The sequence below is a fragment of the Miscanthus floridulus genome, chromosome 11, assembly GCF_019320115.1.
Source record: "Miscanthus floridulus cultivar M001 chromosome 11, ASM1932011v1, whole genome shotgun sequence".
Classification (NCBI taxonomy): domain Eukaryota; kingdom Viridiplantae; phylum Streptophyta; class Magnoliopsida; order Poales; family Poaceae; genus Miscanthus; species Miscanthus floridulus.
The window spans coordinates 16,069,837-16,141,925 of NC_089590.1; the positions used below are offsets into that span (position 1 = coordinate 16,069,837).

Here is a 72,089-nt window from a genome sequence, read left to right on the forward strand (position 1 = left end):
TTGTATTTGTGTAAGTCCGAGCCCATTCACTTCCTCTACAAGAACATTTAAGCGTGAGCACATCTCATTAGCACTTTCTTTAGGAAGCATCTCAAAAGAATTAAGCTTTTTTATGATGAGATGATAGCGTTCCTCACGCTCACTCTTTGTTCCCTCATGGAGCGCACAAATATCCGACCATAGTGCATGGGCATCCTTGTGGTTCCACACATGATTAAACACATCTTTGCAAAAGCCTCTAAAGATGGTGTTTCTAGCCTTTGCATTCTATTTTTCGTAATTCACTTCATCACCTTGAAGGTTGATGGGATCCTTAGGTTTTGGAAAGCCTTATGAGGTGGCTCTAAGTATTCCAACATCTAAGGCTTCTAAATAAGCCTCCATGTGGATTTTCCAATAAGGAAAATCATCTCCCTCAAAGATAGGAGGAGGTCCATCCCCGTGGGACATCTTTCTCTAGGCCGTTAAGCCTAAATTCATGAGCACGAAGCTCCAATACCAATTGAAAGGATCAAGATGACCAAGAGGGAGGTGAATTGGGCTAATTCTAAAATTCTTTGCAATAATTAAATCCTACACTTAGCCCACTTCACCCCTTGCGCCTCGAATGTGTTCCTATTGATCTACCGCATAAAAGTTTTGCACCCTAGATTCCAATCCTACTCTAGCATGATAATTCTAAGAATGTAAACATAAGAATTGAATTGCTCAAATGTAAATGCTTAAAGAAAAGAGAGGAGAAGGAACGCGGCGATGTTTTGCCAAGGTATCGGAGAGTCGCCACTCCCCACTAGTCCTTGTTGGAGCACCCACGCAAGGGTGTAGCTCTCCCTTGATCCACGCAAGGATCAAGTGCTCTCTATGGGCTAATGCTTCGACACTCCATCGCGTTGAATCGCCCACAACCGCTCACAACTTGAGTTGGGTCATCCACAAGCTCCGCTGGATGATCACCAAACTCCTGATCATCACCAAGCCGTCTAGGTGATGGCGATCACCAAGAGTAACAAGCACGAACTCTCACTTGACCACAACATGCCTAACGATAAGGGTGGATGCACACTTGCTACTCTCCTTGCACTAATGAGGCCTTAATGTTGGATTCTCAAATCTCAATCACCTCACTAGGCTCTTTCTCTCCTTAGCACTCTCAAGGGTATTTCTCAGCTAAACAAATGGGCAAGAGACCTCCCTTGGATGAATAGAGGAAGTATTTATACCTCCTCATTCAAAACAAACCGTTAGGAGGTTGCGTCAGCGCTCCGCGGGGTGACCGGAAGCTCCGGTAAAGGTGACCAAATGTGCCGGTTAGTTATCCCCACCATAGAGCCATTAAGTTGTGATTGGACTCTGACCTACGTCCGGTCAGCACTGACTGAACATGTCCGATCATGAAAACTGCTCTCTAGAACCTTAATGATGTTGACCGGACGCTGGTGCCCAGAGTCCAGTCACTTCACTATTCAGCGTCTGGTCAATAACTGGATCCTGACCAGTGTCCGGTCAGCACTGACCGGACGCGTTCGATTAGGAAATTCCCTCTCTGAAACCTCTCTAGAGTTGACCGAACTCTGGCACCTAGCATCCTGTCACTTTTCACTTAGCGTTCGGTCGCAACCAAACGGCTCTAGTTGATCAAATAAATTGACCATACTCACCCTTCAGCATCTGGTCACAACCAGACCAGCGTCCAGTCAGTCATTTGACCCTCCATTCACTTCCAACTCGAAATCATATGTGAATGAAGTTTGCTCGAATTGATCTTAGGGCTACTCCTAAGCTACCCAGTGCTAGATTTGACAAGTGTGCACCACACCTAACCCACTAAACTCACCTAGGTCAAGCTACTAGTCCATACCCCCTTAATAGTACGGCCAAAGGAAAAACAAAGTCCTAAACTACTCTAAGTGTCTCTTCAACACTAAATGACACTTAGAACTAGTCCATCCTTAACCTTGTCGTCCATCCTTTGAAAACCAAAATAATTTCCATCGTAGGGGCATGACAGCCATGATTGCCCAATCAATTGCCATTACCATGACCTAACTTAATTGTCTCTGCAAAACACACGTTAGTCATAGTAATCTCGTATTGTCATTAATCACCGAAACCCAACTAGGGGCCTAGATGCTTTTAGAAGCCTATCTCTGAAATGGATTGCTATAATTGTGGAGAACTTGGTCATCTAGCTCATCAATGTCCCAAACCCAAGAAGGACAAGTACAAGAAGAAGTACAAGGTCAAGAAAGATGACTCAAGTGATGAAAATGATGATGAGAAGAAGAAGAACAAGCCATACAATAAGAAGGATGGCAAGAAGAAGGAATTTCACAAGAAGAAGAAGAATGGCAAGGTATACATTGTTGGTGATTGGCTCACGGACATTGAATCATCAAGTGGCTCATCTGATGATGAAAGTGAGAATGAGAAGGAGAAGGTGGCCGCTCTTGTGATTGATTCTTCACTATCTTCACCAACACCGCCATAGTCATCCTCTACACACCTATGCCTTATGGCCAAGGGTGAACAAAAGGTACAAAATGATGATGATAGTAGTGGTGATGATAATGCTAGCAATGATGAAAGTGGTAGTGATAGTGATGAAGAATTTGAATCACCTTCTTATGATGATCTTGTCAAGTTGCTAAATCAATACACTAAAATCATTAGAAAGACAAGAGCTAAAAATGAAAAGCTAGAACTTGAGAAGGACTCACTCTTAGCAAAGTATGACATAGCCGAAAAAGCTAGTGTTGAACTTAGAGAAGAAAATAAAATTGTGTCATCCAAACTCAAGGAGCTCAAATCCTCTAAAAAGGAGCTTAGAGAAAACATGATAAACTTGAGGGGATACATAATGAGCTCACCACTAGTTATAATTTGCTAAAAGAAGAGTACACCAATCTCAAGATTAATCATGACAATCTTGTTCTTTCTCATGAGTTATTATACAAAGAGCCGCATGATGCTACTAACAATGTTGTTAAGATTGATATAGCTAAATCATGTGATGACTTAATTGTTGAGAGCATCAAGCAAGGTTCTAGCAGCAAAGGCAAGAAAGTGGTTGAGTCCGACAACTATGATGATTATGTCAAGCTCAAGAATGAGAATGAAAAGCTCAAGAAAGATCTTGAAAAGCTATCAACCACCAACATAATTGTGATAGAGAATCTTGACAATGATTATGATATAGCTCTTGAGAATGAGATGCTTAAAGAAGAGAACAAGAGACTCAAGATGACGAAAAATCATGATGAACTTAGAGAAGAAAACAAGAAGCTCAAGTTGGAGAAAGAACATCTCAAGACCGGTTTGAGCAAGTTCACAAGAGGCCAATATCTTCAAAGTGAGCTACTCATGAACACTGTGATGAAGATGGATAGAAGTGGTATTGGGTACTTGGCAAATCAAGAGAAGAAAGCTCAACATCAACAACAATACAAGTCAAAGCCTAAGCCAAAGAGATGTTTTGAGTGTGGACAAGAAGGTCACTTTGCTCATGAGTGTCAAACTCCACCACCACAACCTTTGCCCAAGCATGCTAGACCCTTTGTCTTCAATGCTCACTACATGATTAGAAAGTATTCTAGTAGAAAAATAAAAGTCATGTTCTTAGGTCCACCCAACAAGAATAGGCCTAAGCAAATTTAGGTTGAAGTCACTAGTTGAGAAAGTCAAGGGCCCTCATCAAGTTTGGGTCCCTAAACAACAAGCTTGACCTCTTGTGTGTAGGTGAACTACAAGACCGGTGGAAGTCATTAGGTTATTGATAGTGGTTGCACTCAACATATGACCGGTGATCCTTGTATGTTCACCTCACTAAATGAAGAAGTAGATGGTCAAGAAAGGATTACATTTGGTGATAATTCAAAGGGCAAAGTTCAAGGATTGGGCAAAGTTGCAATATCAAATGATCATTCAATATCAAATGTGCTATATGTTGCTTCAGTGAGTTTCAACTTGCTATCCGTTGGTCAATTATGTGATCTTAGCTTTCAATGTTTGTTTACCGAGAAGGAAGTGGTTGTGTCAAATAAAGATGACGATCAAGTTATATTCAAGGGTTTTAGATACAACAACCTATATCTAGTGGATTTCACCTCCGAAGATGCAAACTTGAAGATATGCTTATTCACCAAAACATCACTTGGATGGCTATGGCATAGAAGACTTACACATGTGATCTTAACTAATGAAGAATGAATTGGTGAGAGGTTTAAAGGATATGAAATTTAAGAAAGACAAGCTTTGTAGTGCATGTCAAGCCGGCAAGCAAGTTGTAAACACTCATCCAACAAAAGCTTACATGTCAACAATAAGAGTGCTAGAGCTTCTTCACATGGATCTATTTGGAGCATTTATATTTGAGCAACTCATTTCATGTCTTTACATTCCTAGAAATGTCATGCTAGAGTATTATTGAAACCTAGGGTGCAAAACTTTTGTACGGGAGAACAATAGAAACATATTCTAGACATAAGGGGTGAAATGAGCTAAGTGTAGGACTTAATTATTGCAAAAATTTAGAATTAGTCCAATTCACCCCTCCTCTTAGGCATCTTGATCTTTTCAGCATGCTTGAGGCTTTATCTACTCAAGCTCCACATAAGCAATAGACGTAGGATCTTGAGGCGACTTATAAGAGGAAGCATACATGACTTAAAGATTTTAAGAGCAACATATAAGGAGTTTAAGTTTTTTCTTTAAATTTTCTATAAAAACTCCAGGACATGCTGAACGAAAGATGGTATTTGGCCCTCTGCTATGCTGCTCTTTCAACCACATGAGACGAGGGGTATTCTATAGGCCCCATGAGAACAAGCTAAACTAGATGATATTTCGCTTTTGACAACATACTCAGGACCAAAAAGCAGGTGAAAGCAAGGGAGAAGGTGCTGTGGGTTTTGTGCTAGAGTAAAAGATACTTTTGCCTAAAAGTTATTGTGACTTTTCACCTCTTTGATTGGCCTTTGACTTTCCTGGAAGCCAAAGCGAGTTGGAAAGCCCAACCAAAGTGTGCAGGAGGATAGAGGATAGAGTGTTTTGTTGTACGCTGGTTCCGTTAGAGCGTTAACATTGATGCTGCTCCAATAACATCGAGCTAAGTCTTAGTCTTGGTTCAGGACAAGCAAAGATTTAAGCTTCAAAGAAGCTTGTTGATGGTCACTAAATATATAATATAGTTAGGCCATCAACATTTCTTGATTTGAGCGTATCATTTCTTGCTGCCTTGATCTAACTTTAGCATGGGATCTCTACACGCATCGAGTGCTCCAGTCTTAAACAGTGCTCCAGTCTTAAACGGTTTTCTTTTAGTAGTTATCATTACTGCAGTTGTGGTGCCTAAGCTATAATCAACCTATCTAAGTAGGTAGACGCCTCAGAGTACTCGCCGCTCAGTGGGCGCATTCGAACAAGACGAAAATGCCATGCTCATTGTTAGCTCAAGGCAGTAAACATGAATTTTAACGAAATGACTCATGCTGCAGCTTAGCTCTGGCAATGTGTGTTTTAATCGAGTAGAAGGTTTACAATGCCCCACAATCCACAGGTTCAATACCAACTCTTCAGGTAATTCATTTCCAATGCATTTTGCAATACTAATTCAGGCCAATGGAAAATATGGTTGCAATCAGTTGCCAAGCACCCAACTTCCAGTTACACCGTTAGCATCTAAAGTTCAGCAACCATCTTTACAATAAAACTGGTGGAAGTGACCATGTCGATGGAATTGGGACTAATTCTTCACGCGGCTTCAGAATGGCAAGCACCACTATCATCAGCATCACTTAGCCACAGGTTACCACTTACAAGAAACTAGTGCCCAGTGAAAAGTCACTAAAGTTAGAAAGAATCTGAGAGCGGGTGGTTCCAATCTGCTGTGCAATCTCGAGCTGCTCTTCTAAAGACAGCATCTCATAGCTGCAAAAAGGTGAAAAATTCAAAACTGCTTAGTTAAGAATGCATGATACCATAAAAACGAAAATAAAGAATATGAGAACTTCCTTGACTGGGATAGTAATAACCAGGAATCACACCATGGGATAGAATTTTGTTCAGAACTTTTATTACATAAAATAAAACTAGTCGACACAAAGAAGGGGATAGTCAAGCGCTGGTTGGTTTAAGAAATATCAATATGTTCTAATTTGTTACTCATCCGCAATAACATCGAACAATTTTATTTTATAATGTTATGTTTAGAGCAATACACTTCAAAGTTCACTAAATTTACTAACAAAACAATTTTAAACCATTAAGAGAATGAATTCCTTTTTTATCTGTTGCTCTGCAAAATTTGGAAGGTTATCATGTTTGTTCAGCATTTTAGTTTAATATAACTTACTGATTTGGTAAAAGTCATTCCCTTGCATTTTACTAGTGTGAAATTTTGCATCAATAGAACACCATTTAACCTTATTTTGAACTGGATGAAATGACAAGTTGAAGCATTGAAGTTTCACTTACTGAGAAAGAAGCTCAAAGTCGATGATGTTATCTGGTCCAGGACGATGCGCCTTGCCATTTGACTTAAAATGCCTAAATGATCTTGGATTCAGGCCACAGACATGGGGTACAGCATCTACGAGCTTCCTCTGCAAGCTCTGGAGCCGGCGAAATGTCAATTCATCAACAGGTGCAATGCATCCAATGCCACCATCCAAGGTTCCAAATACAAGAGCAAAGCGATTTGTCTTTTCAGATGCTAATCCTTGTGTAGGCAACATCTGTAATCTCAGAAACTTTGACACATGGGCTCCAACATGAAATTCTGCTCTGGAAAGGAGCTTTTGTCCCTTCCAGCTCTCCACCATTTTAGGGGCATAATAGAAAATCTGCAAGGTGTCATTATTAATCAACTGAAATGTAATTAAGGGCCAAATCCTTGTGAAAAATATCGAAATTCTGAATACGTCACAAAATTTTGATCCATTTGACAACACAATTTGAATTCTCTCTGCCCTTCTCTTCCCCTTAGTCACATCGGCAGTGTTCAAAAAGGTGGTGTTCCACGGCCGCCTGGGCACGACTAGGCGCTAGGCAAAGGTGTACCGCAGGGCCTAGGAGGGTAGGCGGGTCTCTAGGCGGGAGCGGCGCTTCCGCAAGGATGGGCGGTGATTTCGCTGCGAGGAGGTGGGTGAGGCAGTGTGGAGGCCGACGAGTGCGCGCGCAGGCCAACTTTTTGGCCGGAGCAGAAGCCAGAAGCGCGTGAGCAGCGGGCAACAGGGCGGGAAAAGAGACCGCCTAGCGCCTTTTCCTGCTCCACTGCCATCGCTGATCTCATGAGGGCTGTCCACCTGCCGAGACCTCCCATCGGCCATCCTGCTACTGTCAAGCACCTCGCCAACCTCCCCACGCTTCTCCTTGTCTACGACTTTGTCCCCAACAGCACGCTATCACCAGGCTGACGACAGCATCGCAGGTTGCATCCCCTGCTGCTCCACTGTCGAAGTACCTACCATGTCCACCCCGTTCACACCAGCACTAAGTACCTGACTTCTGACTCAAGCCCTCCCTCGTGCACCGCACCAGCACTGTCCTGCACACAATCCAGGGTGTACGGCTAGAAGGGAAAGAGAGGAAGAGATGAGGGAGAGAGGGCAACGAGGCAGTGACAGTGGTTTGACTACAGGGTTGTCTCTCTGTTGCCGCACCAAGGAGGAAGACAGAAGAATGGTACATGAAGAGGAAGATGGAAGATAGGGGCACCGTGGTCTTTATCTCTTCTAGTAGTCAACTACCAGAAGTGGCAGGAGAGGGAGCCAAAAATTTGTAATGGTGGCGTGGAGACAAATTCTTTTTGTGGCAATGAGAGAATTTTGCTATTATTCAGTGGCATGTGAGGAATTATCTCATCAAGCAATCATGTGAAAACTTCATTCAGATGTGGAATCAACTAGATATTGTAGCATAGACCAATTTGCAGGAAGTCCAATAGAACCACATAAGAATAATTATTATACATAAAATGATAGGACTGCAATATGCTGTTACAAAAAAAATGTCGGGAAGGAGAGAATGATTGAGCTTTGTGAACAAATGTTTCCCATGGGCTTGATATTGCTCCCAGTAATATAACAGTGTGTTTCCATGCACCTGACATCATTTCCTTCCCAGTCTAGTACCCACTGTAAGTTGGCAACAAGGAGTTGGGGGATGCCATTAGTCTAGAGCATGCTTACAACTTACAAAGGCTGCTGCTTAGGGGAATGCCACCAAGCAGGTGCCCCAACGGCCACCCCCTTAGGGTTAAGCAAGGGGGTTCATTCCTCATACCAACATGCACTTGTACAAGGGCTTGGTGCCTAGGCACCATCTAGCTAAACACTAGCCTGGTACTTTCTTTAACATTGATTTCAATTTTATTATTTATTTATTTTGATATGGGGCCAACAAGTATTGAGTGCTGGTTTGCCATACCCAGGTAAGAATAATCCTACAAGAACTACTCATGTACTAAGTGAAGATAAGATGTTTCAAGCTGCCAGTGCATTGCAGGCAAGCTAATAGGGAGATTGGTAAAGAGCAAGTGAAGACGGAATGCAAGGTTCTGCTTATAAATAAATTAATAATACAAAAGATGGCACAAATTACCTGCACGTTCTTGTCAGAATCTGAAACTACAAGGCTCAAGGTGCTTCCATCAATTAAGAACTCAGTTGCAAAACAATCAAGTGAACCAAAATCTTTTGCCAGCAGACTCAATTGAGAACCTTGCTCCTTCCAACTAAGAAAATATATGCTTTTGTGAATATCACCAAATAAAACAAAGTTTTTCACCTATTAGGGCATTGAAAGAATGTCAGTCATTGTAATAGGTTGGTGCTTGGTAGTTGGTACAGTACTGCAATAGCCTACTGCAACATGGCATTACATACAAAAAAGTGCACATCACTGTAAAAAACAACCAAACGAAACAGGAATTTGAGAATCTGCATATATATATATAACAAAGTAACTCTTTTCTCCTCTTGATTATTTATTTTTCAGGATAGCATTTTCATATGCAAGGGGAATAGAATAGTTACACAATTACACTGTACTAACTATGTTCACTAAAACTTGAACCGACAATAAATTTTTTTGTATCAAATACCTACTGTTATTGTACAAACTAATTGATTAATCTTACACAGCTCGTTGTACCTTTTCCGTCTTAATGAAATGGCACACGGCTCTCCAATGTAGTTCGAGAAAAAATAATTGATTAATACAAAATGAATCAAATTAAATGTATCAATCAGCTATTAAAATTACCATGCCCATCAGTTGGTTAGGGTGTAAATGTACACCTAGGACACTTGAGTTCAAGTCCTCGTCAAGGCAATTTGGATGCCTATTACAGTATTTCTTAATTAAAAAGACACCTGGTTCCTAACAGATTGATCTAGTCTTTTTCTAAAAAGAAGTACCAAGAAGTTTACACCCCAATACCCCCATTGTATTGTACGTTTCTGTTTTGCGCCATGCGTTATTAAAATTAGTCTATGGCCTCTAAGAGCTGGTGTTCAGATTCCATAAGAGGTAATCTCTGGGATGAGGAAACAGCAAAGGAAGTAATGGGAATGTAAGAAAAATTGAAAGCTATGAAGTTTGGCCAAAGAGAGGATGATTTATGCAAAGGATACGATTTTTCTGCAGTTACCAGATAAACATGTAGGAGAGAAAGAATTGGTGGAATAGTTGATTCTATTGCTGAGCCTCATGGGTGGGTATTATTTTGGAGTACATTGCCTGGAGGCAAGAATGCCTCCCTTAGAGCTATTACATGATTCTAATCTACCATATTAGGAGACATACCAATATTAAAATCCCCCCACAGTCACAGCGGGAGCGGTGAAGATGGTGAGACTGGAGAAGAAGCTGAAGGTTGTAAGCCGGTAAACTAACACCCCCCGCAATCATAACGGTAGATGTGTAGCGGGAGCGACACAGATGGTGAGACCGGAGAAGAATCTGAAGGTTGTAAACCGACGAGCGACATCCCCCATGATCATAACGATCGATCCCTGCCAATGCTGTGGCTGTAATGCTCAAGCAAGGCGTTTAGCCCTTTGTGCTGATGTCGAGGTAGTCGACCATGGGGCAAAGTAGTCGTCGTCGAAAATGCCATGCAGGAGATAGCCGTGGTCGACATAGCAATTGAGGTAGCCGATGTTGGCACATGAAGCTGCGGGCGCAAAAAAAGGCGCCATGGTGAGGATGGTTGAAGGGCCATCAAGGACGTAGATGAAAATGGCGATGCAATCCAGGCAAGGAGTATCGATAAAGTTAAGCCGTTATGGATGAAGCGTGCACCGGGGTTGCTGGGAACACGTCGTGGACGCTCCTTCCTGAAGGCACGTAGTCCGGTACGGACATGCCTACCCGATGGCAGTGGCGGAGGGTAGTGGAGGCGAAGCTAGGCGCTTGCCCCCCCTTCCTGCACGCCCTGGCCACTGCAAGTCTGAATATGCACTTGTCAGGTGCTGTGCCTGACACGCAAACGAGTGAGCATCAGCCACTTGCAGGGAAGGACAGCTCTCAGGCCCACAATTGAAGTCATTGCTCTGCTGGATGTAGACTTTAATTCTCAAGAGTTTAGCTTAACTGACCCCCCTTGGTTTGACTCCACGCTCCGCCACTGCCCGATGGTCTGAGGAGCAGTGTTGCTCAGAGAGGATGCACATAGTACTCGACGACGGATGTTACGGGAGCTAGGTGGATCGCGCAAAATTGGCTGATGGCAAACCAAAAAGGATACAAGCAGCAACAGATCAGAATCAGTGGCGGCAGAGGGCCAAGCGAGAGGCGTCCTCCGGCGACGGAAGCGGCGCGGCCGATGGTGGGCTCCTGGTGTAGATCAAATGGATCTCAGCAGCACAAAGATGACGCGAGCGGCGGCAGGGCGTGTCGACGGTGGTGGAGGGTTCCAGACACATGGTCAGGCACGACCTAGCCCAACCGCCACATGGGTGGCGCGGGGACAGTTTGTGGCCAGGGCCCACAGTGACAAAGGTGCGGTCCAGTAGCAAAGATCTAGACGAAGGCCAGCGGTGGAGAGAAGGTAGGCGACTTGCTGCTGCTACCCACGCTAGAACGATGACAAAGGCGGAAGATCAATAGAATCAGCCACCTAAACAAAGGGCGCTGCCCCTGGCGAACATCGATCTCCCCGAGAGCACGCGGCGTGCAATGTAGGAGGGAGAGAATTGGTGCCCTAGATCAAAACTTGAACTCATGGTGCCATGTAGGAGGGAGAGAATTGGTGGAATAGCTGATTGTTTTGCTGAGCCTCATGGGTGGATTATATAGGAGTACATTGCTTGGGGGGCAAGAAGCCTCCTTAGGGATAAGGCAAGCCGGTATGACATGATCCTAATCTACCATATCTGGAGATATCCCAATATACTCCAACAAAACATATCAGAAAAAGTAAATTTGACTTGGTAGCAGGAAAATTATTTATAACTATCAAAATAAAAGGGTTCTTCAGCACCACATATAAATGAATTGAAGTATTTACAATACTTACAATGTTCAGGCTCACAACATGCAATGGGGCATCATAGAATGCAACGGCAGTCAATTCAGAGCCAGTCCATTTATTCAATGTGATCTTAGGACCAGAAGCTATCAGTAGATAGCCTTGAAGAGAGGCAACAGCAGATACAGCACCTTTGCTCTCTTTTGAGTAAACTTCGGTAACCTGAAACAAATATTTACATGTAACCAGATAAGCATAGTATTAGTTGAAATGTCGGTAGGAAACTAGGAATTTTTTATCCAAAGAAGTCCAACAATGCTCTCCTTAAGTACCAGATTTTGAGAATTTTCACTTTTACTGAAAGAGAACAGAAGCACCCGTCCTCTAGCAGCAACATCCTCCCCTTGAACATAAGCAGTTCCAATGGCCATCAGGGTTTCATTTTCCTTCGTAGATGTGTTCTGAGGTGAAAATCAATAATATTCTGGTAAATAAATTTTAAGTTTGAATGTAGCATCCATACAAGTGTAGAAGACATACATACTTGCAAGGTAACGATGCGCACTGTTAAAGCGTTTTCAAATGATTGCATCGGAATGGTGAACCTTGTCTCCCAATGCCCACTGGGTTTTCCCAACTCCATAATGCGAACTTCAAATTCATCAACAGTATAGACCTTTTGGAGGTCATCACCACTTGTAACATCATTCTCTATGTGCAGACCCAGTTCTTGATCAGCCATAGAAGAAAGAACTTGATTTAAGGGGCGAACCTGCTACAATAAATGAAATAAAGAACATTAAACTACAGAAATCTATCTATACATAGATAAGCCTTACAAGCACAATAAAAAAAGCAGTAACCTAGTAAGTAAACAATAGTATGAGTATAAGACAGTACAGAGTACTTACAAGAACAAACACAATAACAGTATACAGCACTTACAGGAACAGGCACCATATGACAGTACATATAGTGCTTATAAAAAGAGAAACCCAAAAAAGATGTAGTACTTACAGGAACTGATACAATAAGTGGATAAAGTGACTGCTCTGCATAATATGTCACCTGATGTGGAGTACCATGCAAGGGGACCTACAGATGTGCAATACAAAAAAAAGAAAAAAAACTTCTGTATAAGATAAACAATGCTGCAAATAGTTAAGGTAAAGCATGTGGACATGAAGATTAACTTTACCTTTTGAACAGGCCAGTAGTTGTCATAGTTATATGCAGATGGCAACTGACATATCTTCAGAAAACCCTGAACCCATAATTCATAATTTCAAAATCCAAAAGAAAAGCAATATAATTTTTTTGCGGGATGCAGTACAAGTATATAAACACCTGGTCACCATATTTGTACATGTCACAATGTTTTTCTGTTGATTGCATCCCGCAATAAAATAAAATTCAAGAGTGCAGTTACTGCAACGCTTCCACTCCCTGCCCTTTGAAAGAATTGGTAATATTGTGCTATTTTATAGGGGCATGGGTGGTTATTTCACATAGATTTTTTTTTTCCTTGGAACTCATACTTCCTTGGTAAGTGCAACCGTGTGATGTGGACAAACACAAAGAAGCATAGAAAGTATTATGTTGAAGAAGGCATCCAAATGACACTTTACCTGAGATGTAACATAGATAAGACCACGGCAACAATTGACATTGTGGAGAACGGTAAAGGCTACAATTGGACCATCGCATAACTGCAAAATTTAACTGCTTATAAAAGAAGAAAAATAGAATAACAGTTGAAGTTGTATGTAAGTGCTATTTCTGGATAACCTAAGGAAACACACCCAACTCCACTAGTAGTATTCCATAAGTGTTATATGTACCCTAACATAGGCATAGGCATTTAAAACTGAGAAACAAATTTTAAACTCTGACCAATTTAGCATTAACTTCACTGGAAGCCTGAGAGGATGGGTCATCAGGATAGACCATATGAAGTAAAACAAATAATAAGAATAGTTGAAAACATCCACTTGAAAACTGAAAGAGAACTTTTTTTATGTCCTTTATATTTTAGAATAAAAGAACAATTCAGCAGAGTAACTGAATAGGTTAGGTATGAAATACTCAACAAAAGAATGTCATTGCTTCCAAGCCAAATAAGTATATCAAACAATATATGACGTCTCCGATACCCCCAGAGAGAGGGAGGGAGGGAGGGAGGGACCTTTGAAAGAATTGGTAATATTGTGCTATTTTATAGGGGCATGGGTGGTTATTTCACATAGATTTTTTTTTTCCTTGGAACTCATACTTCCTTGGTAAGTGCAACTGTGTGATGTGGACAAACACAAAGAAGCATAGAAAATATTATGTTGAAGAAGGCATCCAAATGACACTTTACCTGAGATGTAACATAGATAAGACCACGGCAACAATTGACATATGAAATACTCAACAAAAGAATGTCATTGCTTCCAAGCCAAATAAGTATATCAAACAATATATGACGTCTCCGATACCCCCAGAGGGAGGGAGACAGCAAAGCATTTTGCATACCTGTGGATGCACCCGAAATCGCTGTCGACAAACAAAAACCCAGGTTGGCCTTGGGCCACCAAGAAATAATCCCTCGTAACCTCCAACGTTGTTGAAAATTGTTATTCTTGGTCGTACAAGACATGATATGTCATCTCGTGATGAGATATCTATTGAAACCCGACGAAATCTCAAATTTCTGAGTCTTGAATCAGTGGCATTGCCAATATCAGGTGAACCATGAGGTGAGAAAGGAGCACATTGCACATTGCTTTCAGAGCTTTCATAATAATAAGCGTGATAACACAACAATGTCCCATCATTCAATAATCCAAAGAGGAATGGCCGACTGAACTGCCCAGACCATCTATGCATTGCAAGCTCAACTATCTTAATGTTTGTTGCTTCCTCTTTCTTCACAGAAACTTTAGTAGCATCTCGATCCCCTATTCCAGAACCCTTAGTAGAAATATGGGAAAACGCATCAAACAAGATAGCTGGTCCAGAAACAAAATTATCCACAGAGAACACACATTTAAAACTGGGTACTTCAAAAATTTCCAGTTTACCGCTTTCATAACAAATTATGCAATATATATCAGACAGGTCATGAGAAGAATTGTCATTGACGTCAGTAGCCTCTCCAATACCAGTGGATATCCATGCATCAGTACGGGTCTTTCTCAGCCATGGCTCAGGGCCTCTGTCACAGTAAAGTGTACATGACGATATTCGCTCACTTGAGCTTGCAAATATGGCAGGAGCATTTATAGAAATAGTACAGGTAGAATGGTCTGCATCAGAAGGCAAAACATGTAATCAAGTTTTTTATACAAAAAAAAGATGATAAAAGGATAGCAAACAAAATAGGAGTACCGGTTTCAGGTAACTAGCAATGACAAAGGCAAAGCGCACAAATTGTGCAAGGCAGATCATCTAATAAAGAATCTAGATTGAATTGACTAGCGTAGCTTCTATTTAACAGTAGAGGAATTCCTCAGGATCTAGGGAAAACATCTAGTATGTTTGCATGAAACCATTTTTTGGTGCTAATATGTGAACCATCTACACCATTGAATAGAGTTTATACACAAGCTAATCATGTTCTAAATGTCATTGAGATTAGCAGGTTAACACTGAAGTAAGGAGGTCTAAATAGATACTTAAACTTCCACAAACATGGATCCCAATAGATTAGTGCACAGTTCCACACCTCTCTTTTAAATTCAACTGCGAGAAAGCACGTGATTGCCAAGCTCTATCTTCAGCATTTGGGAACTCTCATGGCAGGTTCTTTTTTAGTATTTCTAGACCACCTCTGAAAGATTATCATATTTTCAACTTTCAAAATGGCTGGCACTAAACAAATGTACATCAACATAATGTGAGCCCATGTATTAGTAGCTTTTATTTATTTCAACCTACAATCTCATTCTATACTTGGACGCTCAGGCACTCACCCACACCCTCGACATCAATCTCAATGCCACACAGTCACTCCCAAGTCCCAACAACACTTCATGCATATTGTTACCAACAATGACTTCGTTCAACCGAGCTTATGCCAGGATTTATTCTAAGGGTCACTATTGAGTGTCAGACTTCGTTCACCCGAACTTATGTCAGACTTCCTGTATAGATCCTCTAGCCTAGTTCTTCTGCCTCCCCAGGGCTTGCTTCCTGTGTAGCTCCTCTTTTCTCTTGTTGTGTTTCCTTTGTACAGTGTTGTCTTCCTTTTCGTTTTAATAAAATCTAGAGTGGGGGCCTCCCCTGCTGTATATTTCGCTCAAAAAAAAAAAGACTTCCAATCTCTCATATGCCCATCCCAAGAATTTTGTCACCCCCTGTGACACCCTAATCTTAAACTCAACCTGCATGGGAAAGACCGCCCCCACGGTATTGCATTAAGATTTAAGAAGAAATTTCTCGCATGCAGGCCGAGAAACACCCCGAAGGCTGGCTGCCTTGGACATGCCACCGAGCACCCAGGGCACATGCCTGCGGCCATGTGCAACTTGCTGAAAATGACTGAGGTAGTTACACGTGTAACTCAGGAATACAGCTGACGAGGGGTGTTTTTTAACCCAGGGCCCCAGGCCTGTTTAAATTCGCTCCCGCGGGGTCGAACCCAGGACCTGAGTAAGGCTCCTGTGACCAACTAGGCTACAGACCCATTCGCGAGGCACCCTAATCTCAAGTTCTCGAAGATTTCAAGGTGAGCCTTGCATATTTTTGTTAGCAGGTGTCTGACACCATATATCCATGTTGTGCAGAAGGTACCACTGTATAAAAGGAAGCTAATGGGACAAGCAACCATTCATGCTTGGTAGCTGGTATGGCACATTATGTCTTTGAACAGGTCAAGCACGGCCAAGGAGCACAGAAGCATGGTAGTATAATGAACAGAACAGAACATGATGCCACATTGCCACTGATGTTAAAATTTTATATCACCAATTAAATTTTTAATTGAGACACAATAGGACATAGCAAAAATTATAACAATGACATGCATCAAGAGTGCAAAAGAAACACCGCAAGGGACATTTAAGCAACCCAACAGGATTAGAAGGATGACGTGAGCTGGAAAAGCATTGGAAAATGATACGCCAGGTAGTAGCAGCTGAAGTTTAAAAAAGTGGGGATATTCTCTCTACAACTGATTGAAAAACTAGTTTTCTTTATGACACAGGGTAGCACTTCTGCCCATAAGCAAGGGGAGAACCCAGTGAGGAAAGGAAATGGCCTCACTCATCTCTATTATACAATGAAATGCAGCTCTCCTGCGTTTTGAAAAAAACAAAAAAGACAATAGGAAAGGAAATTCAGCGTGGCAAAAATGAAAATATTCAAACCATGTGGTTAGCGCTGGAAGTGGATATCCAATGGGTAGTTATAGGTCACTACATTAGTTCATTTATTTTCCCTCTCTTGCTAAATGCTATCAAATCCGAACTAGTTCATTTTTATGCGTTATGGGTCGACCCAAACCAAATCGAACTTGCATCCCTACCTGGTAATGCTAAATTGTCACAAGAATGTTCATTACTAACCCAACTGCTGACTATCATCTAGATATAGTATCGGGAGTACCAATTCACCATCAATTTGCAGCAATATGGATATGGTATTTACTAATCTGACTCCATTTCACTCCTGCATATTCGAGAAAAAAACATTTGTCCAAGGCCTCAGGGGTTTAATATTTTTCATAAGAGGAATTGAAGTTGTAAAAATGTTACTGTGTTATTTCCGATGAGCTTTCCATGTGATAAAGGGTCAACAAATTGTAAGAAAATGTAGCAAGCATTTAAGCTTCTAGATTCCAAAGAGGAATAGGCACAGGCGCCGATCAACATAGCAGGAGTAGAGGGAGTATTGTCACAGACCTCAGTTTAGTTTACAACGTTGGATATGCCTAATTAGTTCTAATGTTTCTTCTGCACTGAAAGTTTTCTTGCATTAACAACTCCCAACTGACTAGTTTGGACCATTGCACACTTTAATTAGATATAGGTATAGCTAAACTTCAGAGGCAAACTGGATATACATGAACCATACCTCCTATGAGAAGTCGAATGGATCCATCACCCATTTTCAAAAGAACATATGGATCTGCAATTGAAGCAGATGCAGCTGCAAGAGGCTCAGAACTCAATGACGATTCTGAAGTATGCATAGAAAAGTTTAGCTCTTGTGTCATGAAGGAACCATCAAGCACACGAGCACCCTTGGCATATACCTGTATGACACGGCGCCTGCAAAATTGAAATAATATGTTAAGATGATAAAGACAAAGTTGTAAAAGTCCTGAGCACATTCATCATCCAGTAATGGAGCATTTTCATTCATAACTATAAAAAGATGCTAGAACCGGCATGCCATGTGAAAGGAACTGTTAGCGCTCAAGGCAAATAGGCAATGGTTCTTGGTAGTGCGGACAGTTGAGGGAACCTTGTGGTGACAGGCAATTGTCCTTGGTACTGTGGACAGTAGATGCGGGAACCCTCTGGTGTACAGCTGGGGTTCATGGCCTCCAGGACCCATTAGTAGGGTTAGTGTTCTTGGCTTTGGTCATTTCCTTTGTTCAAGTGTGCCACGCATGTATCCATTGAACTAGAGTGTTTGGGTCAGGGTGAGTTTTGTGTGTGGTGTTGTGGGTCTGGGTGAGTTTAATAACATCGCAAATAGATCTCCTATCACATTCGAGAAAAAAGGGAAACTAGTAGACAAACAAGGATAACAAAGTGCCATTGTCATCATGAAACTGTGGACGTCGACTACTCAGAATTGAACCAAAAACATCCAAGCCCATAACTCTACTTGGTCTCGTGATCTGTCAATTAGCAAAGTTTTGCTATACAGCTCCTTCATAACCTAGCTGTTAAGAATAATGAAAACTCTAAATCTATCACTCTCTCCCTCAGCATGTAAAAATCACTGTTCTCTAAATCAAATGTAACCCATATGGCCTAATACAAAATAAAGTCTATCTTCAATTGTAATTTCCCAAAAGATTCTCAAGATGCCAATTACTCATTATTAGTGTAAAAAATTATTGTAACAAATACAGTCTAAATAATAATAATAATAATAATATAGCAAAAACCACACAAATATCACTTGATTTTGAGATCCCCCCACCCGACCCCAATAAGGTATTTGTTGCAAAGACCCATCCCCTACTTTGACTCCGGTACAAAAAGCTCCCACTGTGCACATGCTCTATAGATTCTGCCCGTTTTCACTAATTTTTTTTTCTTGAACATGCATGCTGTGTTGCATGGATACATCAAAGAGGGGGTGTATCGCGTATCAGATACATATCCGATACAGATACGCCACCAATACGTACCCTCCAAGTATCCAATTTTTGTTCAAATTCTGAAATCAGTACGTGGGCCGATACATGTCGTGCCTATTGGATACGGCCCAGCCCAACGACAAGCGAGAATGCCCCTTATCCTTCCCCCGACACCTGTACCCCAACCCCCGCAAGCCCAGACCACGCGCCGCCTACTGCACGTCTGCGCACAAGCGTGCCAACGCCAGCGGGAGACGCAACTCTGCTCGCCAGCCGTCGGCGACGAGCCGCCACCCAAGTCACGCTGTCAATCCACCGCGTCGGGGAACCTGCCGCCAGTCCGCCACAACCGCAGCCAGCACCTGCGAGGTCGCAACATGGAGAGTCAAAGAGGACGATTCAGCAGCGCTGTTGGTGATTCATCATGAATCCAGCGTCCTCCCGTGAAGGGCCTTTCCATTCTCGATCTACTGTATTTCTGGAGTTCTTGTTGCTTGATTTTCTTTGTTCCCCACTTTCACTTCCTGATTAGTGTTGTCCATGCCTTGCCTTTGCTTGTATGCAGTAGAATAGTAGATGGCATCTCCCAATATGTGGCTGACATCTCTCTTGATACCTTTTGTTAATTTCCTAAATCTGAGACTGCTGTATTTGAGAATTTGAGACCTGCTGTGCTGTAATGCTGTAATAGAACCTAAGTACTCCTTCACTCCTGTTCCTGACTGAAAACTAGAAGCCTAGAAGGTGATGTATAATAATCAAACTATCATCATAGTATAATGTATGTACTGAACTACCAATTAGTGATTACTCAAGTCTTAGTAATGCATACATTCGTTCATATTTGGTTCTTGTGTGCAAGTTCTGGTGTTCTGGACTTGGATAATGGACAATCGGGGTTGTTTCCAATCTTACTTTGGCCAACAATTGCTATTGCATGAAAATTTACTACTCTCACAATTATATTATCTATTCATTTAAAAAATAGTAAACGTATCGGCGTATCGGCTTTTTTTGAGAATTGTCATATCCGTGTATCCATATCCTTCCGATACCGATACACGTATCCATATCCTTCCGATACCAATACGCGTATCCGTATCCGTGCTGCACAGTACACAGGAGATTGTGTGTCATTTCATTAATAAGAGGAGGGAAACTCTCCCACCCAAAGACACACCTAGACACACGTACAGAAACACACCCACACACAAAAGAAAAAACTTAAAGAAAGATCACTGATGAAACTTAAGCACGAGATCATGTCAGGTTTTGCTATTGTGCCCGTTTTCACCAATTTTGAGCCTTCCATTCGTTAAAATCAGGATACTTCTAACAACAATCCTGACACTTTCTGGGGCTTGCACCAAAAAAATCATTGATGAAAACTTAAGGATGATCATGCCAGGTATTGCAATGTCTTCACTGCAGCATGATGAGTGCTGGACTAGGCTAACTCAGCTAGCTTCACCTATAGTGGCATCTCAGTCTTAAAACAGGCAGATTCGTTTGGGCATATGGGAGTGGTTCAAAACTAGGGGGTGGCTCATTGCAACAAAAATGAATTTGGGGTGGTTTTTTGCAATTTTCCCTTATTAAAATGAAACAATAAAGGTTAGCAGTGGCATACCTCCCAAACAAGTTACCAGCAGCAATTGTGCTTGCTTGAACATTATAGTCAACTGTTTCAGTGACTTCTCCTAGATCATCACCTGTCTGAAGTACCTATTGTAACACACAATCATGTTGTACAGTTAGTAATTATTTAATCATTTCTTCAACAGAAATTAGAGGATCAAGCAAAATTGAAATGTCAACTAAAGTCTGAAATTTTTCTATATTCTAATATCTTTAAGTACCAAGAATAAAAAAAAACTATTATCTCTTAGTGCGTCCACATGACAAAAACTATAAATGATAACTCGGTAACTCGTTATAGTAAATATTCAAGTAAACAAAAAAAAAATCAAATCAGAGTTACCATTGTGCGGCTTTCTAGGCTTATTATCAAATAAGCATGATATTCATTATTGTCAGCTGTATTTCCACGAGAACTCTTGTAGTAAACTGTCCAAATACCTGTGCAACTTGGTAATTCCACCTAGACAAGTCATGAACAAACATAAGTAAAATACTAGTAGATAGCAAACCTAAAAAATCTGAGAATTGAGGGTTTAGCCTAGTGCTGATCCTCAATGTATCTAGTTACTTAAGCTATTTACTATTACTGCCTAGACATTTACTATTCACTGTCTAGTAGTTTTCAGATGCCTTAGCATCCAAGATAGAATCATAGCATCTGCTTTATGCAGTTTGAATATGCTGTAGCGGTTGAGACCTTCTTGTATCCCAAGTTTGCTATTTCTATATAATGCAATCAAGCGGCCTGTGGCCAAGCTGCCCTCTGGCAGATCAAATTCCACTTGTCTAGTTTGTTACCTGTCCAACAAGAATAACCTAAAAGTAAACCTATAAGGCTATAACTACGGAATATTGCTAACATCCACCATATAATTGTTTTGGTACTACAGACCTCCAACACATCAATTTCTCTTACACTTTCCCACAATGTCATGACTTGGTATTTGCAGAATGGTGGAGAAAACACAAGTATGGGCCCGCATTCCACAAAGCAAACTGAAAAGGATTTATTTTAATCCTGATGTCATCTTGGGAGCCTGGTGGTTATGGAATGGAAGCATCAGTGCATCAGAATACATGTGTTTTAGATGGTGCCACACCAAGGGTTTCTAATGTTCTTAGAGACATCTCTGGGGCCACCCACCTAAGGTGCCTGTCTGAAGCTAAAGGCTTGAGAGCCCTGTGGTCAAGTTAGATTGGTGGCAATGGCCATGATTGATAGCCTTTTATTTTCATGGTGGGCATGATTAGTTAAGAGGACTGTGGGGGAGTTTCTTCCCCAGGTTGGGTGCTCTTGTGCTTTGTTACACTTTTTCTTTCTCCTATAAATACAAAGATACACAGCTCAACAGTGATAAAGATTCCTACTATGCCTACTCCCCAACTTTCTGTCACCTTCTACACTATGGGCTTGTTTGGTTGGGTGGCAAACTCCCAACCAGGCTCCCGGAAGCCACCTTCAGGTTGTTTGGTTGGCTGTTTGGAGGCCCAACCCAAGCTCCAGGAAGCCAACAACCACCCTCTAGCCTGGCTCCAGAAAAACGCAGGGGCTGGCCGTTCTTTGGGAGCCAGGCTTGGCTAAGCCCGCGAGAAAGTCTCGTCACCGCCCGAAACTCGGCCTCTGCTTCCTCCGCTCGCCTCTTCCCGGCGGCCTTCCACGGCGGCCCTCCCCGCTCACCTCCGTGTCACCACGCTCCCCATAAGCAGCCCTCCGGTGACGCGTCGGGGATCCTCAAGGAGATCCACGCCATCGACATGACACCAAGGAGTGCCGCGGCCTCCGCAGCCTCCTCCACCCTGAGCGCCGCCGCCAAATCACCATCCCCGCGAGCCCCTCGCCGACCACCAGCTCCTCCCTCCTTCTCGACGAGGCTAATCCAATGCTTGGTTCCAACGACGCGCACGCGGGGAGGTTAGGGGACTCGTGAACTCGTGCATGCGTGCCCACGCTCGTGTGCCCGCCCGCCCGGTGTCATTCCTCGTGCTGCCGATCGTGCGGAGGAGGCCTAGGTGTGGCGTCGCGCTAGACTACGACTCGCCGATGGCGGCGCGCAGCCCGACGTCGCCGCTCGACCTCAGGGCGCCCTTCGCCACGCTCGCCCACGTCCTGCTTGATGGGATAAGTCTCTGTGGTCATTGTGGGGCTGCAGCAGTCTTTGTGGGGCTGGCTGCAGCATATGGTGGCTGCAGGTCCTTGTGGCTGCAAGGACAACATCTCCTTGACTGACTGACTGCAAGGACAGCATCTCCTTGACTGACTGACTGGAGGACAGCATCTCTTTGACTGGAGGACAGCATATTAGCATCTTAGACTAGCATCTTGGCATATGCTTGGCTGGCTAGCAGCCTATAAATATGTATCTCCAACCCCCCAGGTTGGCATGGCATTTGGAAATAAACCAGAAAATTGTCCCAACTCCTAGTGTCATCCTCTCGATGAGAGTAAAAATTCTGCTACTACCATGAGTAAGAATTCAGCGACTAACAACTGGTATCAGAGCCGTACTATCCTGTAGCCTGAGCATCTCCTACTCATCTCCTCTCCCAGCCACACAACAGCCCCAGCTGCGAGCAGCAACTCCGGCCGCTCGTGCTCACTCCTCCCCCGCGCAGACGAGCAGCAGCTCGTCTGAAGCAGCCCTCTCCCCACGCAGCAGCCCCCCGGTTAAGCGCGTCATGCCGCAGGGAAGTCTCAGCGCTCGGTCGCCTCGAGCACGCGGCGTCGGCAGGAGGCCGAACTGCCGCTGCAAGAAGGGGAGCGCGAGCGACGCCGCGAGTTGGCAGAGACCCCTGAGGCGGAGGCAAGGGCGTCGAGGCTGGCAAGGCGGAGCTGGCAGAAGAGCAGCAGAGCGGAGGCGAGAGCGCTTGGGCGGGTCTGCAGAGAAGTAGCCCTGGCAGAGACGGCGATCGCAGGCAATCGGAGCTCCATTCCGCTGACGACACCGCCGACGCGGACCGCGAGCGAGCTAGAGAGGGAGGCTAAGCAGCAGACTGGGGCGCTGCGCAGTGGGGAGCCCGCGTACGCCCACGAGACGGTGGCGGCAGCCCAGACAGACTCGGACGCGTAGGCTCCGCAGGAGACCTGGAGAGGCGCGCAAGCGGGTGTGCGCTCCTTGGGGGAAGCCGTGCACGCCCACGAGCGCGGTGGCAGCCCAGACAGGCGCGGACGCGCCGACGGCGCTCCTGGAGGAGGCGCGCACAGCAACGGTGGCGAACGGGTCGATGGAGAGCGTGGCCTTCACAGGCAGCGTGGCTCTCTCTCCCCGGATCGGTACCGTGGTTACCACGGGCTCCAGGCTGTTGTCAGGGACGTCGGTCCCGGCGGTACGTGGCCAACCCTCACCAAGACCAACTACGTCGAGTGGGCTGCGGTGATGAGGGTAAAGCTCCAGGTGCGGCACATGTGGGAGGCAGTCCGATACGGCGACGTCGACTACGACCTAGATCGACGGGCGCTGGATGCCCTCATCGCTGCAGTCCCGCCCGAGATGCAGTTCTCGTTTACCAACAAGCCGACTACCAAGGAGGCTTGGGACGCCATCGCTGCGGCACGCATCGGCAGCGACCGCGCCCGCAAGTCCACACTGTAGGCACTTCGCAAGGAATGGGAGAACCTGGCCTTCAAGCCAGGTGAGGACGTTGATGACTTTGCTCTCCGTCTCAACACTCTTGCAGTTCGGCGATGACACCTACGGCGAGGAGAGAGCTGTCGAAAAGCTCTTTCGCTGCGTCCCCGAGAAGTACAAGCAGATGGCTCGCTCGATCGAGTCCCTGCTGGATCTCTCCACGATGTCGATCGAGGAGGCGATAGGTCGCCTCAAGGTCGTCGACAGTGATGAGCCACAGTCTCTCTCGGGGCCCATCACCACTGGCGGGAAGCTCCTTCTCACTCGGGAGCAGTGGCTTGCCAGCCAAGGTGACTGGAAGAAGAGGGAGCCTTCTTCCGCGACAGGCGGTCGCAAGCGTGGCAAGCCACGCAAGGCGCGCAGAGACGCCCAGGCCGGGTCGCAAGGACGTGCCGAGGGTGATGCCCGCGGAGGCGCCAAGGGTGGCGCCGCCAGCAGGCACAAGCCGGCACGAGACGACGCCTGCCGCAACTGCGGCCAGCTTGGCCATTGGGCCAAGGACTGCCGACAGCCACGACGCGGCCAGGCCCACGTCGCACAGGCGGAGGAGCTAGCTCTGTTCATGGCACATGCAAGCATCGAGCTACCTCCAACGGCACCGGCCGCAGCGGCCCTCCTCCACCTTGACGAGCCGAAAGCACACGCCCTCCTCGGCGACGGCTCCGGCAACGACAAGACTAACGGTGGTGCCTCGACACCGGTGCCACCCACCACATGACCGGTCGACGGGAGTTCTTCACCGAGCTTGACTCTAGCGTCCGAGGCTCCGTCAAGTTTGGGGATGCCTCCGGCGTGGAGATCAAGGGAGTCGGCTCCGTCATCTTCACCGCCATGTCTGGTGAGCACAGGCTGCTCACCGGAGTCTACTACATCCCCACGTTGAGGAACTCCATCATCAGCTTGGGCCAGCTGGATGAGAACGGTTCGCGCGTGGTGGTTGAGGACGGAGTCATGAGGATTTGGGATCGTCGTCGTCGCCTTCTTGCCAAGGTATCCAGAAGCGCAAATCGACTCTACGTCCTTAACGTGCAGGTGGCACAACCCCTCTGTCTCGCTGCTCGTCGGGACGACGAGGCGTGGCAGTGGCACGAGCGTTTTGGGCACCTTCACTTTGAGGCCCTGAAGCGGCTCAGTGCCACGGAGATGGTGCGAGGCCTGCCGTGCCTCGACCATGTGGAGCAGCTCTGCGACGTCTGCGTGTTGACGAAGCAGAGGCGACTCCCCTTTCCCCAGCGGGCGAGCTTTCGAGCCAAGGAGAGGCTCGAGCTTGTGCACGGGGACTTGTGTGGCCCGATGACACCGGCCACACCGAGAGGACGACGCTACTTCCTGCTGCTCGTCGACGACCTCTCCCGCTACATGTGGGTGATGGTCCTCGGCAGCAAGGGAGAGGCTGCGGACGCCATCAGGCGCGCGCAGGCTGCTGCGGAGGCGGAGTGCGGCCGCAAGCTGCGCGTGCTGCGCACCAACAACGGTGGCTGAATTCGCGTCATACTGCGCTGACAAGGGCATTCAGCGCCACTACTCCGCGCCGTACAGCCCGCAGCAGAACGGCATCGTCAAGCGGCGCAACCAGACAGTTGTGGGGATGGCTCGGGCCCTCCTCAAGTAGAGGGGGATGCCGGCTGTCTTCTGGGGAGAGGCGGTGGTGACAGCCGTCTACATCCTCAACCGCTCGCCTACCAAGGCGCTCGACGGCAGGACGTCGTACGAGGCTTGGCATGGGCGCAAGCCGGCGGTCTCCCACTTGCGGGTCTTCGGCTACCTCGCGTTCGCCAAGGAGCTTGGCCACATCAGCAAGCTCGACGACAGGAGCACTCCGGGAGTGTTCATCGGCTACGCGGAGGGCTCGAAGGCCTACCGCATCCTCGACCCGAAGACACAGCGTGTGCGCACGGCGCGTGACGTTGTGTTCGACGAAGGGCGAGGATGGGCGTGGGACAAGGCGGTGGACGACGACTCGGCTCCGACGTACAACGACTTCACTATCGAGTACGTCCACTTCGAGGGAGCTGGGGGAGTAGACAGCTCTTCTTCGGCGAGCGCGTCTACCCCAGTCCCCGAGCCTCCACCGACCCCGGCGCCTGCTACTCCGACGACACCACGCTCTTCAGCCAGGACCTCGACTGCGATGAGTTCTTCGCCGGCTCCACCACAGCCAGCAACGCCACGCACTCCAGCACCGACAGGGACCACTCCGGGCACGTCTACTCCACCACCAACTCGTGTCAAGCACGGCCTGGTTGAGCTCGCTACTCCGCTCTCTCACGACGAGGAGCGCGTCAACTCGTACCACGACGGCGAGCCGTTGCGGTACCGTACGATGGAGAACCTTCTCGGCGACCAGCTGGTGCCAGGACCGGTGCCTCACGACCTGGAGGCGCAGTTGCACCTTGCGTGTGACGACGGCGAGCCTCGGTCGTTTGCAGAGGCCAAGAGACACGCGACATGGCGCGCCACGATGCAGTTGGAGATGGATGCGGTTGAGAAGAACCGCACCTGGGAGCTTGCTGACCTTCCTCGTGGTCACCGCGCAATCACCCTTAAGTGAGTGTACAAGCTGAAGAGGGATGAAACCGATGCCATCGTCAAGCACAAGGCTCGCTTGGTGGCACGAGGTTTCGTGTAGCAGGAGGGGGTCGACTTCGACGACACCTTTGCTCTCGTGGCACGGATGGAGTCCGTGCGACTCCTTGCGCTAGCTGCCCAGGAGGGCTGGCGTGTTCATCACATGGACGTCAAGTCGGCGTTCCTTAACGGCGACTTGAAGGAGGAGGTCTACGTGCACCAGCCGCCGGGATTTGCGATCCCCGGCAAGGAGGGCAAGGTGCTCCGCCTGCACAAGGCCCTCTATGGCTTGCGGCAGGCACCGAGGGCGTGGAATGCCAAGCTGGATTCCACGCTAAAGGGGATGGGCTTCGAGGAAAGCCCGCACGAGGCGGCCATCTACCGACGGAGCAGTGGAGGAAATGCTATGCTGGTGGGTATCTACGTTGATGACTTGGTGATCACCGGCACCAAGGATGCGGAGGTGGCGACATTCAAGGAAGAGATGAAGGCCACCTTCCAGATGAGTGACCTGGGGCCTCTCTCCATCTACCTGGGAATCGAGGTGCATCAGGATGACTCCGGGATCACGCTTCGACAGACCGCCTACGCCAAGCGCGTCGTTGAGCTAGCTGGGCTCACCGACTGCAACCCAGCTTTCACTCCGATGGAGGAGAGGCTGAAGCTGAGCCGCGACAGCACGATGGAGGAGGTGGACGCTACGCAGTACCGACGTCTTGTGAGGGCCTTCGCTACCTCGCCCACACATGGCCGGACTTGGCATTCTCCGTCGGCTACGTTAGTCGGTTCATGCAGCGACCGACGATAGAGCACCAGCAGGCTGTGAAGAGGATCATCCGCTACGTTGCGGGGACTCTCGACCACGGCCTCTACTACCCTAGGTGCCCTGGGGCGGCACACTTCGTCGGGTACAGCGACAGCGACCACGCCGGCGACATCGACACTAGCAAGAGCACGAGCGGGATCCTCTTCTTCCTCGGCAAATGCCTCGTTAGCTGGCAGTCGGTCAAGCAGCAGGTGGTGGCCCTGTCCAGCTGCGAGGCCGAGTACATAGCGGCCTCCACCGCTTCAAGTCAGGCGCTCTGGCTCGCTCGACTGCTTGGGGTTCTCCTCGGCAGAGACACTAGAGCGGTGGAGCTCAGGGTGGACAGCAAGTCCGCTCTGGCCCTGGCAAAGAACCCCGTCTTCCATGAACGCAGCAAGCACATCCGGGTGAGGTACAACTTCATCCGAGGTTGTCTTGAGGAAGGGAGCATCAAGGCGAGCTACATCAACACCAAGGACCAGCTTACGGACCTGCTCACCAAGCCCCTTGGGAGGATCAAGTTCCTTGAACTCTACTCCAGGACCGGGATGGTTCCACTTTCACAAAAGACAACGCAGAAGGCTTAGGGGGAAAATGATGGGATAAGTCTCTGTGGTCATTGTGGGGCTGCAGCAGTCTTTGTGGGGCTGGTTGCAGCATATGGTGGCTGCAGGTCCTTGTGGCTACAAGGACAGCATCTCCTTGACTGACTGACTGCAAGGACAGCATCTCCTTGACTGACCGACTGGAGGACAGCATCTCCTTGACTGGAGGACAGCATCTTAGCTAGGACAGCATATTAGCATCTTAGACTAGCATCTTGGCACATGCTTGGCTGGCTAGCAGCCTATAAATATGTATCCCCAACCCCTCAGGTTGGCATGGCATTTGGAAATAAACCAGAAAATTGCTCCAACTCATAGTGTCATCCTCTCTCGATGAGAGTAAGAATTCTGCTACTACCAAGAGTAAGAATTCAGCGACTAACACTGCTGGCCTGCGTGGGGCCTCCTGGCCTGGATGTCGCAGCGCTGCAGGGTGGGTTCGCCGTGCTCAGGTGTCGTGCTCGGCAGTTACTCCTCCCAGTGTTGGTCGTGCTTAGGTGCTCTGCTCAGGTGCCGTGCTCGGCAGATGACCGTGAGGTGCCGTGCTGCTGTGCTCGCCGTGCTCGGTTGTTCCTCCTCCCAACTAGGGATGAAAACGGTACGGATATTTTCCGACCGTATTCGAAACCAAATCCGTTTAGAGGGCTTGAGATCTGTTCGTATCCGAGTCCGGATATCCAACATCTGATACCGTATCCGTATCCGAATACTCAAATCACATATTTATGATGTTGATATCCAATCTTATCCTATCCGACATAGTTAACACTATCCGTATTCGAATCCGAATCCGGATAGAAATATGAAAACAAATGTAATATCGGTGATATCGGTTCGTATCCGATCCGTTTTCATCCCTACTCCCAACTGCAGTGAGCTCGTGCGGCGGGGCCGGATGGCGGGGCCAGCGGGAAGAGCTCCCTCTGCTGCCGTGCTCGCCCTGTGCGTGCTCTGTCCCTTGTTAGCTTGATGACGTCATGCACACATTATGACCGTTTTCCTTTAGAAAAACAATTTCAGAAATACTTTACAAATACAAATATACATGTACACATTATTCGAGCCTGAAGTCCTTTTAAAGATAGAGGTATAAATCAAGATTCATGCTCTCTGAGAAATGGATGTCCATCACTTCGACGAAATACCTCAAAGGGGTAACCTTACCAATTCAGAGAAGAGGTGACTGTATCAAAACAAACCAGGCAACCAAACACGCTCTAGAGCTAGCTAGGGGTTGGCTTGGTGGGAGCAGGCTAAGACTGCCTATGCTAGGATTCTAGCCAGGCCAGAAGTTGGCCACAAAACCAAACACACCCTATTTGACTTAAAGTAGACAGTGATTGCCACCGCTTGGTAGCAATAAAATCATCTTCATCGCCAACAATCAACACAACTCCCCCCTCTTTATCTACATGACAACCTTACGTTCAAGAAAAAATCTACATGACAACCACTGAACCACTGATAAGCCCTCTTACACATCATCACTGGGACGCTCACAGCCAAAATTTGCTCACTAACAACACAACTACCAAAATACAGCACAAATCTGCCTCCAACACCAACCATCTATAGCTACAGATATATCCTTCGCTACTAGCAAACTCTTCTGTTTCCTTTTTCTACTGACACAGCTTGTCTACCAATCACAATAATGACAGCAGCCCATCCAACCAGATTTTGCAAAATCTAAGGTTCTGTAAAGTTTATCGCTTTTTCGTTTTGTGTGTTTTTTGGAGTCTGGAAAAGGCACTTCGCCTCTTTCCTTTGTATTTTTATCTCCTTAATGAAATGACACACAGTTCTCCTGCGTAGTTCGAGAAAAAAGAATATGTCCAGAAGAACAATACCAGGTGTCATAGTGGCATCAAATTGACAAAGAAAGCAAATGAACCAAGAATTATCTGCTTCCCAAAAGAGTGAAAAAGTGATTGGACCAAAAATACAAAAAGAAAAATGAAGAAAAAAACATGCACCTCAGTAATTAAATCTGGACGGATAGATTGTTGAAGGGCCGAGAGTGTTCCATTTTTTCCATGCCCAGAGCAACACACCTGAAACACCCAATATTATCACAAAGGAAGAAACTTATATTAAATGAAGAACAACAAACATTATACAGCTTCAGTAATTAAACTACAAAATCAGGACAGGTAGATTTTTTAGTTCATTGCCTGAAGAGCGACAAAGATTTGATGCGAACAATGGTGACCAGAGTAAAATTATGGATCACTTCAATCAGGATGATTAGCGCAAATTAATTCAGTTAATTAGCGTAAGGATTGGATGTGTAAGCTCCATGTGTTAGGGCTGGTCCCACATAAGCCCGCTTCAACTGATCAAGCAAGAAGAAATCTAGTTCCTTCGTTACCCCAATCTAAGTTCTCCCATCCCAAACAACCAGAGGGGATCTGCTTCGAGCAATGTTTACCCCATAAAAAATTTCAGTCAATTGCAGAGTACAGAAGAATACTCCAGCAGCTAATACATAAAGTAAAATGAATGAAAAAGAAAATGTTAGCCAAAACGTTTTAACAGACTAAACAGTCACCTATTGTTTAGCTATTTATTCAGGCTAAACGGCCATTTAAACGGGCTAAACGGTGATTAAACGGACACGGCAAGCCACCGTGCAGCATTTACACGGCATGTAAACGGGCTACACAGCCGTGTACACGAACAATTGGTTGCTAATTGCATGTTGCGATTTTTTTAATTTGGTTCTTTTGAAAAACTTACTTTGCAAAGGGACCCTCTGACTCTGAGACAATATTTCTAAAAATGGAAACAGGAGGATGGCTCTAATTGTCATCTCACGAAAGGTAGATAACTCAGTGCTGTGACATTTAAAGCCGGCCTTGCTGCGTTTTAAGGATCATGTGGCACCATGCTACGTTTTGAGGGGTGTGTGTGTGCGCGCGCGTGCGTGTGTGTTTGGGTCTATGTACGACTCTTTCTTCTCCTTTCAATGAAATGATACGCAGCTCTCCTGTGTGTTCGAAAAATATGTACCCTGATCTGTGATCTCCATGCCAATAAGAGCTGAGCCCTTGAGTCCATTGTCTGAAATTGATTCCTAGAGGTCCTAGTCCTATTTGCAATAAGTTTTTGAGAAGGACTGAAGTATAAATAGCACCTGATCATATATCATTATCTTCCATGTTTTAATGTAGTTATTAATTGGACATCCTCCAATTCTTGACATTACTCTTGTTGCGAGAATTGCATAAACACATTCAAGTAAAAATCGGGGACCTGCACAGAAACCAAGCAGTGCCAGGCTCCCTTGTTAGTTTTAGTAAGCTTTTATCACATTTTCTTGTCCTTATTTTTCACTATTTTCCCTTGACTTCAGAATCTAAATTTGCATGTAGGATGAAACATCTCAAAACCCAGCTAGTATTAATCCCATAAAACACTGGCATTTTAAGCAATTGATGGAATCAATCAATCAACCATGTTTTCTGCAAAATCAATCATAAAAAAATGTAATAAATTCCATGTACATGTTAGACCAAGCTAGAACAAATCAAAATGTAGACATATAATTATAAACAACAATTGAAAGATAAGAGTATCATAAAAATTACCAGCTCATAATTGCTTTGCTTCGCAATGCTTGCTGCATTGGGATCAGAATTAGTTCTTAAACCATATGCAAAATCTTTCAGAGGACCAACGTTGATCAGAGCATCTCTCACAACAAATGAGATCTTCTGTAAAGTTTTGGTGAAATAAATGAGCAATAAGAAAGAAGAAAATGGGAAGCAGCTACGCAGCTATGAGCAGCAGCAAACTCATCATGTAACCATTAAAATGAACTTAACCAAAGTAGAAATCATATCACCAACAGCAAAGAGAAAATATTACAGCGCAACAGAAGGTAACCACAAACAGATGGCTACCATACAATAGAAAGTATTCTTCATACCTGTGCTGAATCTACAATATTTGGCACTGTCTTATTATGAAAAGAAAGTTCCTCAACACTGGTAACATCTTGTAGAACATCAGAGGGAATCCTCTTCAGGCGCTTTGAGAAAGGCAGATCACCTTCAATATCAGCAGACTGTTACACAAGTAGATAACCATATATCAGTCACCATGGTTCAAGGAGTTTAGCATACTTCGCAAAAGCTAACTGCACATGTGTTACAAATGATATGTGCATAGCCAGAAGTATGTATAGAAAGAAGATGATGCATAATAAATCATAAAAAGTGTCAGTTGTCAGAATCAGAAAACAAAAAAAAAACAATCAGTAAGATACTAACAATTTAATGAACTACACAAAACTCTTATAATAATGTAAAAGAAAAGGCACAACTGACGATTGGTAAGCCAAGACGATTAGCTCGGGGTCTGCTTTTTCTAATGGGAAGCTAGCTCAGAATTATTCCAAACAGGCCCAATGAAAAACAAATAACGGAGGGTTTTTTCTGCACTGGCATTCCCACCATGTGAATCTAGATAATGGCCCTGGTTTGGAACTGCTTTTTTTCATGAACTTATTTGACAAGTCAGCTTTTCTTTAGCTCAACACACAAGAACAGAATTGGTGGAATATTCATTGTATTGCATTGGGCCTCATGGGCTGATTATATAGAGTACATAGGACTAAACCCCCACGTAGATAGACAATGTGGTACTATTCCTATTTACTCTAACACCTAGGGCAGTCATTCCCCTTCTCTAATCACCCCTAATTTCCCCAATTCTACCCTTTAATCCCTCTCCTCGGATGCAACCCATTACAACAATACTTAGATCCTCAAATCCATGTTTTCCTTGTTAATTCCATCTCTTTAAAGTATCCCAATGGCCACATTAGAGAGCATGAGGAATAAACACAATACAGAAAGAGCCAAAGTAGCCACACAAAATTAGGCAGAGGTGTATATTTCCTCTCCAATGCACAACCCTTATTCAACATTAAAGTTGGTGACCAAACTCACAGAGCAGAGTTGGGAACTGGAGAATACTGATATTGAGACTAGTAGTTCTTGAGAAGAGAAGTTGAGATGAGAAGAATTGGGTCAATGTGAGGATACGACAAGCAATGCATAAATAAAGAAGCATAATAAACACAGCACAATAAGGAGAGAACAAATGAGATGGACAGGAGAATGATGAGACAAGAAACTAGGAAAAACATACAGGGATCTTTATATATTCCACAGAAAGAAGAAAAAAAAGAGATTATTTTACTGAAAATTTTGAGTGCTTACTGCAAATATGGAAATTTAAAAAGATTATTATTTTACTGAAAATTTCTAGTGCTAACTGCAAATATGATAATAATGGCACTTTTAGCTATATAGGTTTACTGCGTGTAAATATATTATGCGTTCAAGAGACTAAATGAAAGGGTCAGAAGGCGAAGGAGGTGGACAATACAAGTTTCAAGCTTTGTTACATAGGGACAGTCGCGAATAGAAATGGAGTAGGAGTTTTGATTGATAAGAGCCTCCAGAATGGTGTGGTGGGAGTGAGAAGGCAAGGAGATAGGATTATCTTAGTCAAGCTTGTCGTTGGTGATATAGTCTTGAACGTAATTAGTGCGTATGCCCCCCAAGTAGGCCTCGACGAGAGTGCTAAGAGACAGTTCTGGGAAGACTTAGATGGCCTGATTAGAGTTGTACCTAGTAGTGAAAAGCTTTTTATAGGAGGAGATCTTAATGGGCATGTAGGTACTACAAGTGCAGGTTTCGAGGCAGTTCATGGAGGTTTTGGGTTGGTAGTAGGAATCAGGAGGGGGAGGAAGTTCTGGACTTCGCGGTAGCTTTTGACCTGATGATAGCCAACACTTTCTTTAGAAAGAGAGAATCTCATCTAGTGACCTTCAGTAGCGGACAACACTTTAGCCAGATTGACTTTGTCCTCGCAAGAAGAAAGGACAAACGAGCATGCTTGGGTTGCAAGGTGATACCAGGGAAGTGTGTTGTTTCTCAACATAAGCTTTTGATGGCAGACTTTCGTTTTCAAGTGCGTGCCCATAGGGATAAACAAGCTAAGATTGAAAGAACAAAGTGGTGGAAACTGAAAGGGGAGACGTCAGAGGTATTCAGGGAAAGGGTTATCAAAGAGGGCTCTTAGAAGGAAGAAGAGGACATAAACAACATATGGGAGAAGATGACAACCAACATTCGGAAGGTGGCCTCAAAGGTGTGTAGAGTAACCAAAGGAAGTGGAGGCGAGGCTAAAGATACTTGGTGGTGGAACGAGGAAGTCCAAAAGGCTATTAAGAAGAAGAAAGAATGCTATAGACGCTTATACCATAACAAGAGTGTGGACAACATAGAGAAGTACAAGGTGGCAAAGAAGACTGCAAAGCGAGCTGTAAGTGTGGCAAAGGGTAGAGCGTACGAGGATCTTTACCAACATTTAAGTACGAAGGAAGGAGAGAAGGACATTTATAGGATGGCTAGGGTTCGTGAGAGAAAAACAAGGGACTCCAAAAAAGTTAAATGCATTAAGGATGAAAGGGAGCATCTCTTGGTGAAGTAGGATGAGATCCGACATCGATGGAATGAGTATTTTGATAAATTGTTCAATGGTGACAATATGGACACAACCTTTCAGTTGATGACTCTTTTGATGACACCAATAGGCGCTTTGTGCGGAGAATCCAAGAATCTGAGGTCAGAGAGGCGTTGAAAAGGATGAAAGGAGGTAAGACGATGGGACCGGATGGTATCCCAATCGAGGTGTGGAGATGCCTCGGGGACATAGCTATAGTATGGCTAACCAAGTTGTTCAACCATATTTTTCGATCGAACAAGATGCCTGATGAGTGGAGAAGTATATTGGTACCGATCTTCAAGAATAAAGGGGATATTTAAAGTTGTACTAATTACCGGGGAATTAAGTTGATGAGCCATACTATGAAGCTATAGGAGAGAGTTATCGAGCATCGCTTAAGAGCAATAACGTGGGTCTCTATGAATCAATTTGGTTTCATGCCCGGAAGATTAACCATGGAAGCCATTTTCTTAATAAGACTAGTTATGGAGCGGTATAGTGAGAAGAAAAAGGACCTACACATAGTTTTTATTGACTTGGAGAAGACTTATGATAAAATACTAAGGAATGTTATGTGGTTGGCTTTGGACAAACATAAAGTCCCAACAAAGTACATCGGGCTCATTAAGGACATGTACAACAATGTTGTGACTAGAGTTCAAATAAGTGATGGAGACACGGATGACTTCTCGATTAGGATAGGACTACATCAAGGGTCAGCTTTGAGCCCTTATTTGTTTGCCTTAGTGATGGATGAGGTCACAAGGGACATCCCTTGATGTATGCTTTTCGCGGACGATGTAGTGCTAGTTGATGAAAGCCGGACAGGAGTGAATCAGAAACTGGAGTTATGGCGGGAGACTTTGGAGTCCAAAGGTTTTAGACTCAGTAGAACTAAAACTGAGTATATGAGATGTGACTTCGGCACTACTACTCGGGAGGAGAAAGATATTAGTTTGGAAGGTCAAATAATGCCTAGGAAGGATATCTTTCGATATTTAGAATCAATGCTACAGAGAGACGGGGATATTGATGAAGATGTTAGCCATAGAATCAAAATAGGGTGGATGAAGTGGCGCCAAGCATCTGGTGTCCTATGTGACAAAAGGGTACCACAGAAGCTAAAAGGCAAGTTTTATAGGACGGCGATTAGACCTGCCATGTTGTATGGTGCAGAATGTTGGCCTACGAAAAGACGACATGTTCAACAGATAAGTGTCGCGGAAATGCGTATGTTGCGTTGGATTTGCAGTCATACAAGAAGGGATCGAGTTCGGAACGCTGATATACGTGATAGATTAGGGGTAGCACCAATTGAAGAAAAGCTTGTCCAACACCGGTTGAGATGCTTTGGACATGTCCAACGGAGACCTCCAGAGGCACCGGTGCGTAGTGGAATCCTAAGCCAGGATGGTAACGTGAAGAGAGGCAGAGGAAGACAGAAATTGACTTGGGTAGAGGCAATAAAAGGACACTTGAAAGGATGGAATATACCGAAAGACTTAGCCTTAGATAGGAGTGCTTGGAAAACAGCTATTTACGTGCTTGAACCTTGATTCCTTCTGCTGGGTTTCAACTCTAGCCTACCCCAACTTGTTTGGGACTTAAAGGCTTTGTTGTTGTTGTTGTTGTTGTTAGCTATATAGGTTTACACAGTGTCACAGTGGCAGTAAGCAAGAACTTATTTGAAGTGAGCAGTACATTTTTTTAAGCATACAGGGTGAAGTTCTCAAATAAAAACAAAAATTTAAGAGGCACATCCAGAGAGAAATGTCATAAAACTAACCTCGTCTAGATCAGGCAGAACTGATGTTGGCATGCCACAGGAAAATTGCACAAGAAGGCTATCTGCCAGACGACTGCCAAGAAAGAAGAACGAACTTCCAAGAGTTGTAGCACCCTTTACCAAGCAGGTCAGTAAACATAAAAACATCATCCCTTCAGTTGAGTCAAAAAAAAAAGGAACAAAACAAAGGCATAGATAACCAACCGAACTAAGGACAGATGCTTTGGATTTCATAAGATCTAATCTTTGCACAGCTCTGTAAATAAAAAAAGCAGATAATAATAATCAATACAAAGTCTAAAACACTTGTACAAACTGTAAGTATGGCTTTCTCAAATGAACAGTGAGTAATAGTAGTGCCATACCGCCCATCATAAACCACTGTTAGTAATAGTATTTCTCCATTCTTTGATGAAAACATCACAATGTCATGGGATAACCATGTTGCTTTAGCTACATCGAGCTCAACATGAAAACTTGTCTTAAGAATTTCTGGGCTGCCAAGTTGATAGAGAAAAATAAAGTGACCATCTAAAACCTCCAATGAAGAGTAAGGAAACTAAGAAACAACATCTGCAGTCATGGATGGATCAAAGTAAAATTATATTGTATATCCAACCCAACTATAAAATTTTCATGCTAGACAAGCACCGCCAAGCGAATATGAGCAGCAGCAATGGCACCCTGTTGACTGTTAAGTGTATGGTTAAGGCTCTATCTATAGGCCCATCTATAGGCCCACTCTATATTTAGCCATGAGGCTCTCTATATATTGTCCCCTTTACCTCTGGAGAGATCGTACTCGGTTATCCCAAAGGTACGTAACATGGTACCAGAGCTATGGGATTAGGGTTAGAATTAGATTAGTCTGATCCAAGATCCATTTTTTTTCCCTTGGGATCCTCTCTTCTTCGCGCGGCCCGTCGCTGTGCCCTCCCGTCGCCCATCTTCCGGCGTGGACAGCCCGTCGCCATCTCATCGCGCATCTTCGCGCGGCCCGTCGCCGTGCCCCTTCGCCCGACGGCCCGTTCCCGTCTCATCGCCCGCCCGCGACTTGGCTCGCGACTCGTCGCGTTGCATCGCGAATCATCCGTCGCAGGGCACGTCGCTCGCGACTCGTCTCCGTTGCGGGGATCGTCGTCTGCTGCTTCCGCTCGTCGCTGCTCGTCGCCTCTTCAACCTCTTCCATCTCCGGCTTCTCTGTTCTGCCCGCCTGTTGTTGGAACAGAGCAGAGGAGGTCCTGATCGTCATCTTCCGCTCGTCGCTGCTCCACGCCTCTTCAGTCTCCAACTTCCCTGCTCTGCCCGCCTGTGGGAGCAGAGCAGAGGAGGTCTTGCACGTTCAGCAAATAGAGGGGGTCCTCTGCTTCTTATACCACAGTGGTAACAGATCGCTGCCTCCCTCCTCCTTGGTCAGCTGTTAACAGTTGTTTCCATCATGTCTCAGTCTCAACTCAACGCAATTGTCATCCGTATCACTTTAGAGGGTCCAAATTATCCTGAATGGGCCTTCTGTGTAGAAACTGCTTTAAGGGGTCATGGTTTACTACATCATTTAACTGACAATGCCTCTAAGCCTAAGGAGGATGGTAGTAATGCTACTGCAGTAAAGGATTGGGGTATCAATGATGGCAAAGTGATGGCTGCTATGGTCAATAGTACTAAACAATCCTTGATTATGAGTCTATCTAAGTTCAAAACTGCTAAGGCCATATGGGAAAATCTAAAGCAGCGCTATGTACAGGACAGTGGGGCTCTTTTACATAGTCTTATGCAGCAAACTCATGTCATAGAGCAGAATGATATGTCCATTGATGAGTACTATTCTGCTTTTGATCGATTGATGGGATCATTGACTTCCATGGTACCTGAATGTTCAGCTGATTCTTGTCCAGCACATAAATTTATTGAAAAGTTTTTCACCTACAGATTTGTCATGGGAGTTCGAGCTGAGTATGATTCCATCCGTACACGGTTGCTTCACAGTTCTTCTGATCTCACTATGTCAAATGCTTTGTCAGATTTGCTTGCAGAAGAAACTCGTCTCAAGTCCCTGTCCTCTACAGTGTCTCATGGTGTGTTGGCAGCTTCTCGGAGGACTAGTGCACCCAATAGTACCTCTGCCGAACCTTGTAAGCATTGTGGCAGGACTGGTCATCTTTCAGAAAATTGTTTCTCTCATCATCCAGAGAAGTTGGCTGAGTATCGTGCACGGCGTGCTGCTCATGGTGGTCGTGGTCGTGGTCGTGGTACTGGTTCCACTCCTAGAGGCTCAGTTTCAGTGGCTACTTCCTCGACTGTTAGTGCTCCCTCGGCTTGGGTGCTTGATTCAGGCGCTTCTTTTCATGTGACCTCTGATCAGTCCCAGCTGGTTGCCTGCAAGCCGGTCCCTGATGGTGCTTCTGTTCAGACAGCTGATGGTACATATTGTCATATCACTCATCAGGGTTCACTTTGCAATAATCACTTTTCTGTACCCAATGTTTCCTTTGTACCTCAGTTGTCTATGAATCTTCTGTCGGTTGGTCAAATTACCGACCAAAATTGCTTTGTTGGTTTTGATGACTCATCTTGTTTTATTCAGGACCGTCGCAGCGGGAAAGTGATTGGGACTGGCCATCGCCGTAAAGGTGCTTCTAGCCTCTACGTTTTGAACACTCTACGTCTTCCTTCGTCCGTTCCATCTACAGCTCATGTCTCATCCGTTGCATCGTCTTCAGCCTCTTCATTTGCCAAGTGGCATCATCGCCTTGGTCATCTTTCCGGGTCTCGGTTGTCGTCCATGATAAATAAAGGTTGTTTAGGTCATACCTCTATTGAGTCTAGCTTTCATTGTAAGGGTTGTAAGCTTGGCAAACAAATACAACTTCCTTACCCTTCTAGTGTTTCTCGTTCTGCTAGACCTTTTGATATTATTCATACTAATGTATGGGGTCCTGCACCTTTTGCTACAAAAGGTGGCCATAAATACTATGTCATTTTTATTGATGATTATTCTCGCTATACATGGATTTATTTCATGAAACATCGTTCACAATTGTGTTCCATTTATCAGTCTTTTGTTCGAATGGTTCACACACAATTTTCAGCTCCCATTAAAGTTCTTCGTTCAGACTCTGGGGGTGAGTACTTGTCTGCTGTCTTTCGCCAATTTCTATCGTCTGAGGGTACACTTGCACAGCTCTCTTGTCCAGGTGCTCATGCTCAGAATGGTGTTGCTGAACGAAAACATCGCCATCTTATAGAGACAGCTCGCACACTTTTGATTTCATCATTTGTCCCTTCTCATTTTTGGGGAGAAGCTGTTTCCACTGCTGTCTATCTCATCAATAGGCAACCTTCATCCAAATTGTCTGATCACTGTCCTGGTGAAGTACTTTTTGGTACTCCTAGCTATGATCATCTTCGAGTTTTTGGATGCACTTGCTATGTTCTGCTTGCACCTCGTGAGCGCACAAAATTGACTGCACAATCTGTTGAATGTGTTTTTCTAGGGTATAGTCCTGAGCATAAAGGTTATCGATGTTATGACCCTTCTTCCCGTCGCATACGCATCTCTCGTGATGTTACCTTTGATGAGGATCGCCCCTTCTTTTATAACCCTTCCACTACCCCTTCATATTCTCCCACAGAGTCCACCTCTTTTTTGAGCCTTCCTCCAAATCTGATCCTCCTATTTCCATCACACCACCTTTACCTCCTACAACATCCTCGTCTCCATCTCAATCTTTTTCAAAACCACCTATTACACGTGTCTACAGCCGTCGTCCCTCCCAGCTTCCGTCTACTTCTCCCACCATGGCTAGTCCAGATGAGCCCGCTGTTGATGCTTCTAATAATAACATTGATGATTCACATGTTCATGAGTTACAGGTTGCTCCACGATATAATCTTCGAGACCACAGTACCATTCATCCTGAAGAGAAGTACGGTTTTCCCCAATTGCATGCTGTTGTTGATGAGCCATCCACTTATCAGGAAGCTTCTCAAATTATGGAATGGCAGCTAGCTATGTCTGAGGAACTTGCCGCCCTTGATCGTCAAGGCACTTGGGATCTTGTTCCATTGCCATCGCACACAGTACCTATTACATCTAAGTGGGTATTCAAAGTGAAGACCAAGTCAGATGGCTCTATAGAGAGATATAAGGCGAGGTTTTCAGCAAACTCAGGGTCTAGATTATGATGAGACTTTTGCACCTGTTGCTCATATGACGACAGTCCGTACATTAATTGCAGTTGCAGCAGCTTCTTCTTGGCCCATATCTCAAATGGATGTCAAGAATGCCTTTCTTCATGGTGATTTGACTGAAGAAGTTTATATGCAACCGCCCCCGGGTGTTGTCGCTCCTCCAGGATATGTCTGTCGTCTTCGCCGTGCTTTATATGGCCTTAAACAGGCTCCTCGTGCTTGGCATGAGCGTTTTGTCTCCGTGATACGGGCTGCTGGATTTTCTGCTAGTGATCATGATCCGGCCTTATTTGTTCATTTGTCACCACGTGGCCGTACGTTGCTTCTTCTCTATGTTGATGATATGCTGATTACGGGTGATGATAAGGATCACATTTCCCATGTGATGCAACAACTCAGTGCTGAATTTCAGATGTCTGATTTGGGTCCTCTCAGTTATTTCTTAGGCATTGAGGTCAAGCACTCTACTCAGGGCTATCATCTTTCTCAGTCTAAGTACATCCAAGATCTTATTGCTCGTTCAGGCATCACTGATAGTCGAACTGCTGCCACACCCATGGATCTTCACTTGCAGCTTCGTCCCACTGATGGGGTACCTCTTAAGGATCCCTCTCGATATCGACACATTGTGGGCAGCCTTGTTTACCTCACTGTCACTAGGCCGGATATTGCTCATGCAGTCCATATTTTGAGTCAATTTGTTTGTGCCCCAACTTCTGTTCATTTTGGACATTTACTTCGCGTGCTACGCTACCTACGGGGGACATCATCTCAAAGTTTACTCTATGCGCATGATAGTCCGCTTCAGCTTCATGCTTACTCGGATTCCACTTGGGCGAGTGACCCAACAGATCGATGTTCCATCACTGGATATTGCATTCTTCTTGGCTCTTCTCCTATTGCATGGAAGTCCAAGAAGCAAGCAGCTGTATCTCGCTCTAGTACAGAAGCTGAACTTCGAGCCCTTGCCACTACTACTGCAGAGATTGTATGGCTTCGATGGTTGTTGGCTGATTTAGGCATCTCTTGTGATGTTACCACACCTCTTCTATGTGATAATACAGGAGCCATACAAATTGCTAATGATCCTGTGAAGCATGAACTCACAAAGCATATTGGTGTGGATGCTTTCTTTACTCGGTCTCATTGTCATCAGAAGACTATTTCTCTCCAGTATGTGCCTTCAGAGTTGCAATTGGCCGACTTCTTCACTAAAGCACAAACTCGGGAGCAGCATCGGCTTCACTTGATCAAACTCAATGCTTCAGATCCTCCACTTCCACCTTGAGTTTGAAGGGGGGTGTTAAGTGTATGGTTAAGGCTCTATCTATAGGCCCATCTATAGGCCCACTCTATATTTAGCCATGAGGCTCTCTATATATTGTCCCCTTTACCTCTGGAGAGATCGTACTCGGTTATCACAAAGGTACGTAACATTGACTACTCCCTCCATCGACAAATATAAGGCATTCTGGAGATTTTAAGACAGATTAGGAATAGAATAGATGTGTGTGCTCCTGAGTAAAGGATAAGGACCACACCTAATTTCCTTAACTCAAGCGGCCGTTGGGCTACACCACTGTATTTACATGGAAGGATGTCAACAGAATGGGAGATAATTAATAAAATGTGGGGTGCTGGGTGCCAGAATTCCTTGTCTTTGTGGACAAACGACAAAAAAACTCAGAATGCCTTATATTTCAATATTTGTGTACAGAGGGAACAGTAAATACTGCAAACACAACAGCTGCCACTGGTTATAGTCTCTTTTTTAGGAGAATATGGTAGAGGAAGCCCCTACATCTCATAGTCAGTCTACACGTCAACTGAACTCTGGACCGCAATATCATCTGACTAAATTTGCTTAGCAAAAGAACCATGTCAAAGGCACTTTCATGTTTCATCACAAACCAGGTAACAATTTCATTCAACCTTCAACAACTAATTTCTCTAATTTTGCCAGCCATTGACAACTGTCCGATTTGTACCGCAAGTCACAATGTAGTTAAAAAAAGATACGAAGACAACTTATAGTAGTATTGTCTGCCAATTTTTCAGAATAATAATGGAGCAGCACTGGCGATGATCAAAAAACAAATCAATTCAAATACATATGGATTTAAACAATGCGTTGAAGGGAGACACATCTAGACAACATATCATTCAAATAGCATAGGATACAGTATCCTAGTAAATATTGGTGGTAGCTACACTAGATAACATACAATAAACTGTAATGGATTCATGGTTCTAAAACTCAGTATTGCACTAATGACACACTTATGCCTACAGCCTACACCACATATACAGGTACCATTTTTTCAAATATGCAGTTGAAGGTTTATATCTTTGTACGTGACTTCTCCACACTTGATTTATGATTTATACCACATCAGTCTATAATTTCTATTCAAAGTTCATAGCTAATAAAGGTGTTATTGTATTGCATGGTAGGACAGCCTAACAAATTAGCGTATAATTTCCCTGTATGGTGAGAAACGAGCATAACCACAAGTCTTTGCATTTATCAATCACACACTATGTATAGATTCTTCCATGGTGAGCTGTGTGCGTAAGGTTCGAAAGCATGTTCAAGTTTACAGCCTGCAGTCAGAGTTTAAATTCCTAAATCCAACAGCCAGGAACCCTTCTTTCTGTCCAAAAACGAAATTACTTTCAAGATCTATTTAAAATCAATTCTGAAATTTTAAAATTCAGATTTTTTTTTATTCATTACTAATAGAATGACATTTGCAATGAGATTGAAGGATCTTATCAAAGTATCAATGAGATGAGGAGATTATTCATGAAATGGGAAATGCAAAGGAGTCAGTTGCATGCCAGAAAACAAACTAACAGTTTGCTCATTTCCTCAGGTGGTCAGCATTCTTCCAAGCAGCGTGGAACCTTGTTCCCTAACTTTTATTTTACCATAATCTAGAAGCAAAAATGTTGAGCCAAAGAGACTAGTGAGAAAGAAATAACTGCAGATCATATGATCCTAATATTTTCGAAGGTCAGCTGAAATAAACAGAACATGTTCCAAGACTCTAGTTTTTTTCAGGTACACAGATTGTTATGAGGTTATCATTTTACAAAAAGTTGACCACAGAAAGTGGCGGGCTTTATATCAGTTCAGCTAATTTACAAGCCCACATGAGACATTTCACTGAGTCCAGTACTTTAAGCAACCTGCCTGCAGCAAACAAATTCTTAGTTGTTGCATTATTTTTGCTGCTTAAACTAGATCAAATTTCTAGTACTGTATCTTCAAAGAGTGTAAATAGTATGTCCAAGAGGGGTTTCAGATGAGCGGTGGAGGTCATGGACATTATTGTATAATGGTGAACGCCACAGTAGATATATGCATGTATACTAGTAAAAGGTGTCAAAAAAGATATAACAATAACAAAAGGCAGCTTATGAGTTGGCAGCAAGAAACAAATTTTTGGCAAATAACAAGCAAGCACTTATTCTAATGAGAAGTAGGACAAGTCACAAGGAAAGTAGGGATTGTGATTTTAAGCAAGATACTACCTTCCGTCAGGCTGCAACGAGAAACTGTTCAAGGCAAGTGAACAAGATGTGGACTGCAACAACAAAGATAATTTTTGAATCGATGGCTCAAGATCAACCAATCAATGAATAAATTTCATGAACCTTGAGTATATAGGTCAGCAAACCTGACTATGATAATGGATCGAATTGGCACAGATCACAAGAATGCCACTTATAGGAGGAGGCACTGCAAGAAGTTGATATGCATCATGCGGAAGTTTCTGGAAAGAACAAACAGTGTTTTGTAAAGATAAGTGTAAAGTTTATATTGAGTCCAAGAAAATGGATGTTACGTGGTGCTTCCATAAACACGTAAAGGAAAGAAACACAAGCCCAACAGAATCACAAGGTAGGAGGACAGAAGACATGCTAAAAAGTAAAAACAAGAGAAAATCACAGCAACCCATTACAGCAGGCACCGTGAAACAAATTGAAAATTAATAAAACTTTTCGAATCCCACAAAAACAAGGACATCAAAATAGAAACTGAACACAGTGCTCCACCAATATGTGCTTTGCTATGAAAATTTTGAGGAAAGTTTTTTTTTTGCTTTAAAACCAGGTTATTCAGAGGATAGCTATGATTAGTTACATATTTTGTCAGTTAAGTACAAATCATGTAAGCTTAGCAAGTAATTATGTATTAGGTCTGGGCTCAAAACAACAGAAAAAAGTCAATAATAATCAAGGTCATTGCATAAACTTCCAAACAATTTCCAGAGAAAAATATAAGATAAATGGAAGAAGCAGGCAATGAGGACCTAAATTTCAAGTATTTAAAGGTAAAGCACTAGTTACATAAACCTGTGAAAATATGGATTATTTATATAAAATTGCAGAACTTATAATTAAAAAACAACACTACTACACTAGCATATTTTATGAATAAGATATAGCAACTTGATTTGATGATTCTTGGATAACCAAGCCATATAAATATGTCACGAATCTTTTGCTGAAACAATGTTGAAATACATATGCAAGACAGAAAACTTAGACAAGAACTGACAAAAGCTTACGACTGATCTCACACACTTACAGCAGCAGACCATATCATCGGATGTTGCTTTAAACCCATGCTTATACTAAACGCAGATAGCATGCATGTTTGGCTCTTTGATGAGATACGCCCAGCCCACGTCGGCTCTCGCTCATGAAGTATGACCAACACGGGCTCAATATAACCTGAAGGCATCATAAAATGGAAATGGCATAGCTCTGGATATGATAAGTCCGTACCACTATTAAGAAATATGTATACAAAATGTGTGGCAACAAAGGAATTTGTGATACACAGAACTAGAAGCAGTGGTCAGAGCAAAAGAACAAAATTAAAGAACTCTGTCACATAAATCATCACCAAGTTATAGTGTACGAGAGATCTAGCCTGTAGCTGCTCCCCTGGGTGGATCTCCCACCGCAAGCCCCCCCCCCCCCCCCCCCCCCCCCCACCCCAACCCCCGGTTCACTCCTCTCCGTCGCTCGCGCCACCCCCTCTGCATGGCCACGCCATCCATTTATGGCCAGCTTTTGTACCTAGATGTAAGCTATGTCTCTGGACAAACCAAAACAACTTACAATTTGGAACAGAGGGTGTAAATGAGAACTTCAGGTCCAGACAGAAAGCAAGATGGTAGTTAACATGGCGTCCTAGCATAATACTAGTCATCCTCAAAAATCTTAAAACTGACTATCATTTATTCAGTTAGTAACACAGGCACGTTAACAAGATGGAAGTTGTTGTTTCTTGGCACTTCCTCTGTCCACAAAAGAATGTAATTATGGGATCCGTGCCGGTCAAATTAACTCAAGTTTGACCAAGTTTATAGTAAATAGTATTAGCATTTATATCTCTGAATAAATTTATTATGAAAATATATTCTATAACTAATCTAATGGTACTTATTTTGTATCATGAATGTTAGTACTTTTTTATATAAATTTAGTCAAAGTTCAAACTGTTTGACTCCTCGAAAAGCGAGAATTGCATTCTTTTGTGGACAGAGGGAGTATTTGTGTACAGATTTAGTTATGTCCTCATTTGTGTCAAAGGAGAATAATCATTTTACCAAGTGTACCAACAAGCACTCATAGTCATATATGATGATCAACCGTAGAAAAGTTGCAAAAAACATATATCAAAATAGGCTATAGCAAAGAGTAGATATAAGTTGTTGAAGCATAATGTCAGTACGATATACCAATATATAGCTGGAAATAAAGTAAGACAGTTACAATTAAAAAAGAATGAATACAAGTAATCATTATGTCACAATAACAAACTTGTTACTTGTCCATGAAAGTTCAACATAACTTAAAACGCATGAAAACAAATATTAAAATGTGAGCTTTGATATAGAAAACAAATCCAAAGTGAAAACAAAGTGAAAAGAGATCTTATCTCACCATGCACAAATGTAAAGTCTTTGATGTGATTCATTTCTAAATCGCGTAAATCAATCACATATGAAGATTCAATCCGAACAGCAGTGGAACTCAACACACGTGTAGGTTCATCCTCTCCAACTAAGCTCTGCCCAACCTAATAAGGCATAAGTAAAACCCTTGTAACTGGTTCGAAAGAGCTCAGTGCAGAAGTTATCGAAATGTTAGAAAACCAGACTAAAAAATAAGGTTAAATGAATCAAATATAAGAGATAAGAAGAAACTACAGGTAGCTGAACTTCATGATGAAAAAGGAGACCATCAAGCAAACTCAACCTGAGCTGCTTTCAAAATTATCATCTGCAATCCATAAACAAGCACAGCACCACATCTGCCTTGAGGATCCGCTTTTATGATAGGACCCCAGGCAAACGATTCCCTACCCCTTTTCAGATGGAACCATTCAGGGCCTTCAAAGCAATGCATTGAGCTGCAAAATCACGAATCATAATCTGTTAGGCAAGGGACAGAAAACTAGCTCAATCAAAAAGAGCAATTAGTTTAGGTTAGTGTACATCAGAAAGAAAGCCAGAGAAGAAAAACAGTGCTACATATTTGTGAGGAAAACAAAAAAAAAAAGTTGGTTCTGTGGTATAGCCATCAGCATCAACAACAACAAAGCCTTTAAGTCTCAAACAAGTTGGGGTAGGCTAGAGTTGAAACCCAGCAGAAGCAATCAAGGTTCAGGCACGTAAATAGCTGTTTTCCAAGCACTCCTATCTAAGGCTAAGTCTTTAGGTATATTTCATCCTTTCAAGTCTCCTTTTATTGCCTCTACCCAAGTCAACTTCGGTCTTCCTCTGCCTCTCTTCACGTTACTATCCTGGCTTAGGATTCCACTACGCACCGGTGCCTCTGGAGGTCTCCGTTGGACATGTCCAAACCATCTCAACCGGTGTTGGATAAGCTTTTCTTCAATTGGTGCTACCCCTAATCTATCACGTATATCATCGTTCCGAACTCGATCCCTTCTTGTATGACCGCAAATCCAACGCAACATACGCATTTCCGCGACACTTATCTGTTGAACATGTCGTCTTTTCGTAGGCCAACATTCTGCACCATACAATATAGCAGGTCTAATCGTTGTCCTATAAAACTTGCCTTTTAGCTTCTGTGGTACCCTTTTGTCACATATGACACCAGATGCTTGGCGCCACTTCATCCACCCTACTTTGATTCTATGGCTAACATCTTCATCAATATCCCCGTCTCTCTGTAGCATTGATCCTAAATATCGAAAGGTATCCTTCCTAGGCACTACTTGACCTTCCAAACTAATATCTTCCTCTTCCCGAGTAGTAGTGCCGAAGTCACATCTCATATGCTCAGTTTTAGTTCTACTGGGTCTAAAACCTTTGGACTCCAAAGTCTCCCGCCATAACTCTAGTTTCTGATTCACTCCTGTTCGGCTTTCATCAACTAGCACTACATCGTCCGCGAAAAGCATACACCAAGGGATGTCCCCTTGTATGTCCCTTGTGACCTCATCCATCACTAAGGCAAACTAAGTGCTAAATAAATAACTACACAACAAAAACAAAGCCTTTTAATCCCAAGCAAGTTGGGGTAGAACGATGCGTAGATGACACCCAACAAGAGCAACCAATAAAGAGAATCTAATAAAAGGACAAAAAGTAGAATCCTTCAGCATCTAAAACAAAAAAAAACATGGGATATTTCTTTGTAAGTTGATATCATTTCATTTATCCCCTGACAGGCCAACAGCAAAATTCTAATATGCAATGCTGTTATTACAGTTAAAGTTTACAACATTGTGCCCACCTACAGCAAATGAGAAATTTTTATTCCTAGCTTGTCCAAAGTGAGAAACAAGTGGATTATGTGCTACCTTGTTCGCAGGCCATTGATGCTGTCATCAAACTCCATACATGCTATTTTTGCATCTTTAAACGTCACCGCAATGGAGTCTCGCCTATTCTCCGTGCCATCCGACAACACAGCCATCGATTCAATGTTACCGTGGAGCCTAAATGCCGTTCAGAGAATGATTAGTCCTCCAAGATGCACAAAATCAATACCTGAAATTTACAGCTAAAGTGAATGCAGAGAAGCAAGAGCGATCTCCCTGCACCTGTAATGGCACACAAGCTCTAGTCGAGCCCCGGAGATCCCATCCAGGATGGCGCCAGTCGACGAAGAATTGCCCACATCCACGGCCCCCGTCGCGTCGTCGGCCCTCACGGCATACACCTCGAGCACGTTAGCCGCCGACACAACCAGGTTGGGGGTGGGACCCACTCGCCGGGGCGCCCTAGCCGCAGCGGAGTCAATATCGCCGTCGGGTCCGGAGGCAGCGGCGGCGGGCGCGGGCGAGGAGAAGGCGGCAGCGTCGGCGGGGGAGTGGGTGATGAAGCCGGCAGCGCAATGGTCGATGCCTGTGGGCCAATGCATCATCTTGTACGCCGCATAGCTCATCTTAGCGGGATGGGGGGGGCACGGGCGACGGCGATGGCCCCCGAGCTCGGATTTGGCAGCGCGATTTTGAACGAAATGCGCGGAACGAAGGGGGGTGTACCAAAACCCTAGAAAAACCCCTTTCCGCGGCGAACAATCCTCGGACCCGCTCGATGCTTGAGTGTGGACCCCGCATGATTTAACTTTTTATTTTTAGTGAACTTTTGTTTCGTCAATGTGATTGTATGGCATATTTTCTTCTCCATCTTTTCATACTCAACTCCACGATAAAACCTTTCAAAAAAAAACCACAGGAAAAGGTGAAATTAGGGCCTCTAGAGCATCTCTAGCCGCTTTTTCAAAATCCATTCTCTAAAGGCGTGTTTGGTTATACGCACCCATACGACATGTGTCCATTCCGCACCGAGTCATCCATTGACTTTTTGGAGAATCGGTTTGTCATGACCCGGTCTTGACACCTTTGTGAGCATCAGCACATGAGCATGATTGCATTTGTAATCTACAAACTATAAACTAAACCGTACTTCTTTCTGCATTCAAACTGCTCACTGTTGACTTGACGGACGGTCCGCCAGCACCACCGGACCATCCGCCAATTCATCTGCACGACCTCACAGAGTCCAGACCCCGTCAGTTAGCTCACCAACACCACCGGACAGTCCGCCGTCACAACGGAGCGTCCGATAGAGTCAGCCCATACAGGATTGTGAAGTGTCACTTGGAGAGATCACTTGGCCCCACTTGACAGCCCACCTGTCCAGCTCAGTGAATGGCTAAGGCAGAGCACCCACCAGCTCATTCATTCACTCTTGCACTTCCTCTCTCTCTAGTTCATCTCTCTCTACACTCACACACAAGCAAGAAGAATAAAAGGAAGGGGGAAGAAAAGAGAAGGGATTGAAGCAAAGATACAGCAAGAGATGGCCATAGAGACCACCTAGAAGCCTTCATCCACGAGAGGTGGGGGTGGAAGAGGGAGGAGCCCTTTCACCCTTGCCATAAGGAGCTAGGAGGAGAAGGGAGTAAGAGGAAGAAGATTTTGAGTTGCCAAGAGGGGAGATCCAGTTGCTCCATCTTCTTGGAGAGCTTTGCATCTTCTCATTGCAACCCTTGGTAAGGATCTAACCAAGCCAAACATAGGATTTCACTTTTAGGAGCCATAACCTAGAAAATGTCAATTTGTGGCCTAGGTTTAGTTTGCACCCAATGTAGCTAGAACCAACTAGCTAGACATGCTCTATAGAACCCTAGTAACCTACCCTAGAGATGGTTTGCACATGCAAGTACCATAGATGATGATTTGGATTTCGAGCTGCTAAGAAGTGTTCACTGTCAGTAATGACGGAGGGTCCGACATCACTAGCGGAGTGTCCATCAGAACTGAGTAGCTCTCTGATAAGGACATGACACCCATGCATATGACCATATTTGGCACATGGTATGGAGGGGTAGGAGGCCAGCAAGGGTGTCCAAGTTAAGAAGGAGGCCCGAGGCTAATTCGGTTCGAGTCCCCAAGGTGGAGGCCCAAAGCAACTCAAGTTCGAGTCTGCCTCGGCCTTTAGGACCAGTCTACCTTAAACTGGTCACCCAGGACGCATACGGACTCTGTTTTTGACGATCCATATATAGTTGGAAAGCTAATTTGATAAGGAAGCCAATCCAAGTGGTCTCATGCCAAAAGCCCTTCGGAATCAATAGAAATTGTCAAAATAAGTCAATATCCATAATCTGCTAGGGTGCTGCGACACCGTCTTTTGGTCCATTGGACCGTGTATCGTGTTTGGGCCCATTAGGGGGCACGTCTAGGGTAGGCGACGACCCTAAGACCTTTATAATCATACGCCACCACCATCATTAGGTTTTGGGTTTTGCTTAGATTAATCTGTAAAGAATAGTTTCGTTGTTCATCGGTTTGTGAGAACCCAACTTCGTGAGATTAATCATTCATCTGCAATTTGGTTGCTTTCTTTCTTGTTCTTGCTTGTGTTCTTTGTTGCGCAGGTAGAGATTAGCCTTCTTAGCGAGGTCAACTGGATCCGTGTCTCGGTTGATAATCAGAGGAGTTGTGGTGCTAAGATTACAAGGTTCGATCTTTCGATTTGAAGCGAGATCGGTGTGTCATTCTCCGCTACAATGATAGTTATCACTACCTGACGAAAGATCGGGATCCCCGTTCTTATTAAGTGGTAATCAGAGCTAAGGTATACCATCAGGTTCATATTTATCCCCTAGTTTGGAGTGTTTCGCATTCATCCCATAGTCCAGTGCCATACTTTTTTTTCCTGTTCTAGAACCTTCCATGCCATAGCCTTTGCATATTTCAGTTTTAGAGTCCGTCGTATTGAGTTTGTGTCCTGGTCGATGTCTTGTTGCTAGTTAGGTCGTGTTAGAGTTTAGTTCATGTGTTTTTCTCCATTGTTTCCATCAAATCTTTGCTTCCGTGACCAATTTTGCGCACATTGTTCCCGTTTTGTCCTCTAATTCGGAGCCAATTCTTAAAACCGGACTAGTTTTCGTATATGAACTCGGATTTCGACGTTCCATATATCAAAATCGATCAGAAAAAATTTTTGGATCCGTCCATCCCCGTTCTTATCAAGGTTGGAAAATTTTAATTTGGTCAAAAACTGGTGTCGGTGTTTCGGACCAGCGGGCCCTCAACCAACTAGTAAATTTGTACTGCGTGTTCTCAATCCTAGATGGTGATGCAAAGAGACACAAGGTTTATACTGGTTTGGGTAATGAGCACCCTACGTCCAGTTTGAGAGATCGATCTTATATTCCTTGCACCAAAGTACTCGTAGTAGGGGGTTACAAGCAGGGCGAGAGAGGGAGCTAGTCCCAGGTCTCTATGTGGAGCGTTGTGGATCGCTTGAGATGTTGATCTCAAGCAGCGGGGAAGCTCAAGTGTTTGTCTGCGCGTTTATGCGTGAGTTCGTTGCGGGGGCATAGGCCTAATTGTAAGTGTCCAATCCTAGAAACGGCCCAGGTCCCTCCCTTTTATAGTTGAAGGGGGGACAAGGGTGATACATTCGCTAGCTACACGGTGTCGTGCGGATGGAGGTGGCATGTTCGAGCCCTATAGCCTGTCACTATGGCGGCGTGGGTGACGGAGTGGTCTCGTCTTTGAAGTACTGGGGCGACGTGCCGGTCACATCCGATCTTATGCGTCGTGGGAGCTCCAGTGTTATCTCGAAGCAGGCATGGCGGTCGACGTGCTGGTCACTGTGTGTTGACTGCGTGAGAAGCCGAGGCTCAGTTGGTGCTGAGGCTGGGCCATCGTGGGGGTCTCGGCAGACGTGAATCCTGAGGTTGCCGAGACCCTGATGTAGATTGCCGAGGCTTAGGGGGAACTGTTGGTCTCGTACATTGATTCCGAGGCTATGGTGACCTGGACTAGACTCCCCATGCCGTGTTGTCTCCGGGGTGGGGGTTACGTGGCAAAGTGTAGTGCAGGCGCTAATCGTGGGCACAACACCAGAACATAGTGGCCGGTAATCCCTGTCGCGCCCTATCTTGGTCGGTATGGCATTGATGTGACTCCTTATCCCGTCGGCCACTCTGCGGTGTCGAGCCATCGTCTGACTAAGATTGCGGGAGTGGTTGATGCATTAATGGGATGTGATGCTCTGTCGGGGAGCTCGATCGAGGCAGAAGCGATGGGTTATTGCCGAGCTGGCCTCGAGCGATACGAAGAATTGCTGTCTCGTTCAAGGCTTTACGCGCGGGGCCTTGGGCGAGACAGAGAATTGGTTCCTCATCGAGGCCTCCCGTGCGAGGCCTTGCGCAAGGCAGAGACTTGGCAGGCCGTCGAGGCCTCCCGTGCGAGGCCTCGTGCGAGGCGGAGAGCCGGTGGGCTCAGATAATGCCAGAGGTCAACCAATGGTTTACCTTTTGGCTTTGTCTTTGATAGGGCTTAAGTGATTCTTTCGATAAACGTTCGGGGTACCCCATTTTATGGTACCCGACAGTAGCCCCTGAGCCTTAGGGAGAGCATGAGTGCTCTTCTTGAGGTTTTGACGAGGCTTGACTTGCGGCAACTCCTGGCAGACTAGTGTTTCGTACTTCGAGGCCTCGATGGGTGCGCGTGAGCGCACCCACCGGGTGTAGCCCCCGAGGCCCTGGGGGAGTGGATTCATTCCTCCAGGGTCTTTTTCTCACATTGTCCGAGGGATGTTATCATATTTGCCGAGCCCACATGTGTGAGTTCGGGTCGTGGGGTCTCGGCAAGATTGCAGGAAGAACCCCCGAGCCTCTACACGGAGTGAGAGGGCGATCAGGAGTCCTCCTGACTTTTTGTGTGACCCTCGTGCTTCCTTTTTGCTCAGAAGGAGGGGTGGAATATGCTAGGCTACCCTCGGTGGGCGCGAGCGGTGACACTTCCAGTGAGCTATTATCAGGTAAGTCCGAGTGGAGGTCCGTGCCCCGTTCGCTAGGGGTCAGCTAGCGGTCTAGAGATGCACTCTAAGAGTACCAGAGGGTTTTTCTAGTGGGTACCGGGGCCGTTCGCTGGCCCCGATGGCTCGGTGCCTCCCTATGGTGGGATCCCATTCAGAGACTTCCCTACCGGTCTTGGACATGACTTAGGGTGTCCCAAGTGTTTTGCTTGCTTGGGCCTTGGCCCCATACGGGCTCGCCCATAGTCGTCCCTAACTCTGTTGCCCTAGGGCGGCTGTCGAAACCCTTAGGGCCCAGCCTTCAAACCCCTGGACCGTAACGGGCTTGATGCCCTCTATCACGTCTTTTCGAGTCTTTAAGTGTGGGCTTGGGTCGCTTGTCTTTGTCTTGGGTGTAGGAGAAGCCCTCAAGCCTCCGCACGGAGCGAGAGGGTGGTTAGGGGTCCCCCTGACTTTTTTATTCGACCCTCGCACATCCTTTTTGTTCCGATGGAGGGGTTGTTTGCCGAGCCCACTCATGTGAGCCTAGGTCGCTGGGTCTCGGCAAAGCTATAGGAAGAGTCCCCGAGACTCTGCACGGAGCGAGAGGGCGATCAGGAGTTCCCTTGGCTTTTTTATACGCCCCTCGCGTGCGAGCCTAGGTCGTGGGGTCTTGGCATATCTACAGGAAGAGCTCCCTAGCCTCTACATGGAGCGAGAGGGCCGTCGGGAGTTCCCCTGGCTTTTTGAACGACCCTCACGCGTCCTTTCACTCGGAAGGAGGGGTTGTTTTGCCAAGCCCCCTCGAATGCGAGCCTGGGTCACTGGGTCTTGGCAAGGTTGCAGGAAAAGCCCCTTAGCCTCTACACCGAGCAAGAGGGCCGTCAGAGGTTCCCCTGGCTTTTCATGCGACCCTCGCACTTCCTTTTCGTTTGAAAGGAGGGGTAGAATATGCCAAGCTACCCTCGATGGGCACGAGCGGTGGCACTTCCGGTGAGCTGTTATTGGGTGAGTCCGAGTGGAGGCCCGTGCCCCATTCGCTGGGGGTCGGCTAGCGGTCTAGAGACGCACTCCAAGAGTACTAGAGGGTTTTTCTAGTGGGTGCCGGGGTCATTCGTTGGGCCCCAGTGGCTCGGTACCTCCCTATAGTGGGATCCCATTCAGAGACCTCCCTGCTGGTCTCGGACATGACTTAGGGCGTCCTAAGTGTTTCGCTTGCTTGGGCCTTGGCCCCGTGTGGGCTCGCCCGCAGTCGTCCCTGACTCTGTTGCCCTAGGGCGGCTGTCGAAACCCTTAGGGGCCTAGCCTTTGAACCCCTAGACCGTAATAGGCTCGGCGCCTAATTCCTTCGTCTGAAAGGAATAGGGTAGGGGGTATCTCCCCCATCGGCTCGACAACGGCTGGCACGCCTTTTGAGGCGCTTTTCTTAGGGAGGTGGAACGACGCCTATCGCTGTAGCAGTCGGACGTGACGTGGTGTCAGTGGATGGGACGTAACTATTCCCACGATTAATGAGGAAAAGGTGGGCACGTGGGCGGTAAAATTGGATCGGGATTAACCATGTCGGATCTGAGGGAAACTTCCCTAATTTCATCGCCCATCTGTTTCGCCTTCATCCTGTATAAATACGCCATGAGCCTCGCCCCTCCCCTCCTTACCTTGCCTGCATTAGCTTTGCCGCCTTTCAGCCATCGCTAGAGCAGAGAGCCCCAAGAGGAAGAAGGGAGAGAGGCGAGGTGGAGAGAGAGAGGGAGAGAGAGACTCACCGCCGTAGTCGAACCCTCCATCATACTCATGGCCGGCGGCATTGTTGTCATCGAGGCGGACCCTTGGGGTCCATCCGACGTCACCATGGAGATGCTTTAGTCGCTCGTCAACGGCGGACTACTTCGTCCGGTTACCGACCCCAACAGGCCATAGTGGATTGCTCCATCGGGCAAGCTGGAGCCGAGGCCTCGCGATGGTTACGTCGTGAGCTTCGTGTCTTTTCATGAGCGCGGCCTCGGCCTTTCGACGAACTAGTTTATGCGGGCGCTCCCGCCCTACTATGGCGTGGAGCTCCACAACTTCAACCCCAATTCCATCGCGCAGGTGGCCATCTTCATCGCTGTCTGCAAGGGGTATCTAGGGATTGCTCCCCATTAGGAGCTGTGGCTCCACCTCTTCTGGGCGGGGTATACCACCAAGCCAACGGGTACGTCGGGCATGAGGAAGGTGGTGAGGGCCAGCGGCTGCACTCTCCAAGTGCGCTAGGACCGTCAGCACCTCTACATCCTAGCCCAGCTTGCGTCAACCAATCGCCGATGGTACACGAGCTGGTTCTATCTTCATAACGACGACGGTGGACTTCCTCCCTACATCGGGCCGATTGTGGGGAGCTACCCGGAGAGGTGGAAGTATGGCGTCCCGAGGGAGGATCAGCCCAGGCTGCAGCCACTCCTAGAGGGGCTAGAGAGGCTATAGGACCGCGGCCTTACTACGGCTATGGTCGTGGCCACCTTCCACCACCAGAGGGTCCTATCACTAATGGCTCGGCGATGACGCCTGTTTGAGATGAGGTCGGATGAGCCGATCGAGGGCATCCAAATGTCTACCTCCACCCTTTCTGACGAGGAAATTCTTTGTCGGGTGAGGGAGATGGTGGAGGCGAAGCTAAGGAGCGGTGGCCTGACCCCCTTTGCGATGCGCCCATCGTGGGGGTTCCTCTCGCTGGTAAGTCACGTGCCGCTGCAGCCCTCGAGGCCTCCCCGTTTCTCATTATTTCTTGTTCCCTTATCCATGTTCACCGTTCCTATAAGGGATGAGGGACGTGCGAGCCTCCCCGCCACCCGTTCCCGAGGACGCAAGGCGGCGGGCGGCCAACCGGGCGCACGCCGAGGCATAGAAAAGGCGAAAGGACGCTAAGGTGGCAAAGTGCACGAAGAAGATCCTTGCGCGCGAGGAACTGGAGAAGCGCCGTCGGCAGCAAAGGAAGGATGGTCTCCTGTTAGAGGCGTCCCCATCGCCGTCGCTATCGACAGATGCCTCAGACGGAGATCATGAGGGCGAGATGGGGCAGGGTCCCTTGGACCATCTCCCTAACATCGGGGAGACGGTGCTCGGGGCATCAGCAAGCAGCCCGGTGCTCCTAGGAGGAGGAGGAGGAGCTGCCCCAGGGTCGGCAATCACCCGTCTCGGGGCCAAGGCCGACATGCCTGAGGCGCGGGCGCTGGGAAAGCGTGTCGTCAGCCTAGTGGGCTCGACGATAGTGGTGGAGCAGGTGGCGGTGGGGGCGACGCAACTGCCCCTGTAGAGGACCGAGGGAGCGCTGGGGTCCATCGAGGACCAGCCGGCGCTGGTGGATACAGAGGCTGTGCCTCTACCGCCGCCACCGCCTTTGCAGACGAGGGTCACCGTGCCAAAGCGGTTGTAGCCCCGCTCGAGGTAAGCGTATTTTTGGCAGAGTCACAACGTTTTTTGTTCGTTCTTCGGTCTCGTGCTAACCCTGTAAGTGTTTTGTCCTTAGCCGGAAGCGACCTACGAAGGTGCCTACCTTGGCGCCCCTTAAGGCGCTCAAGGTGAACCCCAGCTCCACCGCCCACTAGGTGGTGGAGGCACAAGCCACCATACATCGTGGTGCGGCGTCGGTGAGGGCCGACCCGAAAGAGCTGGCCACCCAAGGAGGGGCTGCCGAGGCGATCCCAACATAGATGGGGGAGGGAGCACCTCCGCCTCGCGAGGGCAAGGCTCGTGAGTTGGATGGGGCCAAGGTGCCCTCAGTTGCTAAGGCCATCGAGGTCGAGGCCCCTAGAGTCTCCAAGGCCAAGGCGATGGAGGCCGGGGCACCCAGGACCACCGAGGCCGCAGCGGCGGGTGCCGGAGCCCCCACGACCACCGAGGCCACGATGGCGGAGGCCGGAGCCCCCGAGACCACCGAGGCCAATGTGATTATGGTGAGGCTATTGGCCCAGGAAGTGGAGATGAAGGCGGTGGAGGCATCGGTGGCAGCCTTGGTTCAAGGCCCGCCATCGTTGTGGGAGAGCGCCCAGGAGGTGGAGGTCCATCCGATCTCCTCCGACGATACTTCCCGGGTGCAGGAGGTGGTCGACACTGAGGTGGCTGGCACCGTGGAACAGCCGGTTCTGACCCCGGGTGAGGGAAACTCGACTCTCATGAGGGTACAACCCGAGCCCCACAGGTGGGATCACCCGCGTGTCCTGTGGCAAAGCTGGGACGACCCTAAGGGGGAGCCTCTGTTCACCCTCAAGGACGCGGCCGAGGGCAGGCGCTGGGACACCTTCAAGCAATACCACCAGCTGGCAGAGCAGTCACTACGGATGGCGCTGTCCATGGTGGCCGACGATCTGCCCAGAGTCGCCTAAGTTCGCGCTTTCTTTTCTCATGCGGTGTCGTCTTTTCTGAGTTTTCTTGCAGTGAATGACCCTTGTTCTGCTTCCCTAGGAGCTCAAGACCCAGTCTCTCAGGAAGTCGGTCTTTCTCCGGTGGGATAGGGACGTCTAGGACCAACTGAAAGCTCTAGTTTGGTTTTGGTTAATTGATGAAACCCTAAGTGCTAATCTAGTTTATCAAGATGATCATGAGATAGGTAGCACTACTCCAAGTGATGAAGCTATGATGAAGATCATGACATTGGTGATCATATAATGCTTGAACTTGGAAAAGAAGAAAGAGAAAAACAAAAGGCTCAAGGCAAAGGTATAAAATGTAGGAGCTATTTTGTTTTAGTGATCAAGACACTTAGTGAGTGTGATCACATTTAGGATAGATAGCCGTACTATTAAGAGGAGTGAAACTCGTATCGAAATGCGGTTATCAAAGTGCCACTAGATGCTCTAACTCATTGCATATGCATTTAGGATCTAGTGGAGTGCTAACACCCTTGAAAATGTTTGTGAAAATACGCTAACACATGTGCACAAGGTGATACACTTGGTGATGGCACATTTGATCAAGGGTGGTGAAGTTTAGGTGCAAGGGTAAGAAACTCTACCGGTGGAGTGTCCGCCCATAGAGTACGGATAGTCCGACGGTGCCACCAGCACCCTAGACAGAAAAATTGGAGGTCACTATGAGTGACCGGACGCTGATCTTGGGTGGACCGGTGCGTCCGGTCAGGTGTGGCAGAGAGGTCGCTAGTTTCGATGTTGCACCGGACGCTGGACCTAAGATGCACCGGACGTTAGTTTCTGCGTCCGGTCAAACTGACATGGCAACACAGTGACTAGGGTTTAGCACCGAACACTAGTCTGTGTCCGATCAAGGTGGACCGGACGCGTCCGATCTAAGAAAACTGGATTTGGACCCTTACTGTAAATGACCGGACGCTGGTGGTTCAGGGTTCGGTTAGTTTTGCCGGAGCGTCCGGTCAGTTAATAGCCGTTGTGATCTGGCGGCTCAAGTTTAACTCAGAATGACATGTGGCTTACATCTGTGGACCGGACGCTGTGTCCAGGGTCCGGTCAGTATGACCGAAGCGTCCGGTCAGAGCGTGTCTTGCCCAGTGAAGGGGTACAATGGCTCTATTTTGTGGGGGCTTCTATTTAAGCCCCATGGCCGGTTCAAGCTCACTCTCTTGCACATTTTCATTGACATAGCAACCTTGTGAGCTTAGCCAAAGTCCTCTGACTCATCTCCATCATTGATTCATCATCTTTGTGAGATTGAGAGAGAATCCAAGTGCATTACTTGAGTGATTGCATCTAGAGGCACTTGGTATTCGTGTTGTGTTGCGGATTTCGCTTGTTACTCTTGGTGGTTGCCACCACCTAGATGGATGGAGCAGCGGTGGAGGATTAGCATGAGTTGGTGATTGTTCGTGGCCATCTCCGGTGATTGTGAGGGGAGTTGTACCTTCCCCGGCAGAGCGCCGAAAGGTAACTCTAGTAAATTGCTCGTGTCATTGAGTTACCTCACTTGTGGGTCAGCTCTTGCGGTGTCCTATCGTGTGGACGAGGTTTGTGAAACACCTCTTAGCCGCCGAACCACCAAGTGTTGGTCGACACGACGGGGACTAGTGTGTTGGTAAGCACGTGAACCTCGGGAGAAAAATCGGTTGTCTCTTGTCATTTGCATTCTCTCGGTGATTGGCTTAATCTTCATCTTGTGATTGGTTCATCCCCTACACGGCGGTATAATCACCCTACTTATCTATTTATATTCTTGCAAACTAGTTGATACAAGCTCTTTAGTGTAATTAGAATTGAGAGCTTGCTTTATTATTGTCATTCATCTAGTTCAGCTCTTTAGAGTAGCAAGATTGAGAGCTCTTAGTGAGTAGTTACATAGCAAGTTTGGGTGCCTAAGTAATCATTGCAACTAGAATTGTTGGATAGGTGGCTTGCAACCCTTGTAGAGCTAGAACAAGTTTGCATTACGCTATTTGTCATGCTAATCAAATTGCTCTAGTTGATTTGTAGATTTTTTAAATAGGCTATTCACCCCCCCTCTAGCCATATTAGGACCTTTTGCCAACTCCAGCGGCAGAAGGGCCTGCTTGCCGGCGCCAACGAGCTTCTGGCGGTGCGGAGCGTGGAGGTGGAGGACCTCCGTCTTCATTGTGCCGATGCGAAGGTCGAGGCGGCCACGGCCTAGGAGCAGGTCGCCCCTTTGGCGGCGCGAGTCAATGTGGTAGAACCTCCTAAATTATAGGGCCCACATGCACCTGTCACTGTTCGACGACCTTTGACATCTATGCTTATGTTTCTGTTAACTTAAGAAGACTGTCGGGTGTCCTTAGGGAACCCCGAATCATCCACGATTTCTGAGCAGGATCACATTACAGAGTCAATGCAGTATTACAACGTTTATTCAAATATCTACACCAGAGTAAAAACAGCAGAAGTCTTACAATAACATAATTTACAAACACAGTAGTTTCAAACCTCACAACTAAGCTCGATGATTATTACAAAACAAAATAGTGGAGTGGCATTATAATATAATACAAAACACACAATGAAACTGCCCTGCCCAAGGGCCACACATTTACTTCTCATCGTCATCACAAGGAACAACCGTCATGCAGCATGATCCAAAACAGATCTGCTCATGAGGCTCACCTGCAACAAGGGTCAACGAACTCTGAGTACAAAAGTACTCAACAAGACTTAACCGAAATAAGAATTTATAAACTTAGGAATGCAGGCTCAGGGATTCAAGGTATGGCTTTAGCAATAATCAAAGTTCTTTTGCGTAAAAGCTCTTTAACCAAATTCTTTACTTCAAAGGTAAAACTTGCTAAGTACCACATATGAATCTGCCAAGATCCGTAATGAGATCATGAACTTCATATCCATCTCTTTCTCAAACCTTACTCAAATTCTAGTTATTAATACTACGATGATGAACAGTGAGTTGAGTCTCTATAACCGAGGAGCAACGACAATTCGAACCGATTATAAACCTAGTTGGGAATTCCAGACCACACGACATATGCAGGTCCCCGACCTACATATACCAACCTGCACTTAGATCCTCTAAAACAAGAACGGGTCCGCGCCACCCGAGAATATAGTACTCCACCATTCCAGCCCATGGCCACGTGGGTACACGCTACTCTCGCCATCTCTCCACTCCCAGTGCGCGAGTAGCCATTCTCATAATAGAATAGCTGAGTTAAGGCTTACTGGAGTATGTGGTTAGTACTACAAAGTCTCACCGCATGCAATTCAACAATGGACGGACCTTAATCGACATAGGCGGAAAGAAGCCGCTCACAAGACCTCCATATCTTGTGGCTCTCACACACCGAGTCTACCCAGTCTAGATTTATTTCTTCCCATGCTCATATCTCATGATAACATAAGTAACCAAAGATCCATTTAAAACTCGCAGGTGATAGGTAATCACCCGACTAGACATGACTAAGCATATCTAGACATTTACGACGTAAAACTGGTAACAAGGTATATATGAAAAAACAATGTTGGTAATGCATCAATTAGGCTTTTACTTAACTCTTAATCACTTGATGCAATATAGAAAAGCAAAAGCGAAATTAATTTGTAAAACACAAGGTAGGGTTGTATGCATCCGGGGCTTGCCTTCGTTGACGGAAAAGTCCGGTTCCTGCGACGTTTCACAAGTATTCGATCCGACCTCAACAGATGGATTAACCTCCTCCGCAACTTGATTAACTACCACGTGTTCACCTTCGTTCACTACACGTAGTAACAATGCTATGTTTAACATGATGTGGAATACGAAACATGATGCTTGATGATGGATACAAAATTAACAATTCGAATACAACTTTCCTTCGCGGTACAGTTACAAGTCAAACTAACCAAATCTTTTTCATACTACTTACATCAATTGCCAAAGATCATTACCAACTAATGACCCAAGGACATCACTCAATCAAAAATTCAATAAAAAATTCAATCATTAAAAGTTACTATTTGCTTTTATGAATTAATTATTTAATTAAGAATTATGAAATAAGTCAACTTGTTCCAATTGATCTAAATTTTTTTGTAAATGTTCATTACATGATAACTAAGTGGAAAAACAATTTTCATAATTTTTGGATAAATAAATAAGCCTAGAAAAATCATGGAAATTTATTTATTAATTAATTGAGCAATTTTCACCATATTCAAAAAGTACTGAAAAACATTATTTCATATTTTTCTTAAATACTATACATCACAGAGAAGTCACACAAAACTTTTCATAGTTTTTGGAGCTTTCAATAAATCTACACAAAAATAACAAAAACAGATACTATTCATTCAATTCTGAAAATAGAAAAATCCATTTTGAACTACACAGTCACTGACATCCGGGTCCCACTTGTCATCTTCAACCTCCAGCGCTGACTCCGGCGACCCGCGCGCTGATCGGCGATTCCTCACCATCGGTGAGACCAACGGCGAAGGCAAAGGTACCACTGTGATCACTACAACCAGGCGCAACTATTGATGGCACAACCAAGACCAAACGTGGCCAGGACCGAGCACTTCATCGGCCATGGTGGATGTGGTGGCACGGCTGTGCTACGCCGGTGATAGGAGCCTGGTAGCGTTTGAACAAAGTGCACGAGAAGTATCAGCAGCTCACCCCGAATACGTTGGAGCAAAGACCGAGACCGGAGGAGCAACAGAGAGGTGAGTCGACGTGTACAGCAACCACGGTGGCGCAAACGACGGTGATGATGATGCTCCGATGACTGCAGTGGACAAAAGGACCAATCAACCAGTGATAAAGTACCATGGGCACAAGGCGAAGCTAACGGTATGCTCAGCAATGACAAAGACGCACCATGAAGCTCCAGCCACGACGAATCATGCTCGACGGAGACGTAGCCGGCCGCAAGGAAGAAGAGCGCGCACCGCGAGTTTCCGGTGAAGACAAGCCGAATTAGTGGATTGGCTGAGGTGGAGCTGTGGCAAGCTTTCACGGCGACTGGAGTGCGCTAAAGTGACGGTGAGAGCTCGTCGAAGTTCTGGCCGTGGCGTCGAGAAAACAGAGCAAGAGAGCGGAGGCAAACGGCGACGGCCAAGGCTAAGTAGAGTGGCTCAGAAGCACAAGGAAGCTGCGCTGTGGCCTTCACCATGCCAGCGTGATGCCAAATACGGCCACGACCGCGCCTGGAAGCGAACCGAAGGTCGCCGGTAGTGTAGCTAGAGCGGTGAACACTGTTCACAGAATTTACAGAATTGCCCTTCGTTTTCAAATTCAAATTACTCCCAAATTTGTGTAACAACTCAAAAATCTCCAAAAATAAAAGTTGTTCAAAATCAAAAGTTCTACAACTTTGCTTTTATAACCAACCCCTAATTCGGTCTACATTTTGAAATGAACTTTTGAATTCAAATAGGGTATATTTAATGAATTACGCCTTTTCGAATTACTCCAAATTTTTCATAACAACTTTGAAAACTCCAAAAACAAACTTTGTATAACTTGACAAGCTCTACACTTTTGCTTTTGGGCTCAACCCCAAAATATGCTTAGATTTTGAAATGAGTTTTCAGGGTAGGATTTAAATGCTGAAAATCAGGGTTTCCATGAAAATTCAAATCCAAACCAAATTTTTACTAGATTCAAACAATTCAATTCAACACTCATAACACAAATGTAAACTTGTTTTAGTGAATACATATCAAAGTTTGCAATATGACCAAATGCCTTGCAATGCATATGATGACATGTCCCGTTTTTAATATTTAAACACCTGAGGTGTTACAATCCTTCCCCCTAAAAGAAATCTCGCCCCGAGATTCAAAGCCGTAGGGTAAGTAATGGAAAAGGAAATGTGTCGCGAGAACACATACAAGATCTGTCCATAAAACAGTTGAGGTCCCTTTACAAAATACAATTTGTATCAACCTAGTTTAACTAACATTATTCTATATTGACGCAAGAAACTCTAGAAATTTCTCTAATAAGTAATCTTTTGATTCCCAAGTAGCTTCTTCTTCTAAATGTTGATTCCATTGTATCTTGTAGAACTTGATTGTCCTTCTTCGAGTAACACGATCTTTCTGATCCAAAACTCGGATAGGATATTCGGAATAAGTCAGATCTGGTTCAAGTTCCACCCCTTCAACCTCAACATTCTACTGAGGCACTCAGAGACACTTCTTCAATTGAGAAACATGGAACACATCATGCATAGCTGCGAGATGTTTAGGTAATTTTAAGCGATATGCCATTTTTCCATACCTCTCCAAAATTTGATATGGTCCAATATATCGAGGTGCCAACTTGCCTCTAACACCAAAACGGGTAACTCCCTTCATTGGTGATACTTTCAGATATACAAAATCTCCTTTGTTAAACTCCAATGGTCTACGTCGTCTATCCAAATAACTCTTTTGTTGGGATTGAGCTATCTTCAAATTACTTTGTATTTGCTTAACCTTGTCTTCTGTTTCTTTCACAAGGTCAACCCCAAAGAATCTTCTTTCTCTAGGCTCAGACCAACTCAACGATGTTCTGCATCTACGACCATAGAGTGCTTCAAATGAAGCCATTCTAATGTTTCCTGATAACTATTGTTGTATGAGAATTCAGCCAAAGGCAGACATTCATCCCACTTTTTGGAATAGTTAAGAACACAACATCTTAACATATCTTCAAGTACTTGATTGACTCTTTCAGTCTAACCATCAGTCTAGGGATGATAAGCTGTACTGTACAGAAGTTTGGTACTTAATGAAGCATGTAAGTGTTTCCAAAAGCTGGAGACAAACTGTGTACCCCTATCTGACACTATGGTCTTTGGTACTCCTTGTAAGCTCATGATTCTTGCTAAATACATCTTGGCATATTGGATCGTAGGATATATAGTCTTGACAGGAAAAAAATGTGCTGACTTAGTGAGTCAATCTACAATAACCCATACCGAGTCAAATCCTTTGGATGTCTTGGGTAGACCAACAATAAAGTCCATACTTATGTCCACCCACTTCCAAGATGGAATAGATAATGGTTGTAATTCACCAGCAGACCTCAAATGTATAGCTTTCACCTTTTAACAAGTATCACACTTTGCTATATATCTAGCAATCTCTATTTTCATTTTAGTCCACCAGAATCCTTGCTTCAAGTCATGGTACATCTTGTTGCTTAAGTTGCCTAGATGCATAGGCAATGACTTGGCCTTCTTGCATCAACACACATCCAATACCAATACCTGAAGCATCACAATAAACATCAAATGGCTTCTCGATATCAGGTTGGGCTAATACTGGTGCAGTGGTCAACAGTCTCTTCAAGGTCTGGAAAGCCTCTTCATAATCAGATGACCAGACAAACTTGACTTGGTTCTTCAACAATTCCGTTATGGACTTTGATACTTTAGAGAAATCTGGGATAAACCGACAGTAATACCCTACCAATCCCAGAAAACTCCAAACTTGATAAACTGTGGTTGGCGGTTTCCAATCAAGCACATCCTTCACTTTGCTTGGATCAACTGCAATGCCTTCAGATGACAAGACATGTCCAAGAAATCGCACTTCCTTAAGCTAGAAATCACACTTGCTGAACTTGGCATATAGTTGATGTTCTCTCAAGTGGGTCAGAACAATTCTGAGATGTTCCGCATGTTCTTTCTTATTCTTGGAATATACTAGAATGTCATCAATAAACACTACTACAAACTTGTCTAGCTCAGGCATGAACACTGAATTCATCAGATACATAAAATGAGCTAGAGCATTTGTTAAACCAAAAGACATTACAAAGTATTCATATAATCCATATCTTGTGGTAAATGCTATTTTGGGAATATCTTCAGGCTTTATCTTGATTTGGTGATATCCTGACCTCAAATCTATCTTGGAGAAAACTTTTGCTCCAGCCAATTGATAAAAAAACAAATCTATCTGAGGTAAGGGATACTTATTCTTGATGGTTACTTCATTCAACAGATGGTAGTCAACACATAACCTGAGGGTCTCATCTTTCTTTTTCACAAAAATTGTCGGACATCCCCAAGGTGAGGAACTTGGTTGGATAAACCCCTTCTCAATCAATTCTTGTAACTGAGTCTTCAATTCGGCCAATTCCTTAGGTGGCATCCTATAAGCTCTCCGAGAAATCGGAGCTGTTCTAGGTTGCAACTCTATGTTAAACTGAACATCCCTATCTGGTGGTAGACCGGGTAAATCTTTAGGAAACACATCTGAAAATTCACACACTACCGGGATATCTCTAATCTCTTTGACAACAGTTGCACAAACCTTGCCCACTGATCTTCTTAAAGTTGGAAGTTGGATGAGAAGTTGAGAATTACTATCAGGCAAACTCACCCTTAATGTCCTATTCAAAGCATCTATAACAGCCTTATGCTGATACATCTAATTCATTCCTAAGATTACATCTATATCCTGATCCTGAAGGATAATCATGGTAGTGGAAAAAATATGCTCACCTAGGTTTACGGGTACCTGGTATATCATTTCCTTAGTACATAGACGTCCCCCGGGCGACTGTATAAAGAAATTTTCCTTTGTTGCCCCAATTGAAATTTCATGCTTTACCACAAATGTTCTATTGATGAATGAATGAGATGCACCCGAATCAAAAAGTATAAGTGCAGGGTGATTGGCAACAGGAAACATACCCATCATCACTGGCTCCCCTTCCAGAATTTCTCCAGCTTGAATATAGAACACTCGTCCTATTTTCCTCTCATATTTGCCCTTCTGAGCATTCTAATTGGGGTTCTTGTTTGGTGCCTGACCCTGTTGTTGATTGGCAGGGGCCTTCTGATAATTTTGATTAGCCTACCTAGGATACGGACATTCCCTAGAGAAATGATCGGTCCTTCCACAATTGTAACACGGATAATTGTGACCCTAGGTCGTTGGAGCATTACCACTAGGAGCATTGGTCGACTATGAATTCAGGTAGGTTATAGCAGGACGGACATTTGACTATTGCCTAGCTTGAGACTGCGGCGGACGATAAGGAGGACGATTATGATGTATTAGATGATAAATCACCCTCTGCCTCTTCTGATTTCCCCCAAAAGATCCAGACGGTATACTCTTTTTCTTCTTGAGCTCCTTATGCTGCTGATACTTTGCCTCTGAAGCAATTGCAATATTTACTGCCTCATGGTAAGTGACATTGGTACAAGTGGTCATCATAGTCTGCAATTTGGTATTTAAGCCTCTCATAAACCACTTCTTCTTCTTGGCATTAGTATTGACATGTTCAGATGCATATTGTGACAGGTGATTGAATCTTCCCACGTACTGCATCACTGTTTGATCTCCTTACTTCAAAGCAAGGAATTCATCCAGCTTCATAGCCATAACCCCTTTAGGGATATAATGGGCTCTGAAGGCAGTACGGAACTCAGCCCAAGTTATTGGAATGCCAGCTGGTTGTATTGCCACTAAGTTTGCCCACCAAGCACTTGCTGCTCCTCTAAGTTGCTGGGCAGCAAACGCAGGTTTCTGATACTCCGTGCATGGAATAAGATCAAATTTCTGCTCCATGGTTCGAAGCCAATCGTCAGCCTCCAATGGTTCATCTACCTTGGTGAACACTGGTGGTCTTGTGTCTGTAAAGTCAACATATGTAGCCTCCTGTCTGTTATGGTGGTGACCATGGTTTCCATGCATCTGATTCTGATTACTCTGAGCTATCTCATGAAGCAAACGAGAATTTTTGGCCATCACATTGACAAGTGCGGTTATAGCATCAGTCAGATTTGTTGGAACTGGTGGCGGATCTAGAATACCATCCTCATCTTGTGAAGTTTCTAGAATATATGAACCCCGCGTACGACACATCTGCTCATAACAAACCAAACTTTATTCACAAGTCTTTATTGAATTGCACAAAAACTTACTCCAGACACATTACCTAGGGTTTACTAATATAAACACAAACCCGCAAATACCAAAACAAGACTACATAACTTAACTAAAACTATCTATTATACAATTCTACTCCTGTCCTTGATTACTTCAAACTTCAGGCTTGGTATCCATTCTGGAAATATTACCACCTTCATTATCACTTTCATCGATCATTACTAATTCTTCAGGATCTTCTTCTTCTTCCTCTTCCGATTCATCGTCATCGGCAAGGATGACACTGGGGTCCATTGCATCAGCTCGGGGCTCATGATTTAGATTTAGTAGATTGCTAAGCCTATGAACTTCCTCATGTAGATAGGTATTATGTTCTTCTAAATCTTCTACATAGAATTCTAGCTCATGAGTTCTAGCTCTAGCTACATTTTCCCTATGCCAAGCTTTATTCCTTACTTCCACCATACGAACTAATATGCTTTCGCAGTTCCTATGCGTGGTGATGAGATGCCTCAATTGATCCTATAATTCTCCTACCTGTATAGCATCCAAAGCCCTATCTCTAGTAGCTTGAGCTAACTCTATAGAAATCCTCTGTATCTCTGCCTGGGGATCAGGCCTAGAGCTGCTACTGCTAGCACCATCATTCCTAGGGGCAAGTTGGTGACGAGGAACTCCTTTGGGTCTAGTGGACTTATGGGGCGTCATCTTGGTACGAGCCATACTGTAGGAAGCCAATTTAATCCAAGTAAGATCATTTGATCAAAGTCTAAAGAGTAGCATATGATGGATTACATTACTCAAACCAGACTCACTACTCAACTCTAGACTAAGAGGTGAAGGAAGTAATGAGTGAATTAATCATGATGCATGAATCGTTCTTACAAACAAAACCATCAAAGCTTATAATGCACATAAACAACATTTGTTTTTATATAGGGCATAGTAAGATTACTACTCCACCACACAAGACCTTTTCAATCAAATAAGGAATGGTGAGAAAGAAATAAGATAAGTCAGAAGCAATTTGGACCAAATTAACAAGTTAAATTTAGTCATCCCAAATCATTTTAAAGTTTTTTGTAAAACAATACAACAAAAACTCATGTAACGATCGCTCCGATACCATTTTGTGGCAGAACCTCCTAAATTATAGGGCCCACATGCACCTGTCACTGTCCGACGACCTTTGACATCTATGCATATGTTTCTATTAACTTAAGAAGACTGTCGGGTGTCCTCGAGGAACCCCAAATCATCCATGATTTCCGAGCAGGATCACATTACAGAGTCAATGCAGTATTACAATGTTTATTCAAATATCTACACCACAGTAAAAACAGTGGAAGTCTTACAATAACATAATTTACAAAATAGTAGTTTCAAACCTCACAACTAAGTTCGATGATTATTACAAAACAAAATAGTGGAGTGGCATTATAATATAATACAAAACACACAATGAAACTGCCCTGCCCAAGGGCCACACATTTACTTCTCATCGTCATCACAAGGAATAACTATCATGCAGCACGATCCAAAACAGATCTGCTCATGAGGCTCACCTGCAACAAGGGTCAACGAACCCTAAGTACAAAAGTAATCAACAAGACTTAACCAAAATAAGAATTTATAAACTCAGGAATGCAGGCTCAGGGATTCAAGGTATGGCTTTAGCAATAATCAAAGTTCTTTTGCGTAAAAGCTCTTTAACCAAATTCTTTACTTCAAAGGTAAAACTTGCTAAGTACCACATATGAATCTGCCAAGATCCGTAATGAGATCATGAACTTCATATCCATCTCTTTCTCAAACCTTACTCAAATTCCAGTCTGTTCCCGCGATTAATGAGGAAAAGGTGGGCATGTGGGCGGTAAAATCGGATCAGGATTAACCGTGTCAGATCTGAGGGAAACTTCCCTGATTTCGTCACCCGTCTGTTTCGCCTTCATCCTGCATAAATACGCCATGAGCCTCGCCCCTCCCTTCCTTACCTTGCCTACATTAGCTTTGCCGCCTTTGAGCTGTCGCTAGAGCAGAGAGCCCTGGGAGGAAGAAGGGAGAGAGGCGAGGCGGAGAGAGAGACTCACCACCGTAGTCGAACCCTCCATCGTACTCATGGCCGGCGACATTGTTGTCATCGAGGCGGACCCTTGGGGTCCATCCGATGTCAAAACAATTTTCATAATTTTTTTTGTAAATGTTCATTACATGATAACTAAGTGGCAAAACAATTTTCATAATTTTTGGATAAATAAATAAGCCTAGAAAAATCAGGGAAATTTATTTATTAATTAATTGAGCAATTTTCATCACATTCAAAAAGTACTGAAAAACATTATTTCATATTTTTATTAAATACTATACATCATAGAGAAGTCACACAAAAATTTTCATAATTTTTGGAGCTTTCAATAAATCTACACAAAAATAACAAAAACATATACTATTCATTCAATTCTAAAAATCGAAAAATCCATTTTGAACTACACAGTCACTGACATCCGGGTCCCACTTGTCATCTTCAACCTCCAGCGCTGACTCCGGCGACCCATGCATTGACCGGCGATTCCTCGCCGTCGGTGAGACCAACGACGAAGGCAAAGGTACCACTGTGATCACTACAACCAGGCGCAACTATTGGTGGCACAACCGAGACCAAACGTGGCCAGGACCGAGCACTTCGCCGGCCATGGTGGATGTGGTGGCACAGCTATGCTACACCAGTGATAGGAGCCTGGTAGCATTTGAACAAAGTGCATGAGAAGTATCAGCAGCTCACCCCGAATACATTAGAGCAAAGACCAAGACCGGAGGAGCAACGGAGAGGTGAGTCGACGTGTACAGCAACCACGACGGCGCAAACGACGGTGATGATGATGCTCCGGCGACTACAGTGGACAAAAGGACCAATCAACCAGTGATAAAGTACCACGAGCACAAGGCGAAGCTGACGGTACACTCAACAATGACAAAGATGCACCGTGAAACTCTAGCCATGACGAATCATGCTCGACGGAGACACAGCCGGCCGCGAGGAAGAAGAGCGTGCACCTTGAGTTTCCGATGAAGACAAGCTAAATTAGTGGATTGGCTGGGCATGTAAGAATGAGGCGAAGCTATGGCAAGCTTTCGCGGTGACTGGAGTGCGCTAAAGCGACGGTGAGAGCTCGCTGAAGTTCTGGCTGTGGCGTCGGGAAAATAGAGTAAGAGAGCGGAGGCAAACGGTGATGGCCAAGGCTAAGTAGAGCGGCTCAGAAGCGCAAGGAAGTTGCGCTGTGGCCTTCACTGCGCCAGCGCGATGCCAAAGACAGCCACGACCACGCCTGGAAGCGAACCGAAGGTTGCCGGTGGTGTAGCTAGAGCGATGAACACTATTCACAGAATTTATAGAATTGCCCTTCATTTTCAAATTCAAATTACTCCCAAATCTGTGTAACAATTCAAAAATCTCCAAAAATAAAAGTTGTTCAAAATCAAAAGTTCTACAACTTTGCTTTTATAACCAACCCCTAATTCGGTCTACATTTTGAATTCAAATAGGGAATATTTAACGAATTATGCCTTTTCGAATTACTCCAAATTTTTCATAACAACTTTGAAAACTCCAAAAACAAACTTTGTATAACTTGACAAGCTCTACACTTTTGCTTTTGGGCTCAACCCTAAAATATGCTTAGATTTTGAAATGAGTTTTCAGGGTAGGATTTAAATGCTGAAAATCAGGGTTTCCACGAAAATTCAAATCCAAACCAAAATTTTACTAGATTCAAACAATTCAATTCAACACTCATAACACAAATGTAAACTTGTTTTTGTGAATGCATATCAAACTTTGCAATATGACCAAATGCCTTGCAATGCATATGATGATATGTCCCATTTTTAATATTTAAACACCCGGGGTGTTACAGTCAAGGAGTTGGAGGAGGAGTTGACCCGCGTCGCCGGTGATCGGGATGCCTTCAGGTCCTAGGCTGAAGAAGCGACGGCCTCGGGCAAGGTCCTTGCTGGGCAGCTAGGGGCGGAGCAGAGTGCGCACCAGCTGACAAAAGGTGCCTTGGATGAGGCCCTTACGGTGGCTGAGGCCTCCCGGACCGAGGTTGTGGTCTGGAGGGGAAAGGCCAAGGGTGAGTCCTATTCCGCTCGTTTTATTCGCTTTTCTTGTGTTCGCCCCTAACTCCCCAGTGTGATGTAGAGCTAGGGAGAGAGGCTTCCAGGGCGGCCAAGGCTTCTCGGGTCGAGGCCTAGCGCCTGAAGGAGAAGGCCGAGGCTTCCTAGGTCGAGGCCCAGCGCTGGGGAGAGAAAGCCGAGACCTCTTGGGTCGAGGCCCGACGCTGGGAGCAGAAGGCCAAGGGTGAGTCCCATAGGCTTCCATCCCTATTTGACTTGTTTTCCTTTACGCTCAACCCCACTCTGTTTCCTTTGGCGCAGAGTTGGAGGCGGAGGTCACCCGGGCAGTTGAGGCTTCTATCGTG

The 72,089-nt window shown here is 45.2% G+C and overlaps 1 protein-coding gene across 2 annotated transcripts; it reads right to left on the bottom strand.

Annotated features, from left to right (window-relative positions):
• Positions 1-5,466: 5,466 nt before the first annotated feature.
• LOC136494569 (probable cleavage and polyadenylation specificity factor subunit 1) lies at positions 5,467-49,112 on the bottom strand. Of its 2 annotated transcripts, none has more exons than XM_066490720.1 (26): positions 48,613-49,112; positions 48,370-48,507; positions 46,794-46,947; positions 46,479-46,614; positions 45,112-45,257; positions 44,198-44,293; positions 44,052-44,104; positions 36,689-36,820; positions 36,528-36,579; positions 36,324-36,437; positions 31,947-32,084; positions 31,606-31,731; positions 29,992-30,069; positions 20,752-20,871; positions 20,401-20,495; positions 17,528-17,724; positions 13,988-14,760; positions 13,099-13,179; positions 12,669-12,734; positions 12,488-12,565; positions 12,015-12,242; positions 11,803-11,931; positions 11,519-11,692; positions 8,599-8,784; positions 6,472-6,839; positions 5,467-5,925 (listed from the first exon to the last, which is right to left on the bottom strand). In XM_066490720.1, the coding sequence occupies exons 1-26, from the start codon at positions 48,954-48,956 to the stop codon at positions 5,811-5,813; spliced, it is 4,317 nt and encodes a 1,438-aa protein (XP_066346817.1). In that variant the 5' UTR covers positions 48,957-49,112; the 3' UTR covers positions 5,467-5,810. The 2 variants fall into 2 exon arrangements, with proteins under 2 accessions (XP_066346817.1, XP_066346816.1); XM_066490719.1 differs by having other exon boundaries at positions 12,015-12,245; positions 48,613-49,111.
• Positions 49,113-72,089: the final 22,977 nt, after the last annotated feature.

Excerpts from the sequence above, each read along its gene's own strand:
- LOC136494569 (XM_066490719.1), bottom strand. The coding sequence starts at position 48,956 with ATGAGCTATGCGGCGTACAAGATGATGCATTGGCCCACAGGCATCGAC. Across the intron at positions 36,821-44,051 it reads TCGTTGCAGCCTGACGGAAG|CCCAGAAATTCTTAAGACAA; the intron begins GTAGTATCTTGC and ends TCAACTTGGCAG. Across the intron at positions 12,246-12,487 it reads CACTTATTGTATCAGTTCCT|CAGGTTCGCCCCTTAAATCA; the intron begins GTAAGTACTACA and ends CATTTATTGTAG.